The 66,456-nt window shown below is 36.5% G+C and overlaps 2 protein-coding genes across 2 annotated transcripts; one reads left to right on the forward strand and one right to left on the reverse strand.

The window, feature by feature from the left end:
• Positions 1-13,812: 13,812 nt before the first annotated feature.
• Positions 13,813-15,986, reverse strand: LOC143603744 (uncharacterized). Its single transcript, XM_077080457.1, has 2 exons — positions 14,528-15,986; positions 13,813-14,495 (listed from the first exon to the last, which is right to left on the reverse strand). The coding sequence occupies exon 1, from the start codon at positions 15,634-15,636 to the stop codon at positions 14,734-14,736; it is 903 nt and encodes a 300-aa protein (XP_076936572.1). The 5' UTR covers positions 15,637-15,986; the 3' UTR covers positions 13,813-14,495; positions 14,528-14,733.
• A 15,286-nt stretch (positions 15,987-31,272) lies between these two features.
• LOC143603745 (dynamin-related protein 3B-like) lies at positions 31,273-40,407 on the forward strand. The gene is made up of 20 exons (XM_077080458.1): positions 31,273-31,636; positions 31,734-32,016; positions 32,642-32,670; positions 32,779-32,880; positions 33,002-33,070; positions 33,148-33,207; positions 33,295-33,408; positions 34,820-34,868; positions 34,966-35,075; positions 36,127-36,219; positions 36,302-36,394; positions 36,481-36,618; positions 37,256-37,369; positions 37,461-37,556; positions 38,426-38,477; positions 38,560-38,711; positions 38,778-38,924; positions 39,016-39,068; positions 39,686-39,785; positions 39,867-40,407. Exons 1-20 carry the CDS (start codon positions 31,274-31,276, stop codon positions 40,122-40,124), a joined length of 2,475 nt encoding a protein of 824 aa, XP_076936573.1. The 5' UTR covers position 31,273; the 3' UTR covers positions 40,125-40,407.
• Positions 40,408-66,456: the final 26,049 nt, after the last annotated feature.

A 66,456-nucleotide genomic window follows, 5' to 3' on the forward strand; every position in this document is an offset into this window, starting at 1 on the left:
TGTCACACGGCGTACTAGAGGCGTCGTGCCCCCCCCCTCACCATCGGAGTGGCCAAACTCCCTACTGGTACGTGAGAAAGACGGCCAAACTTGTTACTCAATTTTTGTTAATCTTTGAGACCTGAGGTGCCAAATACTCGGCATACCCAACGGTTTTAACACAAGTAAGCAAATGCGATCATTAAAATATTTGACAAGTCAAAAAAGCTATGAAAGTTTTGTTGTTCTAATAAATAAAATGTTTTGAAAGTTTAAATGGCAATATCCAAACCTCACTCTTGTCGAATCTTTGTGTCGTTCACCATTATTTTTCTTGAGCTTTTCTAAGCTAGCTACTCTGTTTTGCCCATTGTTGTATTGTTCTCGACCCAATTATATGTCACTTACTTATATATCTCTAAACAAAGGTGGTTTGTTAAATCCATACAAACAAATAATAATTACGTTGTTGCTTTAAACGATCATATAGCTCTATTCCTAAACTATTATACACTTTTTTATAAGGACGGAACTTGATCTGTTACCATTTAAATAGATAAAATCTTACCCAACACCATTCATCTGGTAAAACCTTTCTTTCTTGTCTATTCCTAGAACGTTACTTCTCTTACTAGATATTCTCGTTTCAAAAAAAAAAAAAAAAAACATATACATATTTTTGATTATGTTTTAACACTGAATAACAATGTAAAGTGGAATCCCATTAGTTAACCAAGATGCGACAAATCAAAATGTAATATAGGGAGAGAAACCTAGAAACTTGGTCATGTACGCTATATTATCATATGGTATAACTAAACCCTACATGATATAGTCATGCTTTTCTAAAAGCACCCACAATGGCATTTTCATCCCATGTTGCATTTTTAGACGTCATTGGGTGTTGAGTTCGTGTACAAGCACTACGTGAATATCGCCTTTTAGCCACACATGTGGTCTGGGCGATTTGCCACACTTTGGCTTAAATGTGTGACTAAAAGGTCTATGATCATGTTTTAAAACCTTCTAGAATGTTTTGGCCACACATGTTATTCTTCATGTGACCATTCTATACCTACTCAGGTAGTTTTTGCCACACTTTAAAACAAAATGTGACAAAATCTAGCCACATTATAAAAACGTGTGGCGAAATCTAACCTACAGTCATAGTGTGTTTGATCTTTATTAAATGTGACCAAAAACACATGCATTAGCCACAAACTGTGACATTTAACTAGCCACATGTTTTAATAGTGTGGCCAAATGTGACGAACGACTACTGTATTGATAATCTATGTGTCTAAAAGGTAAAAGATATAGCCACTTATATTACGTTGTGTGACCTAATGTCACATTTATTAGCCACATTTTAATAATGTGGCGAAATATGACAAAATAACCATTGTATTTATTAGTAATGTGGCTAAAATGCTTAAAATATATGGCCACTTTTACGAGGTTGTGTGACCAAAGAGTAGTTTAGTTTTATTTTTCCTAAGTTTTTTATTGTCACGGATACACTTATTATGTGTGGCTATAAGTGATAAATGGTCACACTTAAATATTTTTAAGTGTGTCGAAATGTAATTAATGACCACTTATAAGATGTTGTGTGACCAAAGAGTATCTTAGTTTTATTTTTTCTAAATTTTTTATTGTCACAGATACACTTATTATGTGTGGCTATAAGTGATAAATGGTCACACTTAAATATTTTTAGGTGTGTCCAAATGTAATTAATGGTCACTTATAATAGGTTGTGTGACCAAAGAGTATCTTAGTTTTATTTTTTCTAAGTTTTATATTGTCACAGATACACTTATTATGTGTGGCTATAAGTGATAAAAGGTCACACTAAAATATTTTTAAGTGTGTCCAAACGTAATTAATGGCCACACGTTGATTTGACGAGTGGCTAACGTCATTTTGTCTTTTCCAGTTTCTTGTGCCGCCAATTTCAAATTGTCAGGGAGATATACCACCGGCGTCAGACGGTGTTTAAATACCAGTCACAATCCACAATCACAATCACAATCCACAATCACCTTCTTCCGATTAATTTCCGAAAAATGGCTTCAACATGGATCGTACGTGAACCGGGTACTCATGCCCCCATATACTACGACCCCACCTTCTTCACCCTTGTTTTTCACTTTTCTTCCGGATCCGTCCGGAAGAATCAAAGGGTGAGGTTTGTGGACTATGTCCACCCTCAAACATTCATGTACCCACAACTTAACTGAATGGTTAGGTTTCTTGGGTACATGACTGCTGATTATTTCAGCTTTGTGATGGAAGTCCCGGGAATCGAGGTGGCGTGCATTGAGCTGAACTCCGTGGAGGACTTCAAGGTTGTGTCCCTTTATGGGGCATTCCATACTCAGGTGAACCTTCACCTCCGAAGGTTTAAGAACTTCACCTACACCTCGGACGGCATGTGGGAGAGGATCATGCCCTCTCGGACTCTAGAAGCTGAGAATCCGACGGATGTAGATTCAGATATGGAATCTGATGCTAGGATTTAGTTTTTTGTAATTAGTTTTTCTATATTAATGTAATGTAATTATTATATTTTGGTATTAAATGTAAATGTTATTATTATATTTTGGTTAAAGCGTATTTGAAGCATATTGGGTGTAGTTTTTTTATAATTAACTTTAAAATAGATGTTAGTGTGAGTGAATAACAAAATAGACCTAAAATTTAATTTTTGGTAGTTGAGACAGTAATTTATTGTAGTTCAATTGATTTGTAGTCTATCTAGTTAGATATACTAGTTTTTTTTTATTTTAATTAACTTGAATATAGGCTATCATTACATAAATATATTTCCAAGATTTTTGACAGGTATTTAAAGTGTACAAAAAATGTGTGATATACAAGTTTTTTTATTTTAATTAACTTGAATATAGGCTATCATTACATAAATATATTTCCAAGATTTTTGACAGGTAGTAGGTATAAATGTGACTAATTTCCAAAATTAATTAGCTTGTGAGCGTTTCTAAAGCGTGTTGAAACCATTTTGACAGGTAGTATGCAGTTATAGTGTGTTATACACTCAAGAACCAACTATAAAACAACAGAGACTTTAATGACTGCAATAAAACTTGTGACTGAAATTTATTACACTTTTCTATATGTTATGTGAATTCCAAACTTGGCCAAGAAGAAAAATCTAATATTTCCACAGATCTTAAACTTCCCAAAGATCTTAGATTTTGATAAAATCCTTTCCAAAACTCAATGCCATCACCAAATCTTAAATTAGGTTACTGGTGATGGCATTGAGTTTGGAAACGGTTTTTCAAAACTGATTTTATTTGTTCAAAGGCTTCTTCAAAGTCTGGAGGGTACAATTTTGGTATGCAGGTTAGTGAAAAGAAGGGCATAATGGTCTTTTTTTATAAAATGAGTTGATAATGTTTTCCAGGAAACCAGCTGTTTAAAAGTATGTTGAAACATAATCAAATAGAGGTTGTGCAAGAAACAAAACCATCAGACGAGAAATGATGACTGTCACCGATAGCCGGTTTGGGCGGTTTCGCGGTTTCCAACCAAACCATGAACACCCTAGACAACATGATGCATTTTTGGGCTTTCTTTGTATTAATGTAACTTTGATATGGCACGAGTCAGTTATGAGTGTAATGACTTTATTGATCTTACTATGGTACACTACAAGTCAATTGTGACTTTTATCGATGTAACATTGATGTATGTTTGAACTTGACACCAATTGACCAAAATAGCCAGAAGATGAAATGAATTCAACAAACCGGCCTGTATAAGTAGTAATATTATTAAAAACAACCAATGTTTCTTTAGTTTTAATTAATAAGTACAAAGTAAAGAATGTTGATATCATGTATCACAAGTAAATTTAAACATTATTTACATCTAACTAGCCAAACGAGCACAACTGCTGGGTCGACAACCCCGACATCGGTGTCAATCTCCATTACGAATAGTTTTAGGCTTTTTCCTGGGCCTCCAGTTGTCATCCGGGGACTCATTACGAAGTAGTTGATTTGGCTGTACAAGTGGCAATGTATTACCCTCTTGAGGGAAAGTTACCGTACTAAATTCCTCATTGACCTCGTCATATGAATGCCTATATTTCTTGGGTGGAGTCATGAGGACAACATGTTTTTTTCTATCCAGCTGATCTTGAACATAAAACACCTAGCGCGCTTGCGAGGCCAATATGAACGGATCATCCTTGTGGCCAAATTTGTTTAGGTCGACCGACGTATAACCAATAATATCATGTTTGAGATGTTTACGGTCAAACCCATTGGCACATGAAGACCAGAATTCTTTTAGTATGATAATATAGGACCCATATCTCTTGCAAAACCCCAAAATAAATGTTTTGTCCATAGGTCACCACGTCTTTTTTATGTGCATGTCATCCGCCTCTACACCAACCCCGATGTTCTGGTAAACTCTACCATCATGAGATTTTGTACGAAATTCAAAACCGTTGATGTCATATGAATCGTATTTGTAAACGTTGTGGTGTGCTCTGTGTGCAATCCACTTTAAGGTTTTCGATACAGAACCTGGGGAGCCCGCTAGCTCTCTTTCAACCTGAATTTCATTACAAGGATTAGATTCTTCACCTACATTGCGGAAACTATAAAAGATTTTTAAAAATTATAGAAGACTTAATAAATTTATCTACCTTGTCGCGTAACCAGTCACCAAACATTAAAGTATGCTCCTTCTCCAGCAATGCTTGTCGTTTACCATGCATTTGGTTTTTCAAAGAGGTCTTGTGTTGTCTGCAAGTAGGTGTATATATAATATATTGTGAATTAATATATATATATACATATATATATATAATTTAGAGTATATATGTTAGTAATACTTACTCGATATACGGCGCTATTTCAGGCGTATTCTGCAGCACATAGAATGTGCTCTCTTGAAAAGATCAGGAGAAACTTCAACTGATTTAACGCCTGTGACAGGAATTGTCTCCCCATTATCATCATGCTTGTCATGTGGAATACCAACAGTACTCTTGATGTTTTTTTTGTATTCGCTCAGAAACTCGATTGTTTCTTCCGCAATGTTCTCCTCAGCAATGCACCCTTCTAGATAAGTTTTGTTTCGCACATGCCCTTTGATAACCTTCATACACCTTTCAAAGGGATACATCCAATGAAAGCATGGTGGCCCACATAATTTTATCTCTCTGACAAGGTGCACCGTTAAGTGAACCATGACATCAAAAAATGACGGAGGAAAGTACTTCTCCAGCAGGCAAAGTGCAACTATTTGCTCTTCCTGCATCTTATTAAGCTCTTCTACAATGATTTCTTTGCTACAAATTGACTTGAAAAAAAAAAAGCTTGATTATAGCATTTCTCATTGGTTCTGGCATGATGGACCGTATTGCAAGGGGCAGAAACTGTTTCATAAGCATGTGATAATCATGTGATTTAAGGCCTTGTAGCTTCCTTTCTTTAAGATTCACCAAACTAGAGAAGTTAGAACAATACCTTAGTGGAGCCTTCAGTTTATACAGTGTTTCAAGAAATATGTCTTTTTTTTGTGCTGATAATGTGAAGCATGCTGCAAGCAGTTCTGTATTGTTGCCTTTTGCTTTCGGTTGCAACTCCTTTTTAATCCCTAAAAACTCCAAATCCTTTCTAGCTGCCAATCCGTCTTTTGTCCTACCGGGAATGTTCAGCAACGTCCCGACAATACTTTCTACCACATCTTTTCAACATGCATCAAATCAATACAATGTTGGACAGGTAAATACTTCCAATAGTTGAGCCGTTGGTACCAAATGTTGAACTTCTTCCAATATGGCTGCGGCGTTGTGTTATCCCTTTTTCTCTTACTCCCACTTAGGGATTCAGATCCCTTTCCCCATTCATTGTTAATGTTTATGACCTCGTCGTATATCTCTTCCCCTGTCATAGGCTCTTTTGGCGGTTCTCATCTCCTCTTTTCCATTGAACGTCTTTGTTTGTTTTCTGAAAGGGTGGTCATATGATAAATACCTTCTGTGGGCAGCATAACTCTGCTTCGTTGTATGATAAAGTCGAACACACTGAGTGTCGCCCCGACACACTACACAACCTTTGAATCCACTGTAAGGGCAACCACATAATGTACCAAGAGCAGGGTAATCATTAATCATCCATAACACAACTGCACGTAGTGTAAACATTTCTTGTTTATATGCATCATATGTTGCCTCCCCGACCTCAAATAAAGATGCTAGATCGTCAATTAAAGGCTGTAAAAACACATCAATATTGTTTCCTGGCACTCTGGATATTAATAAGGAAAGCATGATGAATTTTCTTTTCATACACATCCAAGGTGGAAGGTTGTAAATGACTGTTAAAACAGGCCAGACACTGTGGTTTCTGTTGCCTATATGTACGTCGACCCCATCAGTGCAAATCCCTAGATGAAGATTTCTTGGATCGCTTCTGATGGTATTGGAGTACCTACCATCTATGGCTTTCCATGCTGGTGAATCTGATGGGTGGCGTAAAACACCGGGTTTATTGGTACTCGTGGCGTGCCATGTTAAATTCTCTGTTATGGTCTTTGATTGAAAGAGGCGCTTGAATCGTGGAATAATGGGAAAGTACCACAGTACCTTAGCGGGCGTGTTTATGTAAAGTTTTGTTAGTCTTCTCATCCACCTTCCACCTTGACTTGTTACAAACTGGACATGCTTCCAAATCCTTGTAATCCTTATAGTAAATAATGCACTCATTGATACACACATGTATCTTTTCGTATCCTGAGACCATTGCCTTGATCATCCTTTTGCCCTCATACATATTATTTACCATTTCGTTATCTGTAGGGAGCATCTTTTTCAACAATTTCAGAAGTTCATCAACGAACTTATGAGATACCCTCTTGCTTTTCAAGTTGAGTAGTTGTACTAATGTAGACAACTTGGTGAAGTCAAGACTTCCTTTATATAGGGGCTTCTCAACGTCAACAAGTAGTTGTAGAAACTGTTGATACTTCTTGTCGCCTTTGAAATTGTCTTTTGTAGCATTTACCATTTCTACAGTTTCACAGGCATCTGTTGGAATGTTGGTGTCAACAAACCCAGTATTATTATCATAATTAGTTGGAATGCAGGTGCAGGCTAACCCAGTATTATTAACATAATTAGTTGGAATGTTGGTGTCGGCTTCTCCATGTTTTATCCAAGTAGTATAATTCTTATCAATTCCAAACCTGTACAAGTGATGTTCTACATCGTCTACACTAAGAGATACGTGGTTCACACACCGTACACATGGACATGAAATAGAAATTGGTGGTGATGTCTCCTTGCAATTACGAACTGCAAAATCTAGAAATGCCTTAACACCATCTTAATATGCTTTACTGTATCTGTCGCCTACTGACATCCAAGACTTATCCATCTTCCAAGAATTTTTTTATTAACTGTGTCATCAACGATATATATATATACACACACACTAATTAACACCAATAAATGTAACTGACTAAAAGCAAAAATATTTGGTACTCACCTGAGATTAATGAAGCTGTTTGGTAGGATTGAGATTGATGAGAGTTCAATAAATACACTAGCAGATCATTTATTAGGGTTTGGTGAGATTGTGAGATTTTATTTGGTCAATACTAATTGATTTGGGAGTCTTCCAGAAGATAACTCGATTAATTGGCGGGTAAAAATGAAAATTTTAAACATTGAAATTTCGTTATATAAATATTAGAAGAGGTTCTATTACGTTCTCAGGGTGTAGCTCAAACGGTTGAGGCGCTTGTGATTAAACATAGATTGCAAATATCGCGGGTTCGAAACTCAGGAGGGAACATATTTTTATTAATTTTTTATAATAACCTTTTTTAATGAAATAAATACACTGTGATTTTGAAAACACTCAAACTAAGCTACTCATTAAAAGGCCTTTAAATCCGTTCAAAAACATAAAAATACATCATAATAGATGGTCTAAAATCATAACAAAGTTTCTTAGCTTTTAATTACAAAACTAATTAAAAGCCCTAAAACAACAAGAAGCAAATAAAATACAATATCTTCACTATTTTTTCTGATTCAATCTTTGAAGCTACACTCCTTGCAAGTTGATCCTCTAATGACTTATTTGTCCTTATCAAGATAGGAATTATGTCTGTACATCTTGTGCATACATCAGATCTTGTGGACGAAACACAATCAGACCATATAAAGAAATCACATTTTTTGCCCTAAGTTAAAAAAATATAGAGTTTAGGGTCAACAATTGTAGATGAATTCCAACTTTATTTTCAATTTCACTAACCTGAGATGCGCAATTGTAGAACCTCCGACCTGGATTTTTGGTGGTCCTTGATGTTCTTAGAATGGCTTCTTGACCACAAAAAACAATAAACTTGAGATCGATTGCTTCTGTTACTGGATGTTGTGGTCCGCGATGAGATTTCTTCCATGGATGTTGTGGTTTTTTAAGTGTTTTATTTTAGTGTTTATGGGGGTGAAAAAGGAGTTTTTATTGAAAACAAAACTAGATATATAAGTATATATATAGGAGGGTTTAGAAAGGAGTTGTTGCACACAAGCGTGTTACCAGCGTATTAGGATATTTATATATGTCTTTGTACATTAGCGTGTTGCAAGCGTAATAGACTCGTTTGAACAAATATATAACATATTTTAACCTAATCGATTACAAAGTGTTTTTTGTTTTATTTTTAGATTTAACAAAGTGTTGTTTACGATTTAATAAGCAATTAGATGATCCATAAAACATGTTAAGAAAGCATTTTAAGATAATCCATATTTACCATTCATCAAAAGATGCCATACAAAAAGTACCATTAATTACAATACATTACAAAAAAACCAAGACCAGCAAAGCTAACATCACCATCACTCCGCCTTGTCCACAGTCTCCGCACCCATCTCCTTAAAACTCATGTTGGTTGACACCGTAGTTATGGTGTCAACCAGAGTCTCACACACTGAGTCGTAGCATTCAGACTGTTGTTTCTGATAATCAACAACCATTGCCTTATACTCATTGTCTGCTTCAAACAACATGAGTTTACATGAGTCGAAGGTCTTTGATTTTTCAATTGCGAGTCTAGCCCTAATCTCTTTGACTGTCTTCAACAAAGTGTCGTCTTTCTCTTTCTCAAGATTCATCGTTGCTTTCACTATGTTCTTCACAGTTTTGTCAGAAGAATACATTTTTATTATCTTTCTGAAACTGTTAGTGTGATTGAATAACAAATATATAGACCTAAAATTTAATGTAGTTAAGTTTTATTTGTAGTAAGATATAGTAAGATCTAGTAAGATATAGCTTAACTTTAATGTAGGCTATCATTACCATAATATTTTTCCAAGATTTTTGACAGGTGAGTATAATTGTGATCAATTAATTTTGACAGGTGATATAAATGCAAGTAATCTCTAGATTAAACAAAAACACATGAGACAAGTTTGTGCGTTCCCAAGCGTGGGACACCCTTTTGTTTTTACAGAGTTACTATTCGTCCGTGAGCGTTTCCAAAGCGCGGGACACCCTTTTGATTTGTCTGTGAGCCTTTTGGTTATATATACCTACACCACATTTGTGAAACTCATATACCTACATAATTTTAAATTATTATTTTTAGTTAATAATGGATTGCTCGTCATCATCATCATCATCATCCAGACTCAAGACTGCCCTCAGGAGGCAAATTGAGGCTCTAATCGAGATAGATAAAGCTTGTCGGGAAACTCTTATTGAAGAATTTGTAAAGACTAGCAACAGCTTGGATGCCAGGGATGTCATTGAAAAAGTTCTTACTTGAATGCCCGCTAGTACTATCCGAGATCTTGTTGTTTTGTTTATGGTTGATGTAGGACAGAGAGATCTTGACGAGTTAAAACTTTTGGGCAAGACAATTCTTGAACTGAATTGCTTATTGGAATTGAAGTTGAAGTTTCTTATGTCACTCACAGATTAGTATGTGATGGTGTTTCATGAGTGTTTATGATATAGTGATGGTGTGTTTTTATGTGTGTCACCCAGAGATTTGTAGTAATAAAATTAATATGTTTGTGATGGTGTGTTTATATGTATGTTTTGGTAATAATAATATTTTTATGTTTGTGTTAAAACATTGATTCAATATGTAACTATTATCTTAAAGTGCATTACAAACTGATAACAGAAGACTAGAGATCTCCATAAGTCCATATCACAACAAGTATCTTAAAGTACATATCAGTCAGTTTTGAAATCATTCAAATTTGTTGTTGCTTTTTTCTTAAGTTCAGCAATCAACTCTTCTCCGGTTAAACGAGTGTCGTCATTTTCATGGAATAGCAGTGCTTTCTTGATAAGAGTATTTCTGTGTTGGTTTACATCCGAGAGGAGGATTTTGCACAAATACTTTGACCTCAACCATTTTAGTTGTCTTTGTTGTTTAGGGCCTTCCTTTTTGAGATTACGCCCCCATGGTCTCTTCCCATCATATTTCTCCATGTGTCTCATAGCAAAAATACCACAATCAATTCCATTACTTATTGTTCTCCATGTCATATTCAATATATTGATTGTTGCTACTTGGATTTGCTGAGTAATGGGGTGTTTGATTGTTTTAAGATACATGCAAAAGACGTTTCTCTACACAAAATAGAAAGCAATTTAAGTATTTTTGACAATTTTTATAACAGGTATGAATATTTTTTGGGTTAAAGGTATATATGTTTACCAGTATATCAGGAGTCTCTCCGTATCTTTCTTCAAAATTCTCTCTAATTACTTTTGATTTGTCTTCTAAGCTTTTAAACTTTGCATCAGCTGGTATTTCTTGATTTTCACTATTGTCAAGTAATTCTATCACTCCTGTTTGAAGATTGAAGGCAACCACAAAGAAATGACCGCGTTGTAGAATTGGCACGAGCACTATAGCAACCTCCTTGAGTGATGGAATTCAAAAAATTGCCATTTGTTTTTCGATGTTGTCTGAAAACACATCCAGTCTTTCTTTGTCTGTGTAACCCCTTGACTCAACATAATGGTCACTTGTCTATATAATAATTAAAATGCAGATGATTAAAGAGTTTATTGAGCGTTTTCTAATAGTACAAACAAAATAGATTAATTTGTACCAGCATAGTGCTTGAAGCAAAGAATCTGAACGGTGATGCTGCAGATTTTTTCTTTTCTTTATAGTTCATTAGTTCAATGAATGCATCCATTGCATTGGTGTTTATATAAATGCCAGTACAGTAGCTTTCAACGATCACCTTGAACGATTCTGTGTGAGTGGACTTATAGACCTCCTCCCAAATGTCTTCAAGACAAAAAAATATATACTCTGAAATTATATCTTCATCTTCTGTGACACTAGCGGATACGTCAACCTCTCTCAGAAGATATGGGATTTCAGTGTAATGAGGCTATCACTTGTTGACAATCCGATTTCAACTGTTAAACATAAAACAACTCATTTTAAATTTGACTGAAAATAATTGTAACTATAATTAAATACCTTCAACCACTTTTGGTTTTTATTTATAATTAAATACCCTCTTTAGCCCACTCAACCACTGTATTAACAACTTTATTAATATCTGCGCATGAGACATTGTTTTCTTGACCTGCATCATCTTCATCATTGTTTACGACAACCAAAGATGTAATATGTTCAACTGTGATTATAATTAAGCTTGTAGATAATTAAGCTGGTACATATACCTTTTTGAGCAGCCACTGGACCACCAACACCAACATCTGAATCAACTGCATCACACAGATGTAATAAGTTTAAAATAACAGCATAAGCGTTTTATGAGCGTTTTAATTATACTTATAATTAATTTAGCCCAAATACCTTTTAGAGCAGCCACTGGACCACCAACACCAACATCTGAATCTATTGCTGCAGCTGTCTAAGTATTGGGATCTTACAACTTAAACAAAAATAGTTTTGGAATGGGAAAGAGAAACTTGAAAGAAGAATATATAATTTTTTCTCACCTAAATTAAAGAGTGATAAGGGTTTTATGGTGTCAGTTAGTGAATCTGTTTTCCCATTCACAACATCTAGCAAAGATATTCTCATTTGATGGATTTATATCATTTCCTTGACGGACCAACTCGTTGATCTCGGGGCAAGTTTTATCAAATTTCTTCAACTTGATATCCATTGCCTTATTCCAAGACTGTAAAAAGAAAATATAGTTATTGTTAATTCAAAAACATTTTCAATTTATCCCAGCCAGTTGTAATGGAGTTAAATAATAGTCAACAAGCACGATAGGCATTTGCAAACTTAAAGGTGAATAATCGCTTACATAATCATCCAAATCTTGTTCAGCTGTTTGATCCGCATTATCTGTTTCAGATGCACTTTGACCATCTGTTTTTAATTACATATAATGTTGTTATTCAAACGTTGCATTACATAAAATGCATATAGAGATAAGAGATATGAGAGTTTTTTAGAAGAAAATAACAAGTTTCTCACCATGTTCTTGTTTATCCTCAGATGCAGTGTTTTCTTCAACTCCAGGCTTACCGACAACACTAACTGTCACAGCAGCAGTATCAGCAGCAGTCTCATCAAGTCCCTTCCCGGCAGCACTAACTGTCACAGCAACAGTATCAGCAACAGCAGCATCAGCAGTTTCATCAAGTCCCTTCCCGGCAGCACTAACGGTCACAGCAGCAGCCGCATCAATCCCCTTACCGTCAACACTAAACGTCACAGCAGCACCAGCAACCTCAGTAGCATCTACTTCTAAGGGAGGACCATTATTCTCCAAGTATTTTTCCATCTTATTAAGAGTAGTTGTTGTTATGCAGTTGACTGCAGGCGTTGTGACGGGAGTCCCAAATGGACCATATTTTTTCTGGTATTTGATGTGTGTATAATGATGCTCTCACAACTAAGCTTTAAATTTATTAAACAATACTCCTAAAGAAACCACACAAAAACGGCAAGTGTACCGATCACTAATAGTTTATCTTCGTTTTTGCGTACCGGCTTCATCCGAGCTCCGTTCTAGCTGATTCTTTTTTCATTTGACTCGTGTTCTCGCTCTCTTCAACATGGGACCTATCACATACACAAACACGTAATTTAGGCAAGAAAAATTCATATTCGTTAATGTTTTACGCACAAAACAACCCAAAAACGGGATAAAAACGCTATGTGTTTTTCAACACATCAAATATCCCCACACTTGAACCTTTTTCTTCCCTGAAAAAGAAATCTACATAGGATTATAACCAAGTGAAAAACAAAAAATTCCCAGATTATTCAACATTACTAAAGCACAAGAAACAGCTCGACATATTGACCGCGATTGCCGATATTGTTGTCCATTTAAACCCAGCCACCAGCCAATCAAGCCCCCCTTTTGCATTTAACATTTAAAGGCCAAAAATTAAGACTACACCTACCCCATCTCAGACAAAGAGAGCTAGAGAAACTAGAGTCGAATCAAACTGGTTTGAGAAATCACCATAAGCCAAGGACTCGTTGATAGTACTAATTAGATGCACTCGGTGAAATTTTGTTGGATGAATGGTCATGTGGAGGTCATACGAGCTATTCCTAAATATTATTGGACTTTGTCCTATAGATTCCTAATTTTTACTTATTGACTAAGAACCTTCGAGCCCCAATAGTGTATCCTTAGAGTCACCATCCCCAAGGTAACACGTAAACTCTAAGTCCCGTCTAGTATGTGCCTCTTTGGCCTCTTTTACTAACTTTGAGAATGCTTCTTTGGCATTTTACAATACATAACTTTCTTCACAAGCATTTTGCTTTTCTTGGACGACTTTTGAGAATACACAAACATAACTTTCAATACATACTTTTTTTTCTTTTCTTTTTCTTTCTTTTTTTTTCAATCTTTTATATCACCCTAAAATATATAACTATTTCTAAGCTCATAGAAAGATAGACATGTGGTGTGTGTTGGTTTGAGTGCATCTAAGTATAACCATCTCAAAGTTTTTAGATTATGGTAATCCTCCCTAAGCATCGAAATTCGGTTTCACCGTCTTTCAAATTATTATATAAATAAAAACTGCTAAAGAGAACTATCAAAGCTAGTTGGGCCTACTGACACATCCCAAATCAGATATGTGAACCATCCCTTCTTTTATTATTATATTATATATTTCAAAAGTTCCAAGAGTTTGTTAGCACATTGGTAGTAATATCATTTCCTGCTTAACGTAGAACAAAAACAATTTTCAAGGGACATTTTTCTTTAAAACCTTTTTTTTTTAAATATTAACTCCCAGGATTTTCCATGTTCTTTTATTTTTCTAAAAAATGAAAACGTCAATTCCCCATCCCCACACTTAAATTTCACATTGTCCTCAACGTGAGACAAGGAAAAGACAAAACTAAACATAAAGAAAAATAAAGTGGAACAGACTCCCCTGGTATATGTGATCATGCAACTGTGCGGTGAATCATGTTCCTCGCCCTCCTATTCGAACGCAAGCTTAAAACTCCAGTGCTCTCTATCAAGCTATCACTAACGAACGAAAATGACAATCCTTAAGCATATTGCATCCCCACACTTGTTTAAAACTCCAGCTCATCAACCGTTATCAACCAACCAAGGAATAACCTGCAAGTAAGAGAAGAAACACCTGGCAAAACTCGGAAATAAAAATAAAAATAAAAATGAAAATAAAATAATAAGGAAAGAAATTACCGGGTTGCCTCCCGGGAAGCGCTAAGTTTATTGAATAGTCTTCAGTCGGACTCGCTCCCGAAACCACAATCAGGAGGCTTCTCCTTTATCATCTTCCCATCGATGCTCCTCAACACTCTCCTTTTACAATTGGTCGGGAAGAAACCAATTGCACAAGTCTCATGGGCCCGACCATATGAATTAAACTCGGCCCACCAACTCTTGAATTCCCCCAAAAATGGTTCAATGAAGTGAAACGAGGAAGTCAATCTCTTCATCACACTACGATTTCTTCGCCCAGAAATCCTCCTTCTAGTTCCTTTAGCCAAACTTTTAAACCTTAACACGTCCCGAATAGAGATTGAGTACGGTTCGTGTTTTGGTTTTTCACAATCGAGGTGAGGTGTTGGAAGGACCAAATCACTAACTATCTCATGGCTCTCCTTACAAAGCTCCTTCTTGATCCCCAAACTTGGCTCGTTATATATTAAATCTTCAAGCAGCTTTAAATCACCAAGTGGGTCAAACTCGCCTTCATCCGTAATGGCAAAGTCCATCAACTCTTCACCAAACTCATCCTTAAATTCTTCCTCCCAAGAGGGAATATACTCCTCTACTCTCTGCTCCTCCATTCCGGTATCTTCAATCTCGCTCAGGGTTTCAAACAAAGGTGGATTCAAAAGAGGAACATATTCCAAATCATTTCTAATAGCGAACAACACATAATCCATTATTTCCTCCAATTCTGGGGTGGGCTCTAATATATTCCTTGACAAATCTTTATACCCTAAGAAGTTCCCCATTTGATCATATGCAAATCGGTATGGAGGAGGCTTTGCCAAAAGTGATTCCCATGGAGCTTTCCGTGCTTCGATTTCTATATTTCTCCTCTCATAAGCATCATGCACCCAATGATCTCCGCCACACACTTTGCATCGTGGGGTTCCAACCTGTCGTCCGAACATATTTCCTGTAAAGAACACTCAAAAGAAAAGGATCACGGGCACCAGATAAAAATAGAATAAAATACTAAAAATAAAATTAAACTAAAACTAAACTAGTTAAAATAAGTAATCTAATCTAAGTATACGAAATACAATAGGCAAGTCTCTAACTCGAGTCGTTCTCAATACGCCTCAAACCGTGTCCCCGGCAACGGCGCCAAAAACTTGATGTGTGTATAATGATGCTCTCACAACTAAGCTTTAAATTTATTAAACAAGACTCCTAAAGAAACCACACAAAACCGGCAAGTGTACCGATCACTAATAGTATAGCACTATGGAAGTCCGAGTATCGAACACAAGGACACTTGAAAACGTATATGATACCTAACCCTAACCAAGACTCACCTAAGAATATTTAAATGATTTTTAATAATTAACTACTTAACCTAACTTACTTTAACTAAATTAATTAACTAGACTTAAATTAACTTAACTAAACACTTGAAACTTAGAAACTTAACTGCAATCAGAGAAAACGTCTACCTAGGTAAGAATCATATTGAAGGTATAATAAGATAATGGATTGAGGATTCTCACGACACCGATTCCTAAGGATGACACAAATAAGGTTCACTCAAGAAAGCTAGATCACCTCTCAGTCTCACTAACAAACTCTAACTTACACTTAGTTGATTTTAAGAACAAACCGAGAAACGAATTGTTAAAGTGCTCTAATGTCGACTCACCTCTCGGTCTCACCGACACACTACCCTAATGAAGACGAATACTACGTAACCAAGGATAGAGGAACAATTTAGTTTAACTTAAACTAGATCAACTAATCGCTCAAAACCCAAACCCGACAAGAACCAAACCCGCTCTCGCGCGATCTTAATCCTAACAAGTAAAAGCTAAGAGACGACCTTACTTCCTATCACCTCTCGGTCTCTAAGAAGGTGTTCACCCGCTGATTATATTCAATTAAAACACTCACTTAAACCCTACGGTTGATCACCCCGCAAACAAACCCTAAAAACCAAGTAAAGAGTTCTAACAAGCAACAATCAATCAAAACGTATTCAATTAATCAAAGCAAGAGGTATATGAGTATAATTAATAAATTCACAGCACTAAACACAACCTAATTCAATATTAAACCAAACTTTTCATTAACAATTCAAGCCATGATAATCAACAATCCATATTACTCATTAAAACCTAACAATATTCATCTAACCTAGGTAGAACTAACAAGTTTAGCCAATCATAATTAATGAACAGTAGATAAAATAGATATAAATGATAAACATGCTCATATAAATCTGATTACAAAAGGTTTGAATGCTTAAAAACCAAAAACGAACTCACAAACGTTAAAATAGTCATAACCAACAACCGAATGATAAAAGATGTAACCGTAAGCTTGTACTCCTTGGTTTCTCCTCTAGAGCAGGTGTGGGATGGCTGGAAACTTGAATAAAATCGTTCATAGGGTTTTAGGGTTTATATATATGTTTAATCACCTCCCTCCTAATATAAAATAGGTTAAAACAAACCAACTAGGCCCACTAGAAGACAAAATAGACGTGGTAGCTGATTCTTGAACATTCTTGGTAGCCTTGGGACATGTTGGAATCTACCACATGCTTCTTGAATGATATGACCTGGTCGCGTAGCTCGAACATGACATTTTCTGACGTTTTTCGACTTTCAGCTCGTTTATCTTCGTTTTTGCGTACCGGCTTCATCCGAGCTCCATTCTAGCTGATTCTTTTTTCATTTGACTCGTTTTCTCGATCTCTTCAACATGGGACCTATCACATACACAAACATGTGATTTAAGGCAAGAAAAATTCATATTTGTTAACGTTTTACGCACAAAACAACCCAAAAACGGGATAAAAACGCTATGTGTTTTTCAATACATCAGTATTCATGCGTGTAAAGAATCACGAGGAAGGTGATCAGACCGTTGTATTGACTGTTGATATCTCTCCATTCTTTCTTTGTCATTTTCAAGTTTTTCAATAACATAGCTGCACTAGTCCATATTTGGAATATCCGAGGTTTTATCAATTGCAGCGATGAATCGTTGATTGACTGTTGTTGATTTTGTCACAAATCCTATACAGGTGTTGTACAACACAAGGAAATTAATCTTAAACAGTTCACCAACTCCTTTGCGGCCAGTTTGTCTTTCACATGCTTTATACTTATTCTTGAATTTGTCGGGAATTGATTTTTGAACATATCTGTAGTAACATCTTCCCTCAATCTTGGTCTACTCTTGTCTAAAACAGGAATCTTACCCATTGGTATCCCCAACACTTCATGTACTTTTTGTGTTGTTATCTTAATAAAACTGCTCCCAATGTTTAGTTCATTGAAACAGTTATTATAGTTCATGAGCAACCAATATCCCAAAGTTGTTGGAGTTTGGGTTACTTGAAGTCTTAACATTGACCCGAAACCCATTTCTTCTACACAAGTTTTTTGGCAGTAGTCATTGACTTCACTGCATCAACAATATTAATAGGTGCACACCTATTCTTCAATTTTTTATCTACAAATTCAACAAAAGATTTTCCCCTCTCGGCTGGCTTATTTTCTTTAATGGCTCTCTTTTTCGGATGCTGAAAGTCCGGGCCAGAGGTGCCGTGTTCCACCTGTTTCTGCATTGACAACAACCTGTCGATTTTTGTGTCAAGGTCAGAATCAGAGTCTGCTTCCACAACATGTTTTGTTTTCCCCACCGGAGCAACTTTTTTAGTCTTCCTTTTGTCATTCTTGTTTTTTTCGACAACTGAATCACATACATACAATAAAACATGGGGGTAGGGGATAACAACACGAATCATAAGGAAACAGAAAACTCTTATCAAACATCACAATGATAAATTCTCATACCAAAGCCATAACACGCTAAGCAGACGCTTATAAAATGCTTTAATATTATACATATATTTAAAAAAAACAAAGATATGTATTACAACGACAACACGCTTATCAAACGCTTTAATACATAAGAAGATTCAAACAAATGCTTACATTTTAAGATTGATTAAACCTAAAATGCTAAAAAAATCATAAATTAACACATGTTCCATCTTTATTCTGAGACCTATCGTGCTTTTGCTTCGTCCTTGGTTCCGTTCTAGAAGTAGATGAGTTAGGGTTCTTCATTTTGGTTATATTCCAGAATAATTAAACCACTCGGGCTTGTGGTTGTGCTTGTGGTTGTGCTTCAACCTTCTGCTTCACAGTAGAAACGAATCGTCGACGGTTTTAAGGAATATTGACTTACGAGGTTGAATTATCGCCGTTCCAGAAGTAGATAAGTTAGGGTAATTATTTGACCCTTTTAAAATAAGGCGCGTGCTTTTAAATTTTAATCGTACGGTTAGTATTGTATAGTATAATATATATATATATATAATATTAGTGGGTGGTGGTGGGTTCAGGTGGTCATGATGGTGGTGGACGGTGGCGGAGGTGTGGTGGTTCGTGGTGGCGGATGTGTGGTGGTGGGTGGTGGTGGTGGGTAGTGGGTGGTAGTGGCGGAGGTCGGTGGTGGTGGTGGTGGGTGGTGGTGGTGGGTAGTGGGTGGTGGTGGTGGGTGGGTATAAATAAATGTATATATATTTATATATAATATTAGTGGGTGGTGGTGGTGTGGTGGTGGGTGGTGGTGGTGGTGTGGTGGGTGGTTGTGGTGGGTAGTGGTGGTGTGTGGTTAGTGGTTGGTGCTGGAGGTTGTTGTGGCGAAAGTGGGCGGTGGATGGTGGTAGTAGGTGGTGTGTAGTATGATTGCGGATATGTAATCCATGAGATGATGACGGTGCTATCCCGTATGATGACCATGATGATTGGCCCAATTATGATGACGACGATGCTAATATAACAACCTGGGTTGGTGGTGGTTATCATAATGTTGCTGCTAACCTATATGGTACGGTTTGCTTACACCAACCCATACGATGGCGACTGTAGCTCGTACGTTGAGCATGACGTCTATGATGATGATCACACATATATATGACGATGACCAATTATATGTACCTATATGACAATAGGCCACACAGACGCGCACACACACACACACACACACACACACACACACACACACACATATATATATATATGTGTTGATGATGATGGTAACACCGATGTGTAATGACATGCAACTCGTATGATCGACGACGACCATGATAACGTATACGATGGTCATACTGATGGTAGCCTGTACGACTGATGATGTCGTTAGATGACGACAACAATTCATATGATGGTGCCGACAGTGATCGCTAATATTGGGCGTTTTGTTTATGATAACCCGTACGATGCTGACTACATCACGTACATGGCAATAGGATGATGATGATGCTGATGCTAATGATGATGATGATGATGCTGTGTGACGATGATGATGACACTGATAGCGAGATATATGTTACCCGTATGATCAACGCCGACTACGATAGCCTATACAATGACCACGTTGATTACCCGAACGTCTGATGATGATGCGTTTCATGGTGACGGCGATCGATGATTATGATGATAACCACTATAATACATGATAATGATGATAACTTTATGATGTTGATCATCATCATAACACATATGGTGATGATGATAACCTAGAAGATGATAATGATACAAAACTACATATGATAATGATAACACTAGAATATTATGAGCTTCTCTAATGCGAAGTTGTAAATCTTATCCAGAAAATCTTACTAATGGTTAAGATAATACTTATAATGGATAAAATTTTAATTTTATTTAAAAAAATACAATTATTAAACTAACTCAACTTTTAACGAAATTTATACCGGAATGTTAGTAAAAAAACTAAAAGTAAGACTATGTTTTTATACTATTTTTAAAAAGTTATAAAACAAAAACCAAAATATATATATAATTAAATGTGTAGAAATAAATTAAACCAAAATTCAAACCCCTTTCCTAACTTCAAAACCCTAATCGACTTCTACTTCACTTATCCTGGTAAGAACATAAAAATGTCATGTCTCAATAATGGAGTTAAGTTCCTGGTAGATATCGACAGCGATTCCATGAGTAGGATGGTATGTTAATTATCTGGTTAATTTTTTTTATGAAACATTTTACAGTTTTGCAACATATATATTCTAAGAACATTTTTTGTGTTACTTATAGCTCATTCCTAAAGCTGTTCAACCAATGTTTGCTGGCATGAAATCGAATACCGGCTGTTGTTTGATTTATGATCAAAGTGGTAGAACGTTTTATGTAGTTATAATCAAAGAACTTGATGACTTTTATTTTTGAACCGGTTGGACTGAATTAATCAGAGAATGTTGTATAGAAGCTGGAACATATGTTATTTTTGAGCTTAAGTCAATATCTATGTTGAATATGTTTACTTTCAAAAGAAACGTAAATGATCAATCCGGTACTATGATATGTATTCCAGTCAGAAACCGACACGTCCATTACTTGGTAAGTTTTAATTCCTGTTTTTGATGGTTGTTTCCAAATTCAAATGTCTTTTAATTAACATGTTTAATAGGATTTCCCTGAGTGGTACGTGATTGAAGAATTTGGTGACAATTACATGAATTTGTTTTTCGAGCTTATTGCTCCAGATAGATATATGTTTAAAGTTTCATGTCTTTGGGATGGAATGGGTTGTAGGCTAGAGGATGGATGGATTGAGGTTTTTAAACAAACCAACTTGAAAGGTGGTTCATTTGTGGTGTTTGAAATCATATCAGATATTACATTTCATATTAATGTCTTTCATGAAGACAGCATAGAATTTATCCTTCCTGGTCCAAATAAGTTGTTTCTCAACTATCAATTAAGCAATCAAGGTAGTTCCTCCCAAAACCCAATTCATCTTGATGAGCAAAATGATGACTCTAAAATCGTCTCCCACATGAACGTCACCAAGAAATTGGTAAATTAAATTTTTAAATTTCTTTTTTATTTACAAGTATATTTGAAATTTGCTTTTCACAGCGTCTTCCGGGTCACATTGCTAGAAAGATTGATGCCTACGATGGAATGCTAATCACTTTGGTAAATCCCGAAGATCGTAAGAAAAAAATGAAACTTCACGGTGAAGTGTCGGAACTGAAATTCAGATATTGGTTACCAAAATGGAAAATTTTCAAAGAGGAAAATGAATTACAGATTGGTGATAAGTGCAGATTTGAATATGACTTCAATGAAGGTACTTTGTTAGTTTCAAAAGTTGATTAGTGATTTGGTGATGTTTGGAACATTTGGGAAGTATTTGGTGATGTGTTTGGTGATGTTTGGAACATTTGTGATTTGGTCACTTTGGGTAATATTTGTATGGTTGTATTGATACACTTTTTTAGTTTATTAGTGATTTGGTGATGTTGTATTGATACACTATATTTGTTATTCACTCTTATTTTGTTTCATGGAATGTATTGTAATGGTGCCTTTTGTATGAAAACTTTTAATGAATGGTAATTATGGAGTATCTTAAAACAAATCGTAAAAAACAAAAAACACTTTGGTAAAACGCTTGTGATACGCTTATTAAATCGTAAACAACACTTGGTTAAATATAAAAATAAAACAAAAAACATTTTGTTAAAAAACACTATTACGCTTTTAACACGCTAATGTACATAAACATATATAAATATCCTAATACGCTAGTAACACGCTAGTAACACGCTTATCCAACCATCTTCTATCAAAGTGTCCATTTTCAGCCACAGGTTCTCTGTCGTAAAAACTATGTCAATAATCTATTGGTTCTTAATTAAAAGGGAGGAAAAACTCAAAAAGATCCAAAATATTGGCTCCAAATATTCAAAAACTCCAAATTACATTTAACACTCCAAAAATCAAATTACACTCCAAATTATTAAAAATTTTCCACTCCACAAATCAGACGACAATGATTTATACTCCAAATTATTAAAAAAACAATCGAAGATGAAGCTTATAGATGAAAGAATTGAAGAAGAACATGTTTTATACTCCACTCCACAAATCAAATTACACTCCAAATTATTAAAAATTTTCCACTCCACAAATTAGACGACAATGATTTATACTCCAAATTATTAAAAAACAATCGAAGATGAAGCTTATAGATGAAAGAATCGAAGAAGAACATGTTTTATACTCCGATGAGGAAGCCAGCGACGACGACGCTCAATCATACGACATAGAAGGCTACTCCAGCGAGGAAGCCAACGACGACGACGGTGATATAGCGACGATGGCTATCGAACCCATCAACAGTTTTGCTACTACGAAAAAACCTACAAGGGGGTTGACGAAGTTACCTAAGCTATGTACCGATTATGCAAACTCTGGTGGTGTCAGACTGGTAGTGGAGTTTGATAATCTGGGTAGGTTCACTGGCCAAAACAGATCAAATTTTGCAAGTTTTTTAGGGGATGTTGTAAGGGAAATAGTTGGCTTGAGACATCTAAGTTGGAGGGAGGTCACGAAGGAGCTTAGAGATAAACTGTGGGAACAAATAACGGTTATTCTTTATTTTTATTTGTGCATTTTATATTTTGAGATGTAATTTACCTTTACTGTATTATATTATGTAGAAATATTTTAAGATTGAGGCGTGTCACAGGCCTTCTGTGATGAATCGGTTCGGACACCTTCATCGGGATTTCAGAAGAAAAATGTATGCCAAATACATTATGCCGAACATCGGTAAACCTCTGAAGCTGAAGGCGATACCCAAGGGACACATGACGATGATCAGGCAAGAAGATTGGGATCGCTTCGTTGAGTATACACAATCAGAGCAGTTTCAGGTATAAATCCTCTACTCTGCAAACGTAGATTGACCGACTATATATGGTTTATGTTTTTTGTTTAAATATAATGAAATGATTATAATGTGTGGTTGAAGAAAAAATCGGCTTCATCAAAGGGAGCTCGAGCAAAGAATGTTTTTTATCATCAATGGGACGAGGGGGTTATACCTACCTTCGAGAGAAACTGGTAATCACCGTCAGCTGCTTTCTCTCTAGTTCAATGATTTTTTGGTTATGTGTTTAATGCATGACCGTCAGCTGCTTTCTCTTGAATATTTTACAAGGTCAAAAAGAAGGAAATTGAACCAGATGAGATCCCCGGCCGTGCATTAATGTAGATGAAAGCAAGGGAGGACAAAGATGGTGCATACAAGAATCCTGTTGTCGAAGGCGTGGAAACCAAATTAGTATGTTTTAGACTTTTAGTATTAAACTTTTTAAATCATGTTAAAGTCAATTTATTGCCTTATAACTTGAGTCTGTATAACTTGTCTCAACACTTGATGTGGATACATAAGCGTGTTACAAGCGTATTAGAATATTTATATATGTTTTTGTACATAAGCGTATTAGAATATTTATATATGTTTATTAGCGTGTTACAAGCGTATTAGAATATTTATATATTTTGTAGATAAGCGTGTTACAATCGTATGTTTTTGTACATGTAGCGTGTTACAAGCGTATTAGAATATTTATATATGTTTTTGTACATACGCGTGTTACAAGCGTATTAGAATATTTGTTTTCTTGCAGGTTCAGCATGAGGATCAGATCGCCTCTGGAGCCCTGACACTTGAACCGTGCACAGATGCCGTCACCTTAGTGCTTGGCAAAGAGAAAGGTGGGTTTTTAAAAAGGGATTGGGTACGGATTGACAACAGGTAAAAATTAGGGTGTGAGTCGGTGAAAAGGCTCGTTTAAGCAACGGATTTCCCAACTTGAGTATGAGGCGGTGCAGAGAGATGAAGTGGTGAACAGGTTAACGACTCTACTTGAATCCACGAATTCTATGTTAGCAAGCCGTGAGAAGGAACAGTTAGCATTTGAGGCCAGGTTTAGATATCTCGAATGATTGTTGCCGCAAACGTCGGCAAGTGAAGTAAGTGACGTATGCTACACATTAATTAATGCATTCGACATACATAATTGGCACTGTTTTTGTCACAATTCGTAGGTAAATCATGTTCCCAACCGGGTTGGTTCTAACCAAAGTACTAGTGATGTGGCGCAAAATAAAATGCCAGCACCAGTAAGTATCTGACAGTTTCTTTGTTTATTACAACTTTCCATGTGATTTTTCATTTTCCATAACCTAATAAATTGATTAGTAGGCCAGTTCTGTGGGAAACATCTTAACCTCAGGTAAGGTTGTGCAACAAGAATCCGCTACTCAGGTAAGCATTTGACATTTTGATTGATTTGTTTTAATAATTAACTTTCCATGTGAGTGTGCTGATTTTGCATAAGTTAATTGTAGGCCAAGTCTGTGGATAAAATAGTTGTCGAAACGGTACCCGCTCCCCATATCGCGACATCAGTAAGTATTTGACAATTTCAGTACTTTTTATAATTCGTTTCCAATGTGAGTGTGCTCATTTTCTATTACCGAATTGCAGGCCAAGTCTGTGGAAAAAAATGTTGACCAAACGGTAGTCGATCCCCATAGCGCGACATTAGTAAGTATTTGGCAATTTCAGTTTTTGTATTTTATAACCTAGTAAGTCTAACAATTCCAATTTCTTTTATATTACCAATGAAGCCTGTAGAGAACAATGTTAACCAAGCATCAACACAATGTAGGTTCCCTGGACGGATCGCACGAGATATCTCGGTCTACTCAGGTGCGGAATCCCTGCGTAGATCGTTACGAGTATAGAACACAAATCACACGAACACACGTTATATATTATAACTCAAACACGTGATGTAATATCACTGTTACAGACTCTCGTTCTCACGTTACAATGAACTCGAACCACTGACACGAACTTAAACCAACTATTTATAACCAAGCCGTAACCTAGGACTATAAATACACGACAACTTCGCCTGGCATGTTCAGGCGAAGTTGTCCATAACTTCGCTTGACTAACAAGTTCGCCTGTTAAGCGAACTTGTCAGTAACTTCGCTTAAACATACAAAACATAATTAAACATTACAGACTCGATTACAGACACTAGACTATGAACTACTGACATTATGCACCAACACACAACTACACCACACTCCGGATAGTAACGGCTCGAAAAAACCATCAGTAAGTATTTGGCAATTTCAGTTTTTTCCTTTAATTATTGATTGATTCATTTAATGGTTTTTAGGTAAAACGGAGAAGCCGTAAAAGAAAAGTTGATGTATCTACGGATGAAGCTTTCCCATCTGCTGAAATAAAGGTATATACTGCGCGAAACATTGTTAATTTCCCACCAACATGGGTATGTACTTATATATTGACTTCAACTAAGCCAACTTAATTTCACATGCTTGTTTATAGGTGTATGAGTATCATTTGTGTGTGCAAGACAAGCTTAACAAGGTGGCAAATGGTACAGTTCATTGGTCACCGGTTCCACAACAGTTGCATGGAAAAGAAATCCAGTAGGGTTACTATAAAGTTAGTATTGATGAAGCCATAAAGGAACAAGAAATTATTCCTTGTGAGGCAGGTGAAATTACGACTGTTGGCGACTCAACTGGTACTTTTGTTGCTTGGCCAGAACACCTAATCTTATGTGACCAGGAGGTTTGTTCCCTTTTAACTTAACCGAATAAATATCTATGTTCATTTTCATTTACTTTAAAAAATGAACACTTGTGTTTGTTTATGTTCGTTTGTTTATAATCTAAACTAACGTAATTGAACCAAGATAAACAAACATAAGCGAACTTCCCGCCGAAAGGTTCACGAACAGTTAAACGAACGTTCGGTTCGTTTGCAGGCCTACTATTTTGTTCTATTCAATTACAAAATACGACATTAATTATACATATTTGTTTTTCATATTCTGTTGTTCCAGTTACCACCACTCCCATCCTCAAAAGAACCAGACAGAGCTGGCAAGAAGGCAAAGGCTAAGTACACAATGATAGACAGGGTGACCAAACAGAAGACAAGGAGCAGTGCCAAGAAAACGGACGCCTTAGCTAGTATATAGGTAGTCCTTATTTTTGTATTTTGTAAGATATTTTGCATATACATTTGCTTAAGTGAATATTATTGTTAATATAATTTGTTTCTAATTTTGTTTTGTCATGCTTGCTTATAGCTGTTTTATATTACTGCACAAAAAATAAAAATAATTTTATATTTCCTAATTACACACAATTTGGCCACATAGAACACATTAAATAGGTGTGGCCAAAAGTAAGACAATAGCCACACCTGAAATTACCAAAAATTAGAGTCTATAAATGACCATTAGCCACAACAAAAACATTTTTGTGTGACGAAAGGGTACCAAAAACATTGGCCACTCTTTCATCAGTTGGTTTTTGTTTGTGTGGCGGAACGAGATCAAACGTCATTGAAAAAATCAATATGTGTGACGATGAGTATGATTATAGCTACACTTTATATTGCAAAAGCATTATGTGTGACAAACGGTAAGACAATGGCCACACCACAAACTACAAAAGAGTGTTTGAGTGGCAACTTCAAATTTTTAGCCGCATTGACAATAACCTCCAGTGTCTATATGATATGTTTGGCCACACAATACCTCACTATGTGTGATGAAAAGTTTGACAATAGCCACACTTTAAATTATGAAAAGAAGTATGTATGACAAACGGTAAGACAATAGCCACACTATAATCTACAAAGGAGTGTTTGAGTGGCAAGTAAACATATTTAGTCACGTTTAATGTAATATCCGGTGTCTATATCATATAATTAGCCATTATATTATTAAATTTAAGTGGCCATTTCTTTGCTATATCCACACGGTATAGGTCACAATGCAAGCTTAACACAACCCTATTGGCCACATTAATATAAAATTCATGTGGCTGAAACATGAATTCATGTGGCTGTATACGTGCAATGGTCACTCAGAGTAAATTGTCATGTGACCATTTTCTACCGTTTAGCCACACTTATTGGAGAGGCTTCTTGATGGCCAACAACTAATGCCTGTACCCTTTAGCCACATTTATTACCACATAAGGCCACTAAAAACTGTGTGTGGCCATATCATACCCACGGTGTCGCGACCTTTGGCCACATATGACCTGAACAAAATGTGTGTGGCTAAAGGCCTACGGCCACACTTTTTTCGTGTGACCGAAGGTCAATATTCACATAGTGAAGGGCGGGTTAAACGTAATATATGATAGGAGATGGGAAAAGAAAAGGAGGGGGCTATGAGAGGACAATCGTGCCATGTGGTGGTGCTTTTTAGAGTTTACAATCATAGAATGATATCCCAATAATACACATGTATTTTAGGTGGCAGTCGTTAGATCACATTTAAGATGAAGGTTCATATATTAACAACAATTCATTTTGTGTTGTGTCGTTTTACAATTGTGTCAAATGCACATTTTTTACACCTATAATTTACTTTTGGAGTTCATGGTTATCACTTCATTGAGACCCTCTATGTTTCAAACCTTCAAATTTCATCCTTTCTCACATATCACCTCACCACTCATCTTATGTTAAAATCACTACACCTGAAGTTAATTACAACATCTTCTCCTGATGCTATCGAGAGTTTCTAACACCTATCCTAGCTCTATATGACACTTTTAACACTCATCTTTCACTTATAATAATTAGTTTTTGTACATCTGGTGTGCATGAGATGGTATAGAAAAAACGGGCTAAGTTTTACAAAAGTTTGTTTCACACAATATCTAGTTTTAAATTTATACAAATGATTTTTATCTTAACTAGATCACACACAAATAAGCAAGTTCACCTATTGTATATGTAGATTAGTATCGGTAAGAACCAAGTATTGATCCACGGGCACATTTGTTTGATTTTTACTACTAAATCGTTGTATTTATTTTAACCAGAAATGAACATCATAATAGTTTTGGTTTGACAAGTAATTTTAAAAGAAATTTAAAAGCATAAGTTAAAAACAATATTTTTGGGTTTTAATATAGTTATAGATGATCAAGGACAATATTGTATCATCTTGGTTAAAAGTCCCCTTAACCTAGTTTAGCAATTAATTAGTAAACATTTGATATGAACTTGCTATAGTGATTAAATGTGTGAATAACATCTTTTTCTAAGTCATGTTATTCCATGATAATTAAAGAAATAGATATCCATAACTTCATGCCTTCACTAAAACATCATTTTATGTAAGCAAGTGATTTATAAGAAATATTTATAAGATAACTTGCTTTATAAATGAGACAACCCCTTAAATTATTAAATGAATTGTCCTTGATACTTTAGTAAAAATAACCTTTGTATTATACTTAAAATATCAATTAAGATTAGTTAAGTTGTAAATGATCAACCTTGATTTACCAAGTATTAACCCACACAACTCTTGGACAATTATAGAACTCATGTAATAATCATCCAAGAATTGTTTGAAATAGGTTATACTGGACACTCGCTTGACAAGTAATTAATCGATTTTAGCAGATGATGGCCAACAATCAGTTGTCAACCATTCCCATTTTAAGATGATCAATTACTACTAACACTTCATTTGGTCCATGTTCATATTAGAATTTATGTTTTTTTTCCTCAACTTACAAGAATGACAGTTCCTCGGATTATCGTCACGCTCGGCACTTGGGGTATCATTTAAGAGTATTTTAACGTTCCTCGTCAAATAATAATTACAAGATAACCTTTACTTATTATAAACCAATCACATGTTTAACCAATATTATTAAACTTCAATTAAGATTCATTATAAACTAAGATGATACTATGAAAGTTTAGCCAATAATAAACATAATGTTATACATCAGTAAAAGATACAAACATGATCAAATTAGAACAATCTAACTAATTTGGATTACTAATCTTCTATGCTAATGACTTTTTCCAAGAGTTTAATCTTCTTGATCTTCAAAGGTTGGATGAATAAGCTTATTTCCTTATTAATGGTGGTGAAAGCAGGTGGTTGAAGTGGATTTAACGTTATTGAAGGCGTGTAGATTGTATGCCTTAAATGAAGAATGACAAGATATTTATTGGCTGATATGGGGTCTCAACACGACCTTGTTGAGAGTTTTATCTTATAGTGTTGTCAGAAAGTACATTAGGAGAATTTTGTTAAACACGGCCGTGTTGACATGGGCATGGGCGTGTTGACATGGGCACGAGTCGGGCTGACTTTTTTCTCTTATTGTCTTAATTGCTCGTTGTCAGATGGTACAACAGGAGAAAGAAACCAACCGTGTTGACCTCTGAACACGACCGTGGTGAGCACAAAAAGAGTCTAAATTTGTCTTTTCTCTTGTACTATCAACATGGGGTGTGTTGATATCAACATGACCATGTCGTGTCTTCATAAGTTAAGCTTTAGAATATTCTGTTTTGTCTTTTCTTCTTGTACTTCCAACATGGGGTGTGTTGATATCAACATGACCATGTCATGTCTTCTTAATTTTTGTCTTTTCTTCGTATGATCTTGACATGACCATGCCTTGTTTCATCATGGGGTGTGTTGAGCCTATTTTCACAGTTTTTCTTCATATATCAGTTCGTTTTATTTTCAAGGTTACACTTTTCTAAAGAAAGAAATTATAAACATTAGTGGTTATTTATTCTAATATAATTGCTGATATTACACTTATTTAGATACATATTTTAGTGCCAAAAAGATATATACATTATCAATATCCTAACAACTTTTGTAATAATAAAATTCATGCCAAATGATAATTAACAAGAATGCAAATGATATCACTCACTCCACCCTTCAAACTAGGGGTTAAAGAGCCAAGCTGAGCCCGGGCTTAGCTCGTTTGGACTTACAAGGACTCGAGCTTGATTTGTTTGAAGCTCTTTTTCTAAAGACCAAGCTCGACTCGTGAGTTGTTTTCAAGCTTAGGCTCGACTCGTTTATAATTTATTCATTAATTTATGTGCATTCTTAATTAACGTTTTTGTATATTTTGAGAAAACCCTTAAATGATCGTAAGATTTGTTCTAGCTCGAGCTCAATTATTACCATAAATGAGCCAAATCTTGGCTCGAGCTCGGTTGTGAAGTGTTAAATTAATACATATAAGTCCAAAAGAGGTAAAACTTAAAAATACACAAGACTCGTTAAGGCTCAACTAGCCTCCCATACAAGGCTCGAGCCCGACCTCGATAACTAAACGAGCTTTTTTTGAGGATTGAGCTCAAAAAATCTTGGCTCAATTTTAGTTATTTTATCGATCCAAGTCGCTTTCGTATAGACTTGTAAACGAAGCAGATGAACACAAACACGCGCATGCTCGTGTTTGTTCATTTAACTTTAAACGAACACACGAACAACTCGACTCAGGAGGTGTTTGAGATTCCGTATGAAAACTCCTTATAACTTTTGAATAAGTTAATAAGTTATAAAAGTATAACTTATTAAATTTTCTCTGTTACATAAAAAACAATTCAAAACATCTTGTTAATAATTTATAAGTTAATGAAATAAAGAACACCTCTCATTTGCAAACGTCTAGTTCAAACTTTCTTAAAAAAATGAAAAGAAAAGAAATTAACTCGGACCGTTTCACTCTATTTTAGCTTATTATTGTAAGTGGAAGGTATCTAAACCGCCCCCACACGTTCCCACAATCTTGGTTCTTCTTAGCTAGGGTTTTCATTCATACTTGCGATTTCAATCCCATCAGTATTCACTTCAAATCCATGGGCGGCGAAGAACCATCGGGCACCACCACCACCGCGGCGGCTCCACTCGGCCACAACGTGATTCCGATCGTGAACAAGCTCCAGGACATAGTCGCTCAATTAGGCAGCTCATCCACCATCGAGCTTCCTCAGGTGGCCGTTGTCGGTAGCCAGAGCAGCGGTAAATCCAGTGTCCTTGAAGCGCTTGTCGGCCGTGACTTTCTGCCCCGGGGCTCCGACATCTGCACCAGGCGCCCCCTCGTCCTGCAGCTCATTCAGATTAAGCGGAGACCCGATGGCACGGAGGAAGAGTATGGGGAGTTTCTGCATAAGCCATACAAGAAGTTTTATGATTTTAATGACATTCGAAGGGAGATTCAGGTGCTGCTCTCTCTTTTCTTTTCTTTTTTCTTTTATGCCATACATTAAGCTTCCCAGCTGTGATTTAACCATTGACTTTGTATTGGATACTCTCTAGGCTGAGACTGACAAGGAAGCAGGAGGAAACAAGGGTGTATCTGACAAGCAGATTCGATTAAAGATTTTCTCACCCAATGTTCTTGACATAACACTGGTTGATTTGCCTGGTATAACAAAAGTTCCTGTTGGTGACCAGCCTTCTGACATTGAAGCTCGTATTAGAACAATGATAATGTCATACATTAAGCTTCCCAGCTGTTTAATCCTTGCTGTCACACCCGCGAATGCTGATCTTGCCAATTCAGATGCACTTCAGATTGCTGGAAATGCTGATCCAGATGGTAAGTGCTCATCATTTATCATTAGACAACAAACAGAAAAACACGAACATGAACACCAACAATTGAATGAACGAGGTTTTTCTTGTTTTTGGTTGTTAGAAAATGAGTGTGTTCATGTATGTTTATATTTGTTTGATAATAGATAAATGGTATGAATGAGCGTTTCACAAACGTAAACGAAGGAACATAACTGAAAATAGGAATGAACATAATTGAACAAACATAAGTGAAATTAGATGAATGAATTCATAACCAAGCAAAATTAGATGAATATATTCATAACCGAGCGACCACTAGTTTGAAAGTAATTGTGAACATCAATCTGTTAGGCCTATTTTTTTGAATGAATATATAAACGAACGTAAACAACAAACTTAAAATGAATGTAAATGCACAAACATAAATGAGCGTAAATGAACGGACATAAGCGAACGTTTACACCATGAATGAATGAATAAGACAGATGCTCATGTTTGTCTGTTTATTAAGTAAACAAAACCTCCCGCTGGACAGTCCACGTATTGTTCACTGAACCTTTGGTTCGTTTACGTGCACATATCATGATATCTTGCTCGAGTTATTAAAATATCTCTTTAACATGGTTCTTTCTTTTTTATTCTGTCAGGCTATCGGACTATTGGTGTGATTACAAAGGTGCAAATGTGATACAATAAATATTTCGAGTCAACTTTTATGTATTCTTTGTTTGGTGTTATTTTGTTTTGCTACTTTCTGATAATGGGTACCCTTGACATTGCTTAGTTGGACATTATGGACAGAGGAACAGATGCTAGGAATTTTTTGCTGGGAAAAGTTATTCCCCTTCGACTCGGTTACGTGGGTGTTGTTAATCGTAGTCAAGAGGTACTATTATCTAATCATTTTTATAAGTTAACATTTTAATCAAATTTTTAGACATTTAGAGGACAACTATGGTGGTTGATATATGCTAGTTTATCTCACAAATAATGACATTTGTAAATAGGATATTATGCTGAATCGGTCCATTAAAGATGCACTTGTGGCTGAGGAGAAGTTCTTTTGCAGCCATCCGGTTTGTTATTTTTCCTTTAATTTAAAACAATTTAGTGATTGTGGGTTATTCAGTTGTTAACAAATATTGTGGTGTAGGTTTATAATGATCTTACTGATCGTTGTGGGGTGCCTCAGCTGGCGAAGAAATTGAACCAGGTATTTTGCAATATGGAAAATCACTTATAAAGTGTTAACAAAAAAACGAACCAGGTTGTTACTTGTTTTTTTAATTATTGTTTGCAGATTCTAGTACAACATATCAAAAAAGTGCTACCAGGGTTGAAAGCACGCATTAGCGCTCAATTAGTTGCTGTGGCTAAGGAGCATGCTAGTTATGGAGAGATCACAGAGTCAAAGGTAGTCAATGAAACTGTTTTGTAATTGAGTCTTATTATTGTATTGAGTTATTGATTGATTTTGTCAAGTAGCCTTCGTGAGAGATTTACACACACACATAGTCTTTAAGTTATAATGGTACTTCAATTGGAACTTAAAAGGATGCCAACTGAGCTCAAGCTCATTTTGTTAAACTTACGTGAGCTTGGTTTCTAAGCTCGAGCTCAACTTTTGAGTAGTTTTCATGCTAGAGCTTCGCTCGTTTATTATTCATTATTTAACTTGTATACATTTATAAATGTTTTATTATATTCAGTTTGCGGTGCGCGCATATAATGTATATATGTGTGAACCCTCGGGTGGGCAAAAGTGAAATTACACTAATTTTGACGTTATTTTACTAATCTCGTGAAAATAACGTTAAAAGTGGCGGAAGTTTAATCAGCATCATGTGGTGGCGTTGATAGTCGAAAGACAAGGGTACATGCACCAATCGGTGGTGTCTCGATGGTTGAGTGTTATGTGCCTTATGTCCAAGGCTTGATGGAAAACTACTATCGAGCCGGGTGTCTCACTGGAAGCAGCCTCTTTATTCCTAAAGAGTAGAGGCAAGGCTGTCTTCATCTTACCCTCCTCAGACCCTACCATAGCTTTGCTATTGGTGGGATATACCGAGTACGATGATGATGATGATATTTATATTATTTTTTATATGCAGCATATCTCATATAGTTATAGTTATATAAATTTGTATTTAATATATTAAATGAAAGGTATAACTATAATAGGCTTGTTTAGGCTGGCCAACCATTTTGAGCTTGGTAAGTTAAGCTTGTGCTCGGGCTTGTTTAATAACCAAGCTTATTTTTAGGCTTGGACTTGAGTCGAGGGTCTCATCGGAAGCAACCTCTCTATTTTTAAAGAGTAGAGGCAAGGCTGTCTACATCTTACCCTCCTTAGACCCTACCATAGCTTTGCTATTGGTGGGATATACTGAGTACGACGATGATGATGCTGATATTTATTTTATTTTTTATATGCAACATATCTCATATAGTTAATAGTTATATAAATTTGTGTTTAATATATTAAATGAAAGGTATAACTATAATAGGCTTGTTTAGGCTGGCCAACCATTTTGAGCTCAGTAAGTTAAGCTTGTGCTCGGGCTTGTTTAATAACCAAGCTTATCTTTAGACTTGGACTTGAGCTTGTTTTAGCTCGGCTTTATTTGAGCTTTAGTGAGTTGATCTCGAGTAGCTCATGAGTGGCTTGGCTTGTTCACACCTCTTGTTCAACTTTGGGATTAATAATTGTGACATTGAAATTCTATTTAGTGATAACTCACAAACCAATAATATTATGCATATTCTTGATCTTGAATCTGGCTGGCCTCTTTGTGTTTTAACTGTAGCGTTTTAATAATCTGCAGGCTGGCATGGGAGCTCTTCTTTTAAATATTCTATCAAAGTATTCAGAAGGTCCTGTTACTTCTTTCACTTTTTGTATCTTTTAATTATAACTGGAGTTAAGTTTTATTTTTATTGAGTATAAATTTGAGTTTATTCATTTAAACAGCCTTTTGTTCAATGATCGAGGGAAAGAATGAAGAAATGTCAACTGCTGAATTATCTGGAGGAGCAAGAATACACTATATCTTCCAGTCAATATTTGTTAAGAGTTTGGAGGTATGTGTAGGCTGACTTTATGCTGTATAGCCTTGTAAAATGAGTACTTTTTCAGTCCTGAATTGTTATAAATGTCATCGTTATCGATAAAAAAATGACCTTAGTGAAAAGCTGTTTCTTTATCTTTCTAGTTCTGTTGGTAGGGGTGTGCGTGAGTCGATTTGGGTCGGTTTTACAATGGGTTTAATCTAATTCGGTTTACATTTTGGATTTGAAAATTTTGGGACAAAAAAAGAATCTAAAAATCGCAAATTTGAGTTTCAAAATTTGGCGCTATATTTTTTTTAATTAATAGTTAATTGGTTATCACACATTACATATTTGGACTTGAAATTTTGGGTTACACCAGTTAATAAGTTCTTATAAATTACTCAAAATTGGTTTGTTCATTTTTGTATAACTTTGGCTTGGTTCAGTTTTTTGTTGATAGCAAAGCCAAAGCCGAACCAAAAATCATTTTATCACCAAATTGTCGGTTTTTGATTGGGGTCAGATAATTTGATTTGGTTACGTAGGTTATGGTTAGGTTATTTTGGTCCATGCACATCTTTAGGTTATTTTGGTCCATGCACATCTTTAGGTTATTTTGGTCCATGCATTGTTAGAAAAAAAATAATTATTTATAATTGAAATAATAAAATATAATAGAACGAACTTGGTTGTATTTATAGTGGTTTAGAAAGTATTGTTATTATTATCAACACGAATTTCACCATTAGTTTTATAGGAATTTGAATTTTTTTAAAAATTTTATCATGATTAATTTTTTTTTGCCGTTTGTTGTGGAAAAAGAAAAAAGCAATATGTTTTGTAATTTTTGGCTTCTGAAAGCTTTTTGTTTTTTTAATAATTAAATTACACTGCATGTGTTTACGTGCATTCTTCAGAGGGCATCTTGTTTTCAATGCAGCATTTGTTGCTTGATGTGCTATTTCATCCAAAGCATCCCTAAGGTCGATGCATTTGGTTTGGTCTAACTTAAATGAATTTGATGGTCAACGTAGCTGTTTTTTTATCTTTCATAGGTGATAATATTTCATTGTTGCTGCAGGAGGTTGACCCATGTGAAGATTTAACTGATGATGACATTCGAACCGCCATACAGAATGCAACTGGCCCCAGGTCTGCCTTATTTGTGCCAGAAGTAGGTCTTACTCAAACCTTTTGATTTTTGTGACTTATTTTTGTCATATTTTATGTGACTTAATTTTATCATGCTTTTGCAGGTTCCGTTTGAAGTTCTTATTAGAAGGCAGATTGCTCGTTTATTAGATCCAAGTGTTCAATGTGCAAGATTTGTATACGATGAGTTAATTAAGGTCAGAGATTCATTTGAATGTACCTTCTTTTATTATAACACACTTTGTAAATATGCTGATTTCATTTTATTTTTTTATTTCTTTAGATGAGTCATCGTTGCATGGTTAATGAGCTACAGAGATTTCCTGTTCTCAGAAAGCGAATGGATGATGTCACAGGGAATTTTTTACGTGATGGTCTTCAGCCTTCTGAGACCATGATTGGACACATAGTGGAAATGGAGGTATGTATATAGTAATAGATTAAATTATTGTTATTATCGTGGTTGTGCGTGAAACTGAAATAGCCGACCTGTAAATGAAATAACCGCAAAACCAACGGTTTGGTTTTATTTTTTGTTAAAAACAAATTTCTTATTCGTTTTAGTCTTGCTTGCACTGAAAATTATAAAAAACTGAACCGAATTGTAAAAGCTAAACTGGATTTTGTAACTGAACCCATAAAAACTGAAAAATGGCTTTTGTAATTGAATTTATGGATTCTAATTTTTATATTTGATTGTTAACTAACTTATAAAGAAACAATAGATGTTGTAGCCCAAAAGTTTTAGACTTAAATGTGTTATAATCGATTAATATTAATTTACAAAATAATCTAGGCCCTAAGTTTCAAGCTCAGCCCAAGGGCAAAACCGAAAACTTTGAAATTGAATTTTACCCATTGTGAAAAACGAAACTGAATGGTTTGTTAAAACCCAAAAACCGAGTTTTTGGATTTTGGGTTGGTTTGAGTCCAAAGCTGACACATGTACATCCCTAGTTATTGCCACATGGTTTTAGTTTTTTGAAATGCAAAAGATAGCACATGTCGGCGTCGCCATCGCCATCTTATGGATATCTTGTTATGGATATCATTTGCAGATGGACTATATAAACACGTCACACCCGAATTTTATTGGCGGTAGTAAGGCTGTAGAAGTGGCTATGCAGCAAGTTAAATCTTCTAAGATCACATCATCAGTTTCAAGGCAAAAGGTGTAACTACTATTATTGTAGTGTTGGTTTTGCATATTTGTTTACTTGCTGATGACTTCATGTCTAACTATTTGTTATATTTGGTTGTCAGGATGCTGCTGAGCTGGACAAAGCACCACAATCTGAAAGAAGTGTCAAGTCACGCACGTTTCTTGGACGGCAAGGCAACGGGATTGTCACAGAGCAGGTTGTTTCAGATTTCAATGTTGTGCATTTTTGTAGTCCCGTTTGATCAATTTGAGGTTAAAGATAGCCCACATTTGAATTTATTTTCATTTGATTGGGTTGAATTGGCAACTAGTCTATTAAACGACTTGATGTCGTCAGGTCTGTAAACAAACCGAATGGATACAGACACGTGTCTTAAAAAATTTGAACAAATCGAACAGGACACACAATTGAACACGAACAACAAAACGACTGTTAAGAAAATGAACATGTTTGTGTTCGTGTTCATTTGTGTTTATTTGTTAATAGTTTAAATGGACGTTTTATGAACATGACTTGAACGAACATAGCTGAATATAGATGAACAAATCTTGGTTAACAGTGAACGCAACCATCAGTTGGGCTAAAAAATTAAAACTAGACTAGGTTGTAGTTTGATTTATAATTTCAGAAACCGAGACTAATTTGTAATGGGCTTAAAAATTGAAATGAATATAAAACGAACATAAAATACAAACTTAAAAAAGCCTAAACTAACAAACAGTAATGAACAAAATTAAACAAATTTAATTAAACGACTGTTTTATGAACATAAATGAATGAACCGTACGTGTTCATGTTTGTCCGTGTAACTTAGTGAACGTAATGTTTTGTTGATGGTTTGTTTGTTAATTAGATAAACTAAACATAAAAGAACTTTCCGTCGAAAGATGTATGAAGTACGAACGCTTTACCATATGTTTGGTTTCTTTACTGGTCTAGATGCTTCGATCTCTATATCTAGGACTCTTGTCAATTCTATAATTAAACAATACCTTTTTTTAATATATTTTTGGGCCCCATACGTGTCATGTTGCTTTCATAACTAATAATGATCAACCTTTGCAGCATAATCAACCCGGGCCCCGCCCAGCTGGCGAGGTTGAGAAACCAACATCTGGTAAGATCTTGCTAATAAAAGCAGACTCTTGAAACATATAATTTCAATAATCCTGAACTTTTAACGGCTTTGATTTTTCCAGGAAGCTCAAGCTGGGGAATCTCATCAATCTTTGGTGGGTCTGATAATCGAATATCCACCAAGGATAATAACTCTGCAAACAAGCCTTTTAGTGATCCCGTTCACACTAATGACCATTTTGACTATTCGGCTTCAATGATTCACTTGAGGGAGGTACGATTATAATTTAAAAAGTTAAAGTCACAAAACATACAATTGCTAATATTGACATTTTTTTAGCCGCCGACGGTTTTGAGGTCTTCTGATGCCAACTCAGATCAAGAGGCTATTGAGATTCACGTGACAAAGTTGTTGTTGAGATCATATTATGATATTGTCAGAAAGAACATCGAGGATTATGTGCCTAAAGCCATCATGCACTTCCTGGTAATTATGACATTTCTAAACTCTTTTTTGATAAGTATTGATAGGTTCCCTAGTTTATTGACGGTTTATATTTATGTTGACTGAATATTAGGTCAATCATACAAAAAGAGAGCTGCACAATGTCTTTATTAAAAAGCTTTACAGGTAATAAGGATTAAGGGATTAGGAACCGTTGGATGCTTTTTAAAACTTTTGTTTTTACAACACTTTTTTTAAAATATAGGAGTTAATTTTTTGTTTCTAAAACAATGGTTACAGGGGTCTTCGACTTCTCTCCCCGTCCTATGAAATATAATATAGATCTTTTTTTGTTTTTATTAAATTGCCATTGAAGATATAATTTAGCTTTTCTTCAATGATTTGTAATGTTTAATATTTTATTTAAATCTAAGTACACAGTCTTAACTTTTTTATGCACTTCTTTACAAATTTTATTATATACTGATATGTATTCAACGAAATGTATCTTTTGGATATTATGACGAAATATTTTATGTTGGATACAACTCAATTTTCAACAAAGCTTATATTGAAATGTGGAAAATTGCTGAACAAACTTGTGTATTTAAATTTGAATTAATTATTATAAGTTATCAGAGAAAAGCTCAATTACATCTTGACTGAAAAAGAGTATGCTGTATTTAAATCACAGATAGAGCGAATACTATAATTTTTAAAGCAAGCCAAATATATTTTAAATATCTACAATAATTTTAAAATAAATTGATATCTAATGAATGCTGGTCATGTATTCTTAACAGAGATGATTTGTTTGAACAAATGCTGCAAGAACCCGATGACATTTCTATAAAACGCAAGCGCACCCGTGAAACGCTGCGTGTTCTTCAGCAAGCTTTTCGGGTATGTTTCTGCTAACTTCCAATACGGTTATCGGCTTACATGAATTATCAGGCTCATTTAATTATATGTTTCACTTAATAGACATTGGATGAGCTACCACTGGAAGCCGAGACAGTGGAAAGAGGTTACAGTTTGACCAGTAATGACGCTACGGGCCTTCCTAAAACTCACGGGTCAATGTTTCCATCCGTTAGCGGATCAATGGACCCTTACAACTCTGCTTCACCAAAAAGTCAAAGATCAACTCGCAAGTCTTCACACTCGGGTGAGTTGACTTCACCTTTTTATGGCAATTTGGATACAAATGGAAGCAATCACGCGTCTCTTCTTGGCCTTTAAACCGACACGAAAGTGGAAGATTTTGTTGGGTTTTAAGACCGTTTTATGAAGTCGTGGACTCGTATTCTTTTTTTCTATCATTACTATTATATTGTTATTATAGTGCACATTTCTCGGTGAAGTCCAGTGAGAACTGGTGCAGTTGATTCCACATACTTTTGAGTCATAAACTTGCAACAGTTAAAGTTTTATGTTTGGGAATGTTGAAAAGTATCTGGAACAAGGGTAATAATATGTACAGTTGGTTTAACTCTTGTAATATGAATGGGTTTGGTTTCTTCAATTTTTTAATGTTTATTTAGAGCATTCTCATCGCATCCCCTATAATTATGTGTGGGGAGTTTGTAAATTATAGGGTGGGGTTGCGAGTGTAAATTATAGGGTGGAGAGAGCAATGTAATGATTTTTTAATATTTGTTGGATTGGTTGTGAGTAGAAGAGAGAGAAAACAGTAATGATAAAGATATAAAAAATATTATTTAATTGAACAGGAGAGAGAAATGTAGTGTTCTTTAGTGTAATTATAGAGATGAGGATGGGGAATGAGATTAGTGGGAATGTTTTAACTGCAAATGGTTTTTGATATCAGAGGTACTAACCACCACGGCCAATATTATCAAAGGTATAGGACTGGTTCTGTACCTGACCCGGCGGTTTCTACCCAGAATTGGACCCGTCCAATCCTACCCGCGGGTACAGACCGGGTTTTCGGTTTCTACCCTGAACCGACCCGGACTCGATAAAAACGTTTCCTCTAGTACCCGGTCAAAACTCGACCCAACCCTACCTGGAAAAAACGCAGTCAAGTACCCGACTATACCCGAAACCGGTTTCTGAAAATACCCGGTGTGCACCTCTTTTGGCTTTAACTTAAGCTGATTGATTCTTTCAACAAGCCTAAGGTCACTGTCATCCTCTTAACTGGTTCAACATGAAAAGAATGATGTTTTTGGCTTTAACTTAAGCTAGACGTGCACAAATCGGGTATTGTAAAAAACCCGAACCGGTTCGGAACCGGGTTTTTCACACCAGATAGAAAATGGGACCGGTTTCGGTCAGGAACCGGTTCAGTTCCGGACCCGAACCGGTGGCATGAAATGGCAACTTTTAAGAACCGGGTAGGGTAGGAACCGGGTTGTGACATTCGTCAATTTCGGGTCACTTTTGTTATGTAAACCCGACCCGTTTGTAACCCGAACATTTTAAATATATAAAATATTGGATCTTGTCATTTAAAATATATAAAATATATTTTTTTTATATTATGCATTGTTTGACCATTTAAACATACCCATTTTTATGCAAACCATAAAAGAATCTTTATACCCAACCCTTCACTCCTTCCCTATATATACACACTCATCTTCTTCATTTTACTCTTGCTACATCTCCAAAAACTCTCTCAAACTCCATAAATCAAGGTTGTTATTTCTTATGTATTCTTGAAGTTTTGACTTCTCAAGTCAAACTAACTATAGTCTTTCATTCTAACTTGTTCATCTAACATTACTAACTCTTGAATATGGTGGTACAACATATATATAATACACACCCCTTGTTTCCTTTATTTGTTACTTCACCGACTTTGGTTGGTTAAGTTTCGAATGTCATAAGGCAAGGCTTCATGGAGGACTTCGTGTTCTTGATATATATTTACACACACTGTAGGTTCACAGCCGGATCTACACGGAATATCTCGTTCTACGTAGGTGCGGAATCCCTACGTAAGACGTTACGAGCGTAGAAGACGATATACGTTAACACACGTTACAATAAACAAAGACACGTTGTATTGCAACTGTAAACACGTGATACTCTGATCACACAAACTCGTAAACTCTCTGACTCGTTACAACTCGAATGACAACTTGTTATAGATTCAGCCGTAACCTAATGCATATATATCACGACAACTTCGCCTGGCATGTTCAGGCGAAGTTGTCCCTAACTTCGCTTGTCTAACAAGTTCGCCCATATCAGCGAACTTGTTAGCAACTTCGCTTACATACAAAACATAAATCTAACTAACACGATTACAGACACTTGACACTGAACTACTGACATCTTGCACCAACAGACTCCCCCTTGGCAGTAGCTTCAATTCTTTATCTTCAAACACGTGTCTTGTAATCTTCAACGACCTTGCATCTTCATCTTCAAGCATGAACTCCTTCGCGTACACAAACTGATACAATTCTTTGATATTTCTTCGCTTCGTCTTTCCAAGCAGGAATATAAAAGATTTTCTTCTCATTCAGCACCTGCAGATCAGCTTGCGACAAGTTCACTAGATGCATCGGATCATAAACTCTTAGCAGCTCTTGTTCATCTTCGTCTTCCATCACTGCTTCAGCTGTTTCACAATCAACATACCACCACTTTAGATCTTTGAGCACATCCTTGGGCATCTGCTTCATCGGCACTTCTTTAAGGCACCGGATCGGCTTATACTTCATAATCATCCAAGGTTTACCATCTGCTCTCAATCCACGATCTTTGTCTTCGATAAGTTTTCCCTTTTGTGGTTTCAACAGCTCAAACTTCTTCTCTTTTATACTTTCCTTCCAAACAATCTTCCCAATAACTCTAGCCATATTATCATCACTTCGGTTTATCAATCCCAATCTGGCTAAGTCTTTCACTTCACATTCTGGCAGTGTATTCAACGATCTTAAAAGTCTTTTGAAGTACTGAACACCATCACACCTCTTAATAACAAAGAGCCTCAACTGCTCATCGTATATCCAGCAAATAATCCCTTTTCTCGATTCAGCATAGCCTCTAATGTTGTAAGTCTTCTTAAACATAGTAGGGACCGCCGGTTTCTTCGTTTTGACGAACCACTGAGCGTAGCCTTCTTTCCATCTAGGCTGCTCTTCCCATTCCGTCTCATCACTTCCAATCTGTTGACTCATATCTGCCTTATCTACTTCTGGTATCTCATGCTCCACATTCTCCTCTACTATCTCTCCCTTTTCAATCTCATTATCAATAACTATCTCTTCACCAATCTTCTCTATCTCATCACTCGGTAGTACATCATCATCACCAACCAACTCATCATCCATCTCCTCTACGTCCACTACCACCACATCATCACCACCAGCTGCAGTTGTCGACTCCCCCTGAGTTGTGGAAGTCCCAAGAGCTTGTACAGTTCTTGGCAACTCACCACCTGCACCTTTCGATGCATTGGGATCATCGTCTCGATCATTTCTCCTCTTGGTCCTCAACTCATCGCCTTTACAGCTCGTCTCCCCCTGAGATGCCAAGAACTCCTTCAGAGCATCTATGATTTTTCCATGTTCTACCAGCAGGGACGACTGCATCTGATTCTCTGCAACTAGGTGTTGAATAGCCTGGGTCTGGATAAGATTAATCCTTGACTGCTCTGCCACGACCCGTTCAAGTGCTGCTATTCGTTCAGAGTCTGATAGGGTTGCATCGAAATCGAACCTCATATGCGATATATCCTGAGTGTACTGAGGAGGGATTTCCGATGTCACCGGGACCTCAGAAGTAGAAATAGACGTAACCGCAGGTGGTATTGTCACCGATAACCCTGCAGTGGCCACAACAGTCGACTCAATAAAGCGTGCCACGACCTCCGTTGGAGTAAGAGTTGGAGGCGGCAACGAGACAATCTCAGGAGCCGATAGTTGGAAAGTAGTGGGTGTGAGGCCAAATGTAGATGAGGTAGCCACCACGGGAACATCCGTAGCGCTTGGCCTTGTAACCTGTAATGTTGAGGGAACCATTGTCATACCGGACAGTGCGGGTGGGGTGAAACGTACCACCCTCGAGCTCTCACCGGCTCCCGATCCTGCACCTGCCCGTTCCCTTCTTGATTTGCGTATTAACTGTTGTACCTCTTCCTCATAGTCTGACTCGCTGTCATCATCAGTTCTCTTTCTCTTCCCATGTAGTCTTTCTCGAGTTACCATAATCCTTCTTGCCTCATAAGAACTAGCCACCGTAGCAGCTGTCCTAGTAACATTCACAGTCGACACCCTCTCAACCGAGACTTGCACATACTCTCCAGGGTCCACCCGTTCCATATCAAAGTAGCCTTGACCTCCAAACTCAGCATCAAGGTCCACGTTCTCCTCCGGTGACACAACAGGTGCAGCAGGTATAACTTGAGGTGCTCCTGCCTGTTGTGGTGCCGGGTCCCGAAACTCGTCCCCACGAGCAGGCACATACCCTGGGTTGATTAAGTACCCAAACAGTGGAGTATGGCGAGGACGGAGCTCAGGTTTGCTCCTCGCACTTGAAGATCTACATTGGGCGAAGATCCGTTTATTCACACTTTCAACGTATCTGATCGGACGGCGCTGAGGTAGCGTTGGAGCAACATGATTCAAGATCATTTGTAGGAATCTTGGATACATGATGAATCTCTATCGCGCCATCGCCCTTCTCTGACGATCAATCTCATAGAAGACCATCTGACTAAAGCTGTATCGCTTGTTGTAAGTCAGAGCAGTCATCGCCGACTGCATGGTCGCGCCCATGCCATCAGTGCCAGCCTTTCTCCCTGACATGCATACAATCATGACATGCATGAGAAAGCGCCACTGGTCAAGCAAAAACCCTTTCCTTCTCTGCGTATCACCCAAGGGACCAGAGTATCCCATCCTCAAAAACGCTCCATCACGGAAAGGAGCCACAAACTCTGTTGGGTCATCCCTTGTCTCATTTCCAAACCGTAAAGCCGCCCGGATTTGTTCAGAAGAGAACTGAACAATCTGATTGTTGACTGTTGCGCGCATCACCGGGGGCTCGGCTCTGCAGTCATATTCCACGGTCTGCCAAAAATCCTCAATGTTGGGCAAGGATATCGGCAGTGTTGTAGTGATCGCGAGGAATATACGCGAGCGTAACAGAAACGTGATGATTTCGCGGAAATCATCAACTCCGCTCGCCTCCGGGTCTAATGTTATACACATGTTGTGACCCGGGAAGAACTGTCTTTGGTTATCACCTCCGTTATCACCGCCTGCACCACCTGCTCCAGCTACAGCAGCCATATCTGCAACAAACAGGCTAAGTTATATAAACGTCAAAGCAAATCACAAGTTCTCCTGTTACCATGAGCGAAGTTGTGATCTATTCTGTACAGGCGAAGTTAAAGGTGGGGCGAAGTTGGGAAACAACTTCGCTTCAACTTGAACTTCGTCTGTTAACTGTCAAGTAAAAAGGTCCAGGCGAAGTTAATGAGAACTTCGCCTAACCACAACATCGCCTCATAAACTGTTTCAAAAACTATTATCAGGCGAAGTTAAACCTCAGGCGAAGTTACGGATAACTTCGCCTAAACTGTAACTTCGCCGAATATGAAACGACGACAGTTAAGTTTACGAATCGACGTGTAGTTGGTGAATTTGGAGATTACGGACTCCGTAAAACATGATATTATGAAGTTTTAGACGTTCAAGTAGATTACGACCACGTAATTACATGTTTGAAAATCGGGTATAAGGTATCGAAAGTCTGAGGTTACGAAACGGGTGTAATCGACCTGTGATAAACATCAATTGACAATGATAATACGATTATAGCACCCTACACACCTTTAATCGGAATAGAATCGAAGAAAAGAGCAACACAGAATGATTGAGCGATAAGTTCGCTTAGGTATACGGAAATAAGTTCGCTGAGTTTTGAAAATAATGAAAAGTTTGACCCTAAAACTTCTTTATATAGGGTCAGAGTTGATACAGGCGAAGTTATGGACAACTTCGCCTATTGCAGGCGAAGTTATGAACAAGTTCGCCGGTATTTTCAAAACAAACCCCTATAATTTGAACAATTTGCAATTAAGTTTTAAAAACTTCCTTTAAAGCGTTAAATGATACAATCAAGACCATGTAACCACGTATAAAATAATAAAACTACATAAGTAACGAAAATTTGAAAAATTAAAGTACACGGGATCAAATTTCAGTCTCGACAGGGACTACCATGTTTTAGAAAAGATCCGAACAGGAATCATACTTATTACGTGACTGTCACACAGATCCGTGTTTAGCTGTATTATGACATAAAGAAACAGGTTGTAAGCAGGTAAATGACTTAGAATGGTTTTCATTGTTTCTGTGATACGGGTTAGGTTCAATTAAGCTCAAAACTTAAGTGGGTAACAACTTAGAGATTATGATGCCTCCTATCTATTCTCAAAGCATATTTGGCTTTCCCCAAGTCACCCCGAGTTGACCTCGACCCGTAGTGTCTGATTAAGTTGTAAGTACTCTTCGATCTTTAGACTCTGCTTCCCGTTCTCTTTCTTACATCTTGATTGAGAATAATTTATCATTAAAAGCTCTAGAATGTTTTTTTTTAACAATTATTTACACAATCTTCAAGTAGAAAACAACTGCAAGTCCCGAATCTTGATCACTGCAGTTTCTTGACACGCTATCTTCACGGGAATCAGAACACTCACGAGCTCGTGTATGACTGGGTAATCGCTTTTCTGCCTATCATTCGGAAAGATATATATGAAGACATGCACAACTCTTAAGGAGTTTCCACGTAAAATCGAGTAGATTTAGTTAGTATCACTTCTACTTTTACGCACCATAAAAAGCTACCATAACATACAATGACTGTTCTAAAGTCTTTTAGGCCTAATAACTTCACTAGTTAAGAACACAGAATCAATATATCTATCACTTTCCAAGGTTGGATCAATTTTCTGTTAAACATAGCAAAGGTACTTCTTACGAAGTAGTAGACTTGAAAAATAATTTCATCTCCCATAAAGAAAATTTTTTTTAACTTCAATCGCCCCGATCAAATTGAAGTTTTCAGGTAAACGGCTGTCCCGAAGATCCAATGGATCAGCTGGACCGACCACATACAAGTATGTGTCCTTCTAACTAAGTATGATCGACTAATTTTCAGCGAAAGAATGAAAACACATCATAAACCGCCCCGGTCATTTTCAGTCATCTGGTTAATGGCTATCCTCATATTCTACAAGTAGAAATGAGGACCAAACATATCCGAAGACATGTCCTTCAAACTGAGGCAACCGACATAATTCTAAGCGATAGTTACGATTTTTTTTTTTTTTTTTTTAACACAAAAACATAAAGCATGGTTACTCGGGATTGATCATCCCATTCAGCTCAACAAGGTTTTGAAATCTAGTTTTGTCAAACGCTTTCGTAAACAAGTCAGCGAAATTATCTAGCGTATCAACCTTTTCGAGCTCAATCAGTTTCTTCTCAGCACAATCCTGTAAAAAATGATGACGTATGTCAATGTGTTTAGTTTTACTGTGCTTAACGGGATTGTTAGTTACTGAGATAGCAGCAGTGTTATCAATGCAAATAGGAGTAAGAGTAAAATTCAGACCATAATCGCGCAACTGTTGTTGAATCCAAAGAACCTGGGAGCAGCAGTTGGATGCTGCCATGTATTCTGCTTCACAGGTTGAAATTGCGACTGAGGTCTGCTTCTTGCATTGCCAGGACACTAGTCTGCCACCAAGAAACTGACATCCACCAGTCGTAGACTTCCGACTCTGATTGCACCCTCCATAATCAGAATCTGTGTAGGCGACCAAATCCAAGTCTCCTCCTCTTGTGTACCACAACCCCAGCTTAGGTTTGCCTTTGAGATACCTCAATATTCTCTTCGCACCCTTCAAGTGAGATTCCTTTGGGTTTGCCTGAAAGCGAGCACAAAGACAAACAGCAAACATTATATCAGGCCTAGAAGCAGTTAAGTACATTAAAGAACCTATTATAGCCCGATATTGGGTTGGGTCCACGTCTGCATCGTTGTCTGACTCAGCACCCAATTTGTGGTTGACGCAGACTGGAGTATCGTATGGAGTGCTGTCCTCCATCTTGAAACGTTTGAGAACATCATGGACATACTTCGTCTGATGAATGAACATACCATCTTTCTTCTGATCAACCTGCAATCCTAAAAAGAAAGTTAGTTCACCCATAGCACTCATTTCAAATCTCTTCTTCATGACGGCCTCAAACTCCTGACACATGGCGACCTTTGATGCAGCAAAGATAATGTCGTCCACGTAGACTTGCACCAGTAGAAAGTCGCTCCCTTTTCTCTTGAAGAACAATGTGCTATCAATCTTACCTCTTTCAAACTCATTCTCAAGCAAGTAATCGGATAACGTTGAGTACCAGGCACGAGGTGCCTGATGTAGTCCATACAGCGCTTTACTTAGCTTGTACACGTGATCGGGAAAGTCAGGGTCAGGAAAATCCGGAGGTTGCTCAACGTACACAACCTCATCGACTTTACCATTTAGGAACGCACTCTTCACATCTAACTGAAAAACCTTCATCTCCTTATGAGCAGCAAATGCCAAAAACAGCCGAATGGCTTCCAATCTTGCCACAGGAGCAAACACCTCATTGTAATCAATCCCCTCTTGCTGATTAAAGCCTTTAACAACCAGCCTCGCCTTGTTCCTGATAACAATCCCTTTCTCATCTCTCTTGCATTTGAAGACCCATTTTGTGCCAATCACATGCACATTCTTTGGTTTTGCAACCAAGTTCCATACCTCCATCTTCTTAAACTGGGCTAATTTTTCTTGCATGGCTTCGACCCACGAGCTGTCCTTGAGAGCCATTTGATAGTTCTTTGGTTCAATCTGGCTGATAAAGCAGGTGTACAAGCATTCGTTGATTATGCCTGATTCTTTAATGCTTGTGTAAACACATGTGTGCTCATTCAAGCTTTGTTTTGTTTGTACACCATCGGACAGATCACCTATCACATTTTCCAAAGGGTGATTTTTGTGAATTCTCGTAGTCGGAACCGAACTGACATTCAGATTATCTTCCAAGTCCGAAGTTAGCTCATCAATGGGTGATTGATGTTGATAGTGAAACGGATTGATGAATTCCTCTTCAGTAGAGGCAGCAGGGGTATTGACAGCATTTGACGAGGAAGGCTGACATTCATCATACCGTGGTCGTTGCACCAAAGTGTCTTCCTCATCGCATATCATCTTCGTAGCAATTCTTTCCTCAACTTCTGCAAAATCCAAATAAGGCATGTTAAAAGATTTAAAAAGTCTATCATAGTCGAAAACCGCGGCGGGTCCCGTGCTTGGTTTTGGTGATTTGTAACTTGTGATATCAGTGTTACACACCACCTCAACCTTGCTGGTCGATGTATTAAAGACCCGTCTGTTGGGAGTCCCAACAACGTATCCGACTAAGATTCCTTCGTCGGCTACTTCACCAAATTTAGAATTGGTCTTTAATATCGAACACGGGGACCCGAATGGTTCAAGACCACTCAAGTTGGGCTTTCTCCCATGCATAAGTTCATAACAGGTTTTATTTAATCTTTTAACAGTTAACACTCTATTAAGGATATAACAGGCTGTTGCAACTGCTTCAGCCCAGAACACCACGGGAAGTTTCGAATCAGCCAGCATGGTTCTGGCTCCTTCAATTAAAGTTCTGTTCTTCCTCTCAGCCACTCCATTTTGTTGCGGTGTATACGGAGCGTTGTACTGGTGTTCAATCCCCTTCTGTAAGCAGAAGATCTCCATCTCATAGTTCTTGAACTCAGTCCCATTGTCACTTCTGATGTACTTAACCCTTTTTCCCATGATATTCTCAACCTTGGTAATCAAATTCTTTACCATCTGAACAGTTTCATCCTTTGACTTTAGGAAATATACCCAGGAATATCGAGAGAAATCATCAGTGATCACCAAGCAGTAAGATGTTCCTCCTAGACTTTTTACATTCACTGGACATAAGAGATCCATGTGAAGTAGTTCTAGGGTACTGACTATAGAATTAATCTTCTTGGTGTGATGGGATTTCTTGTGTTGCTTTCCCTTCTTGCATGATAAGCATTGGTCTTCGAAGTTGAAATTCTTCAAGGGAACACCCAACACCAACCCATTCTTGACAATGTAGTTCATCTTCCGAAGATGAATATGCCCCATTCTCCTATGCCATAATTCGGACTCCGATTCAGTTGCTTTCGACAGAAGACACGATTCTTCTGTGGCCATCTCAGTCGACCTCATGTCCATTATATACGTATTCTTTTCTCTTGGAGCCTTCATAACAATCCAATCCTCTGGTATCTTGAAACCAGGATATAGCACAATCGCTTCATTTTTGGTGAAATGCACGGTGTAGTCTTTGTCACAGATCTGCGAAACACTCAGCAGATTGTGCTTCAGTTCTTCAACAAAATTTACTTTCTCTAACGTCATCTTTCCGTTAGTCACCGTCCCAATTCCTGTGATCCTTCCACCGCTCTCTCCAGCGAAACTCACTCTTCCTCCTTGAACAGGTTTCCATTCGTGTAACAAATTCTTGTTACCCGTCATGTGCCGGGAACAGCCGCTATCCACAACCCATTGATTGTTTGCAGCCCTGTTCAACTGTTCCTGCAAGATTAAAGCAGATGATTAAAATCTGGGGACCCAAGACCTATTGGTCTTGGGTCGATACATCCCGTACCTTGGCTGTCCAAAGTTAGTTTCAGAATAATTCCTGTAAGTCCTAAAAGGATACATTCTTGGAGTTTGATTATGAGGCCATCCAAACCTTCGAGAATTAAATGAATTATTACTTAAGGTTTGGTTGTTAGCAGTGAAAAACTGAGATCTATTTCTTTGAAAACCTGAATTAGACCAATTTCTGAATTTTGATGGGTTTTCATTTTTTCCATTATATTGATTACTGTTTCTTTTCTCAGATTTTGAAGGCCTCACACCTCTGAATTTCTGCTTCAGAGGGCAATCAACAATTAGGTGTCCTAATTGATTACATCTGAAACAAATCCTGTGTTCAACTTTCTTTTCCATAGTTGTTTTAGATGTTGAGGCTGTATTACTGCCCGTTTGTCTCACATAAGGTGGGACATACGGGTTTAGTGGAGATTTCTTTTCAGTTGTTTTATGTTTCTCCCCACTTTTTGGTAACACTGCCTCTTGTTTTGTCTCACTCGACTCAGAAGACTTGTCCGAGTTAGATGAGACCGGACTAGGAGCAGAAATTTTAACACTCGAAACAGGCTTACTTGTTTCGCCTTTACTAACTTCTGGTTCTTTACTAGTTACCTTAACCGGAACTGTCTGACTGTAATCAACATCAACAGATTTCTGATTACTAGGATCATAAGTGTAATTATGATTGTAAGGTGGTGGAACTTCATGATAACCAATTCCTCCCCTTTTAACTGGGGAACCTTGATCACTAACGAGGTGATCAAGTATAGCGGTGGAATTTCTGAATTTCTCAAGTTTCCTGTTTAGTTCCACCACTTTCACCTGGTGATCAGCTATCTGTTTATCCCTTTCAGCTATTAGTTTGGTTTTCTCTTCTAACACTTCATAGCTAAGATCAATTACTTGAATTTTTTCAGCTAGATTTGCTTTCAGACTTCTAATATCTTTTTCACTAGCTTTTATTTTTTACTTTATAACTGTTTTCTCTAGCTTTAGTGAAATGATGATCTTCTTTTAACGTTTTAAATTCAGCATCCAAACTAACAAACTGATCAGTTATAGTTTTCAGTTGTTCAGACAGATTTTCACATTTAGTACAATGAATTTTGGTACTTACCTCGGAGAGCTGGTCTTTCACATCTGCCATGTTAGCTTCATTTTGAGCTTCTGCCATGTAAGCTTCATTTTCGCCAGTCACTTTCTCACTATCTGCAGTCTCGATGTTTGCCAAATTGGCCTGTTCAAACACTTCTTCAGCATGCAGATTCCAGTTGTACTCTCCATTTTGTCTGGATATCATGGCTCCATTATCATTGATACCCCCACTCTGTTGTGTAGACCTGTTTTGACTGTGCTCTACACGTTCATTTGTGCACTCCTTTGCAAAATGGCCATTCTGTTGGCAGTTGTAACACCTAACCTTCGACTTGTCAAACCCTGGTCTCTCACCAACAAACTTCCTACCAGTCTTCTTCATAAACCTCTTAACCCTTCTCACAATCATCGCCATCTGCCACTGCAGATCCATCTCTTCCAGATCATCAGCATCGATCTGATCATAATCTTCATCCAAAGTTGCTGGATCAACAATTTTACCCTTGATGTAATTTTCATACGAAGCAATAAAAGATGCGTAGAGAGCAAACTGCTGTTCAGCAGATTTAACACTCATGGGCATCTTCGAGTAGTTGTTGTTTGAAACACCTGGGGAAAAACCACTCTTGGTTTCTTGAGGGCTAGAAGTATTAGATCCACCAGCTACAAAGCACACATCACCATTCATGTTGAGAGATACATGACCGTCATGTGTTAAGTTTGCGCCCGACTCTCCCTTTGAGTAGTAAGCAGACGAATCAGACTTCGAACTTGAACTTGTATTAACCTTTGCACCATACATTCCTGGATCTTGAACCTGATCAGTAGGTGTCTCTTTTCGAACCATGTTTAGTTCAAAAGTTCGTAGCTTGTTAACTGCTGTTTCCAGGTCATAGTCAGCAAAGTCTTTGTCTTCTCTCATCAACACAGTGTACATCTCCCATTTCGGTGGGAGAGCATCAAGAAGCTTTTCAACAATTTCATCTTCTTTGTAAGCAATTGAATAATTGTTGAGTTCGGTCATCAGATGATAATATCTAGTGATGATATCATCAAGTGATTCATTCTTCAAGTACTTGAAGACCGAGAATTGGGTTTTAAGTAGTTTAATCTTTGAAGCACGAATTCCCACATTACCCTCAAAACGGTTTTCAAGATCTTCCCAAAGCTCTCTAGCAGTCTTATACTTTCTGAAGGTGTGTAGAATCTCTTGTGGAAGAGCCATAGTAATCGCAGCATGAGCTTTGCTTTCAGCCTCATACATTTTCTTCTCTTCTTCTTCCATCTCTTTGTATTTCTTTATCTGATCACGACCCTCATACTCAGCAGTAGGTGGAATGTAACCATCTTGTATGCATACCCACATCTTAGCATCTTGGTACTTGACATATTGTTCAAAACGATCTTTCCACGCTACATAATCGGTTTTCTTAAGCATCTTCGGTGCCTTTGTAGCCGAACCCGCTTCCACTTCCATCTTAACTAGTTCCGTAATGTTGATTGAAGACATCTTTCACGAAACACACAGAAACCCGAAAAATAAAAATTTTATTTTTAACAGTACTGTAGGCGAAGTTGTGGATAACTTCGCTTAAGTCTGAACTTCGCTGATTCTGAACTTCGCTTCCTTTTTAAATTCGCCTGATTCGGCGAAGTTGTAGATAACTTCGCTTAAGGTAAGCGAACTTGTGAAGTAGGCGAAGTTGTGGATAACTTCGCTTAACCTTATATCTTCGCCGAAACCCTACGAACAGTGACGGCAACTTCGCCTGATGAACACGATGAATATGCAGGTTTGATTTCTGGATTTTACGAGGTTTGTGAAGGTGTTATGGGTTGTTTATGATTGTAGGAGGTGAGTAGGACACAAAAACTCAGAAAACTCATCCCGCGAATAGTCGAACGGAACGATTTCTACACCCACGTGATAATCCCGAACCACACAATCGAGCAAAAGCTCTGATACCAATTGTAGGTTCCCAGCCGGATCTACACGGAATATCTCGTTCTACGTAGGTGCGGAATCCCTACGTAACACGTTACGAGCGTAGAAGACGATATACGTTAACACACGTTACGATAAACAGAGACACGTTGTATTGCAACTATAAGCACGTGATACTCTAATCACACAAACTCGTAAACTCTCTGACTCGTTACAACTCGAATGACAACTTGTTACAGATTCAGCCGTAACCTAATGCATATATATCACGACAACTTCGCCTGGCATGTTCAGGCGAAGTTGTCCCTAACTTCGCTTGTCTAACAAGTTCGCCCATATCAGCGAACTTGTTAGCAACTTCGCTTACATACAAAACATAAATCTAACTAACACGATTACAGACACTTGACACTGAACTACTGACATCTTGCACCAACACACATAACTTATTATACATATCACTTATGACTAACTTCTAACCCTTTAGTTTGTTCATCTTATTTACAAGTTCCATGGTGTGGGTTTGTATAAGACTAACCTCGGTTTAACCGAAACTAGTCCAAACCGGAAACCGAACTTTTGTTTACTAGTTTTGTTAAAATAGTTGTTTAAACATGTTTATTGCTAGATTGAGTTTCAAAAATCATTTTTACAAGTTCTTTGATATTAAGCATATGGAATCCATCTATGAACTCGTTGGGAGATGGAAAGCGAACTAAACCGAAAGTTTTGCTTAAAAGACTTGTAGTTAACTTTTTTTTGTTGTAAAATTTAAGTTTTCTTCATTTATAAACCAATATACAAGTTCTATCATATTTGGGAATGTAGAAACCATCTATGAACTATTTGTGAGATGGAGACCGAACTATACCGACTTTTACTCGCTTAAGACACACAAGTGTGTTTTTAGTTATCAAGACTTGTATATTTCTTTAAAAAAATAGTTTACAAACTGATTTTAATTATTTTCTTAAGTACTTGGAATAGTTGGATCCAACTTGATCTCATAACATAGCTTGGACCGACAAAACCGAACACTCGCTTAACTGCGTTGTTAGTTCTAAACAATAGATCTACATACTTGGTTAAGTGTTAGTATGTTTTAATGAGTTATCTCATAACAATTAATATTTTGGAAAGTTGACTTTGGGTTTGACCATTTGTCAAGACCCGAACCGACAACCCGAACACTCGTTAAAAACCCGTTTTAGTATCTTTAGCCTAATGGAACTTGCATTTTAGCATTTTCCCCACCTTATTACTTAACATTGGTTAAGTAAATATTAAGGTTAGATACTTTAACCCGGTTTTGAGGAAACTTACATTTTTTAAAAGGGTTATTATTATAAATTCTTAAATAGTTACATTTTAAACCTTGAACTTTAATTGATTAGTTTTTGCAACAATTATTTTATTTAAAGATCTTCAAGACAACCTTTCTAAATCCAAGACTTTCTTTTATTTAGGCTTCATACGTTAAACTCGTCGTTCCGGCAAATCTCCAAATAATCAATCTTTCAAGTTTATTACTTGAATGTGAGTAACTTCATACCCCGTTTTCTATCTTTTATTTTGGGGGTGACATTTCAACTTATCTAAACTAAATGTTTTATACTTGGGGTCTTAAACCACAAACGTTGTTGTATACCTTACTTGAATAATTGCTCGATTTGGTGTTCTATGCTTATTTGACTATGTGTTTATCGCTTTTGGATGGTGGAACTATAAATCCTAGACCATTTGGCAACCCCTCATGGCAAGGTGTCGTTAACGTAATGCAATTAACGATAACTATAAAATCCTAAACTATTTGGCAACCCCTTATAGTTGGGTGTCGCTAACTTGTTAGCGATAACTATTTATTCAAGTTTATAGCTATTATTTATGGTTTTGTATACTAGTTTTGTGGCTTTTCATACTATTGTTCAAACTTATGAATTGCTCACCAACCTTTGTGTTGATAAACTTTATTTTATGAAATGTTACAGGTTTGCATCTAGGTTGATTATGGAGTTCGGTGAAGAAAACGTCACAAATACCGTTTGGATATTAGCAAAACTGAACAATATTTGATTTGCTATATTTTTTTATATTTTGTTGTATTTGAGTTATGAATATTTGGTTATGTGACATTTTCGATGATGTGAAATGAAATGAGTTTGTTAAATATTGTCGCTTTAAATAGTGTCATGGGCTTATGAGCAATCGTTGCACTCCGGCATGTTCCGCCGCCTTTGGTCGGGGTGTGACACGGGTATTACGTAAAAACCGGTTTTGTTGGTTTTTTTAAATTCAAATAATATAGCCGTTAGGAACCGGTTCCAACAGCTATATAGCCGTTTTTGACCGTTGGAACCGGTTTTTTTACTATATAAACCTTACCAACATACTATAAATAGCAATGTGTTGTGTGTTATCAAGTTAAACCACTTTCAAAAGTATAAAACACACTCTAAATCACAATTAAGGTTAAATCGAGAAGAAATGACAACTAATGACGACGTTGTTATGGTGATCGAAACAACACGATGCCCCGATGTTTGGGTTTATTACGATTTGTGTGTCATGACCGACGCACAAGAGATGGCTCGGTGCAAGTATTGCTCGAAGTTTCTTAAAGCGGGGGTCGAACTCGATCTTAGCCTTCTTGTTAGTTTTTTTGGTGGGTGCCATAATAATATTGAGTTGGATGGTCGGGTTTGCTAAAGGAGAAGTATTTTAGTTTGTTTTTGAGTTTGGTGGTGAAACAAGTGGTGGAAAACAAGTTATATATAGGTTTTGGACATCAAGAACCGGTATCAACGGCTATATTACCGTTGGAACAGGTTACAACGACTCTTTTTTTCTCAAAACCGGTTCCAATGGTAATATAGCCGTTGGAACCGGTTTAAAACGGCTATAATTCTCTCAAAAACCGGTTCCAACGGCTATATTACCGTTGGAACCGGTTCCAACGGCTAGTTTGACTTGCAGTTGACCATTTAAAAAAAACCCTCCGGAACCGGTTATTTCGGGTAGGAACCGGACCGGGTACAATTTGGAACAGGGTAGGAACCGATTGGAAATATAATTAGTGGAACCGGGTATGGATTTCGGGTACAAAAATACCCAAACCGGGTATGAGGTCCATCGGGTAGGAACTGGAACTGGTTCCGGGTCGGTTCCGGAACCGGTTTTTTGTGCACGTCTAACTTAAGCTGATTGATTATTAGATTCTTTCAACATGCCTAACATCACTAATGCAATTGGTTTTCATCTGTTCTGTTGACATAGGATTTAACTCTTAGTTCTTGGCAAACTCTAATCTTTGTCTAGTATTCATGCCATCTTGTTCAATAAAGTACTTTGGCTTTTATGATCGGTGTAAATAGTGGAGTGGATGGATATGGGGTGGAGTGTGTGCATCAGAAATCTAAGTTTTGTGTAGTTGATTGAATAGAGATGGAACTTATCCATAACTTTACAAGTATCTATAAGAACCTTGTTTCTCTCTAAATTATATAGAAATATTTAACAAAAACACCGAATTTGCCCGTGCATTCCATTCTCTAAAATAGAGAGATGATTTAGAAAATGTAAACTTCTCTATTAATAGAGAACCAAAGTCAAGCCTTAATAAATTATTTTGAGTGTATGAAAAAGAAAAATACGATATAGTATGTTTTTGTGAGTATGACAAATATAGAGAAAGAGAGAATGGGATGTGCGAGAGTGATGTGGTTACAACTATTAATCCGTTGGCTAAAGAAAACAAAAAGCATCAAGAAAGAAAATAGATCAACATTTAGAGTTTAATTTGTCATTTCATTCATATCCTAATGGAAATAAGTTGTAGCCATTATATAGCCATACAATAGGAAAATACTAACTTTTAAACTACCCACTAACTAAACAAATAACTGATCACTAGTTTAATCAAAAGAAAATGCATGCAACCAAAACTACTAGAAACCCACGTCGTGTTCATGTGCATGGATGTGGCACACATAAGAGATTTCTAAAAAATAAACAAAATTTTAGAAAAATATATTTTTTGGTTAATTTATATAAATAGGGATAAAAAATGGAATGTGAGTAGAAAAAACAAGAAACCATTAAGAGTTGACAATTGACATTATAATTTTTCTTGTATCATATTACTAGGGAAAAAACCACCCCACATATCATTCGTAAAGGTTGCATGAGCCGAAGCGGTCTATTCATACATCAGAGATGAGAAGATTTCAACGAGAATAAGACTCTTCGCACCACCAACTTTAAAACACCACGTCTAATGAGTAAATACATCATATTTTCACTTATCTTTCGAAAACATTCATTTTCTCTTCATTCTTACATATATCCTTACATACTCATATAACTTTTCATAATCATTGTGTTTTACCGTTTTACATTATTTTTTATACTCAATCTGTTTATTTAACGAATTTAAATTGTTTTATTTAATTTGTATAACTTATTACAGAAAAAATAACTATGTTAATACAAGATAAAGTGGGGATGGGCTCGAGATAGTACCGGTGCCGATCCTGAAAAACCAAATTATTTGGTATCGATACTGGTATTGAAAACTCAAAAACTTTGTATGGATTCGATACCCGGTACTAGTACCAAAGTCCATCCCTAAGATAAAGTTTATGTATTAATTAAAATATAATAAGAAAATAAAAACCGGTTAAATAACTAATGTTTTCAAAATAAAACTATAGATGGGCCACATGCCATAGATGAACGTAATATGAGGTAGGGATGTATCGGATATCCGGAGTTTCAGATATCTGAACATTTCGGATAGTGAATTTTACTATCCCAGTCCGTATCCGAAATTTCGGATATCCGTTCGGACAGTGAAACGGATATCCAAATTTAAGAAAATAAAGTTAAAAAACAAAAGAAAAGAAAAACCAGTTTCTTGTTCAATCTTCTCGTTCAATAGTTTCTTTTTTCATTAAGAGCATTATCAACCTATTCCCTATAAATGTGTGTGGGGAATTTGTAAATTATATGGTATGGTTATAAATGGTTGTGAGTAGATGGGAGAGAAAATGTTATACTAGAAAGTTAAATTTGAGATTTCACTGTTCACACCATATAATATTTTAATAATTGTGAAAGTGGTTGTGAGTAAATGAGAGAGAAATGATAATGATAAAAGTATAAAAGTATATTATTTAGTTGAAAGAGAGAGAGGAATTATAATGATTTTAGTGTAATTATATGATATATATGGATATACGATAGGAACTGAATGTGAATGCTTTAACACAACTTTACTTTACCAGCACAATGGGATTTGCATTTATTACTCTTTTTCATGATTTCCATTATCATCAAATTAGGAACTTAAATTAAGCCGCACCATCAACAATAAAACCAAACCAAATCAAATACATTAAGCATAAACGATTGAAAGGTTGCGGTTACAGTTTACGCAGGTCAGATTTTAGAGTTAGAAAACGGTCGCCAACGACGGCATTCCATCTTGAGATCTATATTCAAAATGAGAAGAGCGGCGGTGGAATTTGATATAAGGTTTGAATGGAGTCTAGGGTTTACCCTTTTTACAATATATGTATTTATATTATATATAACAAATCATTAAAATTTCGGATATCCGAAAATTTTCAAAACTACTATCCGAATCCGAATCCGAAAATTCGGACATTTCCGAATTTACGGATAATTCGGTTTCGGATTTTGGGATAACCCGGATTCAAATTTATTTGAACAACCCTAATCTGAGGTCATATATAAGAGATTAAGGGGTGTTTCATTTTAAGAAAAAGTTAATTAAGAAATTAACTTAATACACCCCAACATCAAATCTTCATTGAGTGTCATATTATTCTACAAATGAAAAGGATGAAAAAAAACTTTAGAATAAAAAAAATCTTTAAAGGAAAATAATAAAAAAAATCGTAACTCAAAATTTAATATAAAAACAAAAAAAGTAATAACACAAAAATGTTTCCATCATCTTCTTCGTTCTTAAAAGAAAAAAATAAAAAAAGCAAAAAAACAAAAAACACCCATTGTTGAGAAAAATTTAAACAATGTGTCTTTTTATTTATTATTGTGTTTTGTATTTATTTTCGTCTTTAATTGTGTATTTTGTTTTCTTAACATTGTGTTTTTTCTTGATTTTGTGTTATGTTTTGTGATTTATTGTGTCTTTTTTATTTATCATTGCGTGTTTTGTTAATTTTCGTCATTATGCCTTTTTCGGCATTGTGTCTTTTCGTCATTTTTTTAAAACGGGAATGATGGAGAAAACATTTTTTAAGATTTTTTTTTCTTTTTTTATTTATATTTTGATTTACGATTTTTATAAGTTTTTTAGGTTCTTTTATTATTGCTACAAATCCTTTTCACATTTTAACTTTTCCTTATCTATTTAGTCATACAAAAAAAGGGCAATTCTAACATTTATATCCCGTGGTTAAATGTATTGACCAACCTATTTGACCTGATTTTAATCGACTTATTTGACCTGTTACATGTTTTTGTCTTTGATGATTGAAATTCTTGGATTCATCACTTCGTATAAGGTTATAAAGGCCATATAACTTCTGCATAATACATCATGCCACACCAGTAGTTTCGGTAAAGTCATACTAGTATTTTACCTAACCAATGATTATTGTTAAGATTCTAAAATCTAACACGCCAAATGTCACTGTTATCCTCACATGTTTTATATGAACAGAATAATATTTTGCTCTAATTGAAATACATCACAAATGCTGTTTGTTTTTCTTTGTTGATATAGGATTTCACTCATAGTCCTTAGCAAACTCTAATCGTTGTTTCTTATTCATGTCCTTTATGTCAATAAAGTATTTTTTGACTTTATGATCAGTGTAACTGGTGCAGTGGACATGGTCCACATGGAGGTGGAGCGTGTGCATCAGAAACCTATGTTTTATGTAGTCGATTTAGTGGATGAAGAAACATGGAATGGATCCGGGTCGGATCCAAGTCCAAGTTCCCCGGTTTTCGAGATGAACGAACCACGACTCCGTCTTCTTCTCCGGTTGCTCGAGATCTGCCATGGAAAAGTGGGGGGAGTGGAGGTGATTGCTAAGAGTTTCCTCTTATTACAGACACAAAATATGTTGGGAGCCAAGGGTCCAAGAAGTTCCTTCAAATGAATGATGAAGGCTCTTTATATAGGAACTCCATGGCTACCATCATGTAACCCTAACCTTTATTGGGCCAAGCCCAGTTAAGATTTACCTATACAAACCCCCAGCCCAATGGGCCTAGTTAGTAGACAATAATAATGTAATTAACATAATAATGTAATAAATAAAAGGTCGTACCAGGTTTGACGTACCCTACCCCTACAAGTCCCCCCAGTCTAGTGCTTCTCCTGAGCGTGCAAGCGGTTAGGTGGAGTTCTGGACTTATGAGGAATGCTCGAGAGTGAGAAGTAGTGCTTTTTTGACCCAATGATTTCTGTTATGACATTTTTGCACGTGCGTCTACTTTGCTTCGGGTTGTAAGAGATTTTAAATCATGATGGCGAGTTTGACACGCGAGCCTTTTTATCATAAGATGACACGCATGTGTGGCCATAAGGGTTTTTTATAAGGATTCCCAACCTTTAATTCCGGCGCATAGCCGTATGGGTTTTTTATAAGGTTCTCATCCTTGGGCGAATTATGAGGTGTGCCCAACCTAATATTTGGGCGTCTTCCATTCAAAGATGACACACAGATCATAAATTTGGCGCGTGGCCATATGGGTGTATTATAAGGTTCTCATCCTCAATTTGGCGCGTGGCCATATGGGTGTGTTATAAGGTTCCCATCCTCAATTTGGTGCATGGCCATATGAGTGTGTTATAAGGTTCTCATCCTCAATTTGGCGCGTGGCCATATGGGTGTATTATAAGGTTCCCATCCTCGGGCGAATTATGAGGTGTGTCCAACCTAATTTTTGGACGTCTTCCATCCAAAGATGACACACGGGTCATAAATTTGACGCGTGGCCATGTGTTTTGCATTAATATAAGCACCTTAGTCTTTGTGCAATTTTTAATGCAAATCTTATATACTTAAACTTTTTGTTTTGTTTTATTTTGAAATGTTATATATACCAAAATTAATATAAGAAAAAAATTTGAGATTTTAGAGAAACTTACTTTTTGGGAAGTCAACACCATTTGAAGAAGAAAGCATTATATAAAACAAAACGTGTTCCGCACCTCTAACGCGAGTGTTTCGCGCTTTTAACACGATCCTTCCTCTATAGTTGATTTCAACCCTCGTCGCATCTTGATGTAAGAGGGGTGATGTACATTAATTTACACATCTTTTTAGTATCAAATAATCTCTAAAAACTGCAATTTCTATAAAAAAAACATAGCTCAGAAGGCTACTTATCGTAACAAAATGCAAATTCAGGTAAACCCAAACCTCAAACGAAGAAACAAGTGAAAAGACAGAGAAAAATGGAAGAAAACACAAGAAAAACAAGAAACATGCCCCCATGCTTCAAGAAACACTCCCCATGCTTCTGAACACAAGAAAAGACAAAAATCCACAAGAAAATACAAACACTGAAGACAAAAGCATGGGGCCGTAGTCACCCTCAGATAAGACAAAAAGGATTTAGGCACATGTCAATAAAAAGCACGGGAGCGTGCCTCAGAAGCACACCCCCGTGGTGAGTCATCATGTACGATATGACAACTTGAAACTGGGACACGTGGACACGAGCCCGTGCCTCATAAAGCACGGGGTTGTGCTCATTCCTCCAGAAAGCCTATAAATAGTGGAGCATGTTGCTCTCATTTGGTGTGCTTGAAGAAGGTTTCTAACCGGGTTTCTCTTATAAAAACACCCACATTACACTCATATTGAAGATCTTGTGAGGAGTTTAAAGGCTTGGAGGTTATCATCATCATCATCCATCATCATAATCCATCATAATCATTAAGAATGAAGATTCATCCACATTTGGTTGGATTTTTTTAGTTAAATCATGTGTTTGTTATTATCATCTCTTTTAATGTTTATGTGACATTCGTCAATTTCGAGTCACTTTTGTATTTGTTTTATTATGTAAACCGACCCGTTTTGTAAACCGAAGCTTATGATATAATCAAAACGATGGATTTTATGTTACAATATTGTTTTACACTTGTTGGGTCTTGAAAGCATTCATTTCGGTCTTTAAAATGCGTAAAATCACTTAAAACGAACTTCGGGGACTAAATATGCCATATAACAAAATTTGGGAAGTCAGAAAATCAACCCCGTCGCGCTGCGCGACAGGGACACCCTAAGGCGTCGCGTAGCGCGACCAGTTCAGCTACAGCTGCACGTTTTTTTTGTTGTTATGTGTTTTGTTTGATCCATTTTTCATGCAAATACTTGATATTAACACCCATATTTGACCATTATCCTTCCCTATATATACACCACCATTTCCATCCATAATTCCCTGCTACAAACTCCAAATTCTCTCTCAAACATCAAAGATTCAAGGTTATTTTCTTAAATGTTCTTGAGTGTTTGACTTCCAAAAGTCAAACTGAGTTTATTCTTCTTTCTAATTTGTTCATCTAACCTTACTAATACTTGTTTATGGTGGCACAACATATATAATATAATACCCCTTGTTACTTGTGGTAGTTGCTTCTCTGGCTCCGGTCGGTGAGATTTCAGACCTCGTAAGGCAAGGCTTCATGGAGAACTTCGTGTTCTTAATATATATATACTTATCTAACTTTATTATTGCTTACTAACCATGCTTAGATTCTTCTCATTTTAGTTTATTTACAAGTTCCATGGTTATGAGTTTGAGGGTCTATGCTTCGGTTTAACCGTAAATAGCTCTAAACTGTAAACCGAACTTTTGCTTACTAGTTTTGTTAAAAAAGTTGTTTAAACATGTTTAATTTTAGATTTGAGTTTCTAAAATCATTTTTACAAGTTCTTTGATATTGGGTATGTGGAAACCATCTATGAACTTATTGGGAGATGGAAACCGAACTTTTGTTTAAAGACTTTATTGCTAACTTTTTGGTTATAAAACTTAAGTTTCTTCAATTATAAATTATTATACAAGTTCTTTAATATTTGGGCATGTGGAAACCATCAATGAACTATTTGTGAGATGGAAACCGAACCAAACCGAACTAAATCGACTTTTACTCGCTTATGACACACAAATGCGTTTTTAGCTACCAAGACTAGTATATTTCTATAAAAATAGTTTACAAACTGATTTTAATTATTTCTTAAGTACTTGGAAATGTTGGATCCAAGTTGATCTCATAACAAAGTTTGGACCGACAAAACCGAACACTCGCTTAACGTACGTTGTTAGTTCTAAAACAATAAATCTACATACTTGATTTAGTTTTACTAAATTTTTATGAGTGATCTCATGAAATTTAATATTTTGGAAAGTTGACTTTAGGTTTGACCATTTGTCAAGACCCGAACCAACAACCCGAACACTCGTTAAAACCTGTTTTAGTATCTTTATTCCAAAGGGACTTGCATTCTTGCATTTTTACCCACCTTATTACTTAACATAGGTTAAGTAAATATGAAGGTTAGATACTTAACCCGGTTTCGAGCAAACTTACATTTTTTTGGGGGTTATTATTATAAATTGCAAATAGTTACATTTTAAACCTTGAAACTTAATTGTTTACATTTCTCAACATTTATTTTATTTAAAGACTTTCAAGACAACCTTTCTAAATTCGAAACTTCTTTCCTTTTTAGGCTTTGTTCGTTAAACCCATCGTTTCGGCAAACCTCCAAATTATCAACTCTCAAGTTTATTACTTGAACGTGAGTACTTTCATACCCCGTTTTCTATCTTTTATTTTAGGGGTGACATTTCATCTTATCTAAACTAAATGTTTTATACTTGGGTCTTAAACCACAAACGTTATTGTATACTTTACTTAAATACTTGCTCGGTTTGGTGTTCTATGATTATATGCCTATGTGTTTATCACTTTTGGTTGGTTGATCTATAAATCCTAGACTACTTGGCATCCCCTTGTAGCAAGGTGCGTTAACGTAATGCAATTAACGATAACTATAAAATCCTAGTCTATTTGGCATCCTCTTATAGTTAGATGTCGCTAACGTAAATCTGTTAGCGATTTTATCCAAATTATTGCTTTTAATTATTGTTTCGTATACGAGTTTTGTGGCTCTTTCTTACTATATATCTATATGCTCAAACTTATGAATTGCTCACCAACCTTGTGTTGATAAACTTTATTTTATGAAATGTTACAGGTTTGCATCTAGGTTAATTATGGAGCTTGTGGAGAAAACGTCACAAATACCTTTAGGATATTACAAAAATGAACAATATATTATTTGCTATGTTTTGTTGTATTTGTCTTATGAATATTCGATATTTGACATTTCGATGTTGTGAAATGAAATGAGTTTATTAAATATTGTCGCTTTAAATAGTGTCATTTGCTTATGGGCAATCGTTACACCTCGGCTTGTTCCGCCGCCTTTTGTCGGGGTGTGACAGATTGGTATCAGAGCCATGACAATAAGATAGGTGGTTAGACTTAACGACCTAGAATTGTTATGCTTAGGGTCCTATACGTGTGCTTATATTTGTTTACTCTATTTTAATTTTCATATCGCATGTTATTTAAAAACTTGTTTAAAATTCACCAATATCCTAAAATGTTCACATACACACACTTTCATAGTATTTCCAAGGTATCCTTACCTTAAAACGCAAAAAGTAGATTTTCATTGTGTTTTATGGATTACAAGATTAACTTGGATCCCGTTGTTTCAAATCCCTTAAAGGCTGCATTTATATCGGGTCTGTAGCCATCATAGTAAATGAGACATTATAAAACGACCATTTGACAAAAATATTCCAAGAATCGAAGGTGATTTACTTACATGGGATGGTTTGGATTATAGTGCTCGTTTTCTAGGCCACAAATCGTGTTATAAACGTCAATACTTTAAGTAGTCGAATGCGAGCGTTCCGGTCGCCATCCTAATTTTTCGGTGTCAAAACAATAGAACTACGGTGGTTCGTGGACTAGTGTTTTGACATGACGTTGTATCTCGATTTATTGTGTTATTATCCTTATTTGATGTCAAAAACATGACAAAGTCGCGGTGGTTCGTGCACATGTGTAGACTCCAATATGCTGTTTTATAAAACTTTTTAGCGTCGGAATATCAAATCATGGTGGTTCATGTACGATTTTCCGACTCTATAAATCTCAAAATCTCAAATTTCAAGCTTTAACCTCTCAAAAATAATTTACGATTGTTTTTGGTTTGTTGTTTATATACAAAAGCTTATATTTATTCTAACACTAACATCTCCTCCTTACTAACTTCAGGATTCACAATCAATAAATTAAACTTCATCTTATTTTATTTTTTATACACCTTCATATTCATTTCTTTTTACCCAAAACTTATTCTATTTCTTTATAATCTTTTAGCATGCCTCTACTAAGACCGCGCAAGAACTCCAACCGACGTATGGCTGCTTTCGTCGCCAAACAAATGGTCACTGTGATTCCCGAACTTATAACCCAAATCCAAGCTACCTTACCAGCACCCGTTTTTTGCACCCGTTGAACCCAAACACGCTTCTTACTTGTATAAGCAATTTACTATTGTCAACCTGTCCGAGTTCCTTGGAACCAACTGTGCGACTACCTTGTTGCAATGGCTCGAACCGACCGAGAGTGTGTTTCGACACAGCGAATGCCCGAATCGAATAAGACAAATTTCGCTTTAAGCATGATTAGAAAACCGCTCTAACATGGTGGGGTAGTATTATGCACC

This window comes from Bidens hawaiensis, unplaced genomic scaffold, assembly GCF_021521415.1.
Source record: "Bidens hawaiensis isolate Kalapana, Puna unplaced genomic scaffold, B.hawaiensis_p1.1 tig00062603_1, whole genome shotgun sequence".
Taxonomy (NCBI): Eukaryota; Viridiplantae; Streptophyta; class Magnoliopsida; order Asterales; family Asteraceae; genus Bidens; species Bidens hawaiensis.

Coding starts and splice junctions, on each gene's coding strand:
- LOC143603745 (XM_077080458.1), top strand. CDS start 31,274: ATGGGCGGCGAAGAACCATCGGGCACCACCACCACCGCGGCGGCTCCA. Junction 32,017..32,641: donor TGGAAATGCTGATCCAGATG/GTAAGTGCTCAT, acceptor TTATTCTGTCAG/GCTATCGGACTATTGGTGTG. Junction 39,069..39,685: donor TTTATTAAAAAGCTTTACAG/GTAATAAGGATT, acceptor TATTCTTAACAG/AGATGATTTGTTTGAACAAA.
- LOC143603744 (XM_077080457.1), bottom strand. CDS start 15,636: ATGTTCGGACGACAGGTTGGAACCCCACGATGCAAAGTGTGTGGCGGA.